General features: G+C 48.2%; 1 protein-coding gene across 1 annotated transcript; it reads left to right on the plus strand.

Moving 5' to 3' along the window:
• Positions 1-7,993: 7,993 nt before the first annotated feature.
• Positions 7,994-34,442, plus strand: RCAN3 (RCAN family member 3; the record flags this gene model as incomplete). Its single annotated transcript, XM_080692817.1, is given in 5 exon segments — positions 7,994-8,032; positions 8,034-8,189; positions 31,306-31,479; positions 32,938-33,109; positions 34,258-34,442. Coding segments are annotated over 5 exon segments (726 nt in total).
• Positions 34,443-71,424: the final 36,982 nt, after the last annotated feature.

Genomic DNA, 71,424 nt, shown 5'->3' on the forward strand with positions numbered 1-71,424 from the left:
CAGGCGTGCACCACTTTACCCTGGCACATTTGTAAGTCTTCAGAACATGTGGAGTTTAGGGAAGCAAATGAGAACCAGTTTCTTATCGCTAGCCGGGCGTGGTGGCGCACGCTTGTAATCCCCGCGCTTGGGAGGCTGAGACAGGAGGATCGCACGGGTTCGAAGCCAGCCTCAGCTACTTAGTGAGGCTCTCAGTAACTTAGTGAGACCCTGTTTCCAAATAAAATATAAAATAGGTCTGGGAGTATAGCCCGGAGGTAGAAAGCCTCTGGGTTCCACCCCAGTACCACCAAAAAAAAAAAAAAAAAAAAAGAAAGAAAGAAAGAAATCTGCTAAGCTGAAGCCTTGAAATAATGGAGGCGCTCAACATCTATGTCATTTGGTACTTAGGACTGTCCCCCACCAAAGCCATGACAACATACTTGGAGGCAGAGGTCGGGGAGGGATCCCCAATTTGGTCCTGGAATGAAGAGGCTACACCGAGGGGACGAGAATCATAGACACAGCAGAACAAACAGCATCCGTCTTCTATGGCCCTACTTCAAATATTCTTTAAACCCATTATTCTTTAGTGTTCTGATTGTTTGCTCTGTTGTTTATTTCTGTTATATCTCTCAGGCTAGTAAACACCACTATTTCTGGTGGCGCAGAAACCTCAATGATTATTACAGGACCTATTTATTTATTATTTATTTTTTTAATTTTTTTTTTTTTTTTTTTTTTTTTTTTTTTGGTGGTACTGGGGGTGGAACCCAGAGGCTTTCTACCTCCGGGCTATATTCCCAGACCTTTTTTTTTTTTTTTTTTAATTTGGAAACAGGGTCTCACTAAGTTGCCGAGAGCCTTACTAAGTAGCTGAGGCTGGCTCCGAACCCGTGCTATCCTCCTGTCTCAGCCTCCCAAGCGCGGGGATTACAAGCGTGCACCATCACGCCCGGCAATAACAGGACCAATTTAGATCATCAGAGAAAATAGGACATAGGTCATGAACACACACAAATGTAACGGTCTGATTCCCTGTCCCTCTTTCCTGCAGTGCTGTGGATAGAACCCCGAGCCTTGCACATGCTGAACAAGCGTTCTACCAGAGTTACCTCCGTAGCCCATAATTTTTACCTATTTTAACTTTACTGTTATACCGATTATTTTTACCACAGCTTCTAAAAAATAGTAAACTTTTGCCCGAAAGTGGCTAATGAAAGGAAAATAAAAGTAAAGCTTCCAGAAAGACATCCAAGATCCTCATATTGTCAATCCTAGTAGAAAAATTAGTCTCAATCACAAACCCAAATAAGGTACATACATTTTCTTTCAGTATTGTAGCATTTTGAACATACTGAACATTTAAACGTGCACCTGACTAAAGTAGTAAAATGTTCTCCAAGCTGGGAAGCATGTTATTTTGAAAATTATATTTTAATTTTTTTCCAGTACTAGGAATTGAACCCAGGGACATTCTACCTCAGAGATATAGCCCCAGCCCTATTTTATTCTTTATTTTGAAACAAGTTGTAGAGGGCTTCACTAAGTAGCTGAGACTTGCCTGGAGCCTACAATCCTCCTGTCTCAGCCTCCCAAGTACTGGGATTATAAGTGTGTGTCACCACGCCCAGCTGAAAAGTTGTTTTTTAAAAAGCCCAGGTAGAGCAGGGGTGCACGCTTGTAATCCCCGTGCTTGGGAGGCTGAGACAGGAGGATCGCACAGGTTTGAAGCCAGGCTCAGCTACCTTGTGAGGCTCTCAGCAACTTAGTGAGACCCTGTTTCCAAATAAAAAATATAAAATAGGTCTGGGAGTATAGCCCAGAGGTAGAAAGCCTCTGGGTTTCACCCCCAATACCACCAAAAAAAAAAAAAAAAAAAAAAAGCCTAGGTAGAGAGCCAGGCATGGTGGTGCATGCTGGTAATCCCAGCATTGGGGTGGCTGAGACAGGAGGATTGCAGTTCACGGACAGTCTCAGCTACTTAGTGAGGCCCTCCATAACTTAGTGAGAGCCCATTTCAAAATAAAGAATAAAAAATAGGGCAGGGGGTGTAGCTCAGAGGTCAAATGTCCCTGGGTTCCATCCCCACACCCACAAAAAAAGAAAAAGCCTAGGTAGAGCTGAGTGTGGTGGTGCACACCTAATAATCCCAGTACTTGGGATCCTGAGACAGGAGGATCACAAATTCAAAGGCAACTTCAGCAATTTAGGAGGCTCTCAGCAACCTACTGAGACCTTGTTTCCAAATAAATAAAATCAGGCTGATGGTGTAGCTTGGAGGTAGAATGCCTCTGGAATCAATCCCCAGTAACTAACACACACACACACACACACACACACACACACACACACAGATGCCTAGAAGGGAATTTACCTTTTTCTTATCAGGGCTGGAAATGGCAAGATGGACTACACGTGCCTGGCATTTTGCCTGATGGATTACTTTTGTGGCAGAGCAGATGGTCATGCTCCTTGGAGGTTTTCCACTCATTTGATGTTTCCATGAAGAAACAGTTTGCCAGAAGCCAGCCACAGCTACAGTTGCGCTGGAGATGATGCTAAACCCTGATTAGCCCAGGCCTTTGCTTCCAGAAGCTGGAGGGCATGGGCGCAGCCATTTCTGCCAGGGCACGTCCCCCGACCCCAGTTGGTGAACAGAGCAAGGGGGTGGGCTTGTAAACAAGTCGGGAGAAGTTAGTAACAATGCCAGTAACAACCTCATAGAACTAGTAGACTTCAGTGATTTTTTTCTTGGCCCTAGTGAGACTGAGTTAACCTTTTAAGTAGCAGCTGAGTTACTTTACATGATCTTACATATTTCTGTTTCTTCAAATTTAATTGCATTTATGATATTTGAAAATTATGCAGTGGTAGACAATGTTGACTTAAGCCATCTCCCTTCACCCCCAGAAAAAAAAAAAACTATGGTTTGTCTTTAGCAAGACAAGCAACATCTGAACGATAATATCTCTGATACTGTCTGCATTGCACGATGACACAAAATTCTCTAAGACCTATGAAAAGGCCCCGTGACCTTTTTCCTGCAAGCTCTCTGTAAACCTTTAAATGTTTACATGCTGGGGCTGGAACACTACCTCCAGTGGTTATCTAAAGCTCGCTTTATTGAGAAGTCGGCTGCTAAATGGTTGTCTTGATCTCTTACAAAAGGTTAGTTTTATTTTTGTTGCCTTTTTTGGTGATAAGAATTAGCTCCTTTGGTGATGGGTTTTGGTTTTTTTCATCTTGTGATTTTAATAGTGGTCCCACCGATGGTTCCGAGACCACTGGGGTCCTTTCAACCCAGCGGCCCGTGGACATAGATGGAACTGTTAAGATAACTGCGGGATGCTGACGGTGTTCAGAGCTTCTTCTGGATACTAGTATGCGTTTTCTAATGCCCCTTACATCACTCAGATAAAGATTATTATCCCTGTTCATAGTTGAGGAAACACAAAGAGAGACGTGAAGTAATTTCTGTAGCGCAGAGTATTGGGGGAGCCAGAATTCACATCTAGAAAGGCTAATTATGGAGCCTGAATCTGTCTTCTTAAAGTTACATCAAGAGAAAGTCAAAAGTGAAGGTAGAAAACAGGAAATGAAGGTGTAGCATTCTAAGATTCTTTTCTTTTTCAAGTCAGGTGAAGGATTGTTTCCTGTGCGCTATCCCCCCCCCCCCTTCTTTCAAGGAAGGAACTTGAAACAAACGAAAAGGTTTCGCCAAAAATAGGCTAGGGGCTGGGGGTGTAGCTCCGTGGTAGTGTGCTTAGCATGTGCAAGGTCCTAGGTTTGATCCCAACACCACACGTGCGCGCGCACACACACACACACACACACACACACACTGAAATCTTGCGCAGAGTTCACTATGTTACCATTCAGAGCTCCCTAGGTCACCAACCTCCATAAAACTGGGCACAGCATTTTCCTTACCTCTTTTTAATGAATTGGGAGGAGAGTGGATAAAAACATTAGTGCCAGCCGGGCATAGTGGGCATGCCTGTAATCCCAGGACTTGAGAGGCTGAGACAGGAGAATTGCAGGTTCCAGCCCAGCCTCAGCAGCCTAGTGAGACGGAATAAAGAGGGATGAGGGTATAGCTAAGAGACAGAATGTCCCTGAGTTTCATCCTTAGGAACAAAAGCAAAAACACGAGTGCCACTAAGACGCAAGATACAAATAGGGCCCACTTTACATTTACTTATCGCAGTGCTGGGGATTGAACTCAGGGGCATTCTTCCTGTGAGCTACACTCTCAGCCCTATTTTCTCTTATTTTGAAACAGGGTCTCACTGAATCGCAGAGGGCTGAGACTAAGTAGCAGAGGCTGGCGGCGAACCTGCGATCCTCCTGTCTCAGCCTCCCAAGTACTGGGATTACAAGCGTGCGCCACCACGCCTGGCAAGATGGCCCATTTGTAATGATAACAAAAGTAAAATCAAACAGGTTATATCATTTCTTTGTCTAAAAGTCTTCATGGCTGTTTTCATGTCACACTCTAGCTCCACTCCCGTGGCAGCCTGGCCCACAGCTGCCCTTCTGCCTTGGCTCCCGCCCTCCCCTCTGAGCCCCAGCAGAGCTCCTGACCTGTGTGCGTGCTCATCTTTCTGACTTCCTGTTTGCACACTGTTGGCTTTGCCCGAAACATTCTTTGCCTGTTCTTTTCCTGCAGAAACTCTGCTCATTCTTGAAGTCTTACCATAACCTCCTGTGGGAACCTGCCTCTACTCCCACACAGGACTAAATTTCCCCTTGTCCACGCTGATGTGTCAGTGGGCTGATGGCAGTGCATCTGCTTTTATTCAGTAGTCCTCAGTATTAAACAACTCTGGAAACTCTGCACGCACCTGTAACCCCAGAACTTGGGAGGCTAAAGCAGGAGGCTCACAGACTCAAGGCCAGTCTCAGCAACCCAGTGAGGCTCTGTTTCAAAATAAAAAAGGGCTAGGAGTGTAGCGTGGAGGTAGAAGGCTCAGTCCTCAGTCTCCCCCCACCCCCTCCCAAAAAAAAGGCATAGTCTGTCTGCTAGAAATGATTTGTAAACAAAAAGTCAAAATACCAGCGTGGAACAGAGAAAGAAATAACAAGCTCTGAGAGCCACAAACTCTCCCTGACATCTTGGCAGCTGAGGATGCAGCCAGCAGAGAGGCCATTTCCTGCCGCCGCCCGGCGCCCCTTCAGACTGGAGACTCTGGTGCAACCGGGAAATAAGTGGAAGATAATTGCAGGGCTTGTGGACTGCCCGGGGAGATACCTGCTCCATAGGAAGCTAAAAAGACCGGTCTAGGTCTCGGGAAAGGGGCTGAATCTGGGCATATAAATTTGAAAGTGATTCTGTAGAGAATGGTTTGCAGTGTAGCTGGACAAGAAGACCACGGGCAGCTCAGACGCTCTTGGGGACATGTAGTTTTCCTAAACCACCCAACCCCTTTCCAAAGGGGAAGAAGATACTGCTCTTGTTTGGCCCCAAACCTGGATGCCATCCTTCCTGGCGGGCATGGTGGCACCTGTAATTGCAGTACTTGGGAGGCCAAGATAGGAGGATCACAGGTTCAAGACCAGTCTCAGTAACTTAGCGAGACCCTCAGTGACTTAGCAAGACTCTGTTTCCAGATTTAAAGAATAGGACTGGAAGCGTAGCTCGGAGGTAGAATGCTCGTGGGTTCCATCCCCATACAGGAAAAGAAAGGATCACGGAAACGAGGGGCAGTATGGGCACGCACGAGTGCCGGCCACAGGGAGCAGGAAAGTAAAGGTGTGGTGTGCGGACGGAACCACGGAGGGAGAGTAAGACGAGAAGAGGAGGATGGGCTGAAACCTCCAGGAGCCTCAGTTGTGAGGGGGCCGGGGACAGAGGCATGGCGGGCCGGGGACAGGCACAGAGCCGCGAGGACGAGTGGTGGGCAGCAGGCCGCGCGCTGCAGATGAGGGCAGACCTGCAGGCCGAGACCAACTCCGCTCGCCAGGAGGCTGGCAGTGCAGGCGGAGGATCTGGAGTGCCGGTGTCTGCTGAGGAACAGCCACAGGCGGAGCAGGAGAAGTTGGAAGCGTTGCTGGAACAGGATCCCCTAGGAGAATACACTAGCGTTGTGCAGGAGAAATTCTGGCCCTGGTGGGAGCCCCAGGAGGGAACCTATTCTTCTAGTCTCCCGGTACCAAGCAGCAGGCACCCAGAATGTTTGTTAAAATAAGTAAAAGCCATGTGTGATGGTGTCCATCTGTAATCCCAGTACTTGGGAGGCCGAGACAGGAGGATCCCATATTCGAGGACAGCCTCAGCAACGTCAGAGACAAGACCCTGTTTCAAAATGTTAAAAGGCTGGGGATATGGCTTAGAGGTAGGTTTGATCCTCAGTATGAAAGGAAGGGAGGGAGGGAAGGAGAAGGAAAGAGAAAGGAGGAAGGGGAGGGAGGTTTTGCTTTTTAGAATTAGATTAACTGATATGGCAGAATAATGAAAAGATCCCATTTTAATTCTAGAGTTACCATTCTGTGACGTATTCTAAATAAGCCATGTATTTGTGGCCTTGTGTTCTTTGAAATAAAAGGGAAAACCACACTAGGTAATGCGGGGGCAGTACTAATTGTAACCACCTAATGTTCCTGTGCCTCCTGGGTTTTTCTTCAGTTTCGTGTTGGCATCTTGAAACATGCCAGTGCTTGGTGGGTGTGGTGTGTGCTTCGTGGGAGGAGCCAGGCCACTCATAAACAATCCACAAGCTCAGAGTCGGTGCTTGAGACAGGGACGCTGGCAGCTCCAGGCCTCTGGCTTGAACTAGTGATGTCTCAAAGTTTAGAACAAGGACAACAGCTGGGTGTGTAATCCCAGCATTCGGGAGGCTGAGACAGGAGGGTCACGATTCAAGGACAGCCTCAGCTACTTAGTGAGGCCCTTTGCAACGCAGTGAGATCCTGTTTCAAAATAAGAATAAAAATAAAATAGGGTTGGAGGTGTAGCTCAGAGGTAGAATGTCCCTGGGTTCCATCCCCAGTACACACACACACACACACACACACACACACACACACACACACACAAGAACAAACTCATCCTTTTTGAAAATTTGCCTACAGTAACTGTTTCTAGCATATGTCCATAAAGACCAACTTTGTAGAAAACGTTTTAGTTCTGAGTAACAACTCTTTGAGAGAGCTTATTTATTTATTTGGTACTGGGCATTCTACCTCTGAGTTACATCCCCAGCCCAATCTTATTTTTTCTTTTGAAATAGAGTCTCACTCACTTGCTGAGGCTGACCTCTAACTTGGACCCTCCTATCCGAGTCTGCCAAGTACTAGAATTACAGGCGTAGGCCACCATGCCTGTCCTTATTTTTTTGGAACAGGGTCTCAGTAGGTTGCTGGGAATCTTGCTAAACTGCTGGGGCAGGCCTTGAACCTGAGGTCCTCCTGTCTGCCCCCGCCCCAGGTACTGGGATTACAGGTGTCCGCCACCGTGCCTGGCACGGAGACTGTATTTTAAAAGAGCAAATTGTATAAGCAAAGCAAAGTGAACGCATCGCAGACCATATCACAGGGTGCAGATGGTGAGCGAATCCGTGTGGGCTGGCTTCTGTTCTGCCAGTATCAATGTTTTAGGCCTAAAACCCAAAACAAATATGTGAAAGCAGTTCTGGTTCACATGTTTCTTCCCACTGCTCATAAACTAGCGTGCAAATTTATATGATCTTATATTATTCCTTTTCCCCAATTTCACTAGGAAACGTGCTTTTTTGTTTGGTATATTATTCTCAAGTGAAACATGCAAAGCCAGTCAGATTCGTGTGTATAGAATTCATTTGCTGTCCAGGACCGCAGTGGGTCCACTGGATGCCGGCCGACCTTCCTTGGACACAGTTGCTTCCCTTGATGAATTGCTGTCTTGAGAGAGGATCGACTGGCGCGTGGCTCGGCCTTCAAAGCCGTATCTGTGTTGTTTTCTTTCTTAACAGCAGGTGCCCCAGTTGACATCCTAGGACTTTAAGAATCAGGAAAGGCCGGCTTTTCGGGGATAATGCTAAGGGACGATATGAAATCTTGGAATGATAGCCAAGTCAGATCTCTGCAGCAGTGACCAAGAGGAGGAAGAAGAGATGGTGTTTGGTGAAAATGAAGAGGATTTGGAAGAGATGATGGATTTAAGTGATCTGCCCACTTCACTGTTTGCTTGCAGCGTCCACGAAGCCGTGTTTGAGGTCCAGGAGCAGAAGGTAGGTGTGCGTCCTGCCAGTCTCTGGGTTTCGGGGAATGGGCTTTACGGTCCATGACAAATTAAGTACAGAAGGTGTGTGTTGACCCTGAGGCCCCCCCCCAATTTTTTGGTGCTCGGAGTTGAGCCCCACGGGTGTTCTACCTTCAAGCCATGCCCTCAGCTCCCCCTCCCTTTTTTTTTTTATTGAAATAGAGCCTTGCTATGTTGCTGAGGCTGGCCTTTAACCCACAATCCTCCTGTCTCAGCCTCCCAAGTACTGGATTACAGGCATGCACCACCACACCCAGCCCTTAGGCCTTTTTGTTTGTATTTTTACAAGAGTATTGGGTGTGTTAACAAGCAGGAAATATTAAAAAACCAGTCCTCCACAAATATTTTGATAAGTACTAGCTTTGAATAAACTCTAAACCAAGTCTTATTAAATCTGCTTATTTATTTATTCATTTGTCATTCATTTTTAGAGACTGTAATTATAAAGAAGGCTCATGATTTTCAACCTTGCATAGGCGTACACATACAAAAGAAGGAATTCAGCTTTTTCCTGAGGTGAATTACATACAGCCTGTTAAACAGCTTTATTGAACATGTCTTGTATTACGCTATTCAGCTTGACTGGGAAAATCACTGAGTTTATTTTTTTAATAACTGTTTTAGTTAGTTCATTAACTATTTACCTGAAGAGGGGTTCTGTGTAAGTGTGTGTGTGTGTGTGTGTGTGTGTGTGTGTGTGTGTCGCGTTTCCATCATAACCTCATGAAAGCCCATAGGTCTTTATCCCACCATTAGATGTTTTCCATGTCCTGAGACTTTCTAAAACTACTTCACTAGCCCTTTAGCTTTCTACCTGTGCACTCAAGAGTACTTTCCTTCCAGTGTCTTTGTTGGAGCAGAACTTGGTTCCACTCGGTTAGTACTTGAGCGCGAGTGCCGGCCGGGTGCTGCGCCGGGTGCTTCGGGGGATGGAGCGCGCCCGGGCCCTCTGTCTCCTGGGTTACAGTCCTGCGGTGGGCGTGGCCATCGGTTAGTATGTTTAGAAACCCTTGGAAGGAGGTGGCCATATCAAAAACACAGGATCACAGCTAGGTAGAACAAAAGTTCTGATGAGCACTGGGCATCAGCGAAGAACTGGGAGATTGTGCAGGACTTTAGCAGTGAAAAGAAAGGAATTTTGGTCGGAGGGAACAGAATATGCATAAAAGCCGAGCCAAGGCAGTGTGGCTGTGCCAGGGGGCAGCAAGCCGTGCTTCGTGGTTGGCATGTAGGTGAGATGTAGCCAAGTCAAGAGCCATGCGGCTGGCAAGCAGGTGGAGCCACCCGTAAAGCACCGTGGACGTCAGAGTGCAAGAGTGTGATCTGTGGACGTGGTGCCTGTGGGCTTCGGAAGGAGCTAAGGTCAGCACTGCGTGTGGGAAGACCATCTGACCAGTGGAGGGCTGAGTGGTGGAGGAGAGCCAAGGGCAGGGAGCCAGTTAGAAGTTCTCAGAGTGCCGGTACATGGGAGGCCGACACAGGAGGCTCGCAGGTTCAAGACCAGCCTCAGCAACATAGCAAGACTCTGAGCACCTAGTGAGACCCTGTTTCCAAACAAAAAACAAGAAGGATTGGGATGTATCTAGGTGTAGAATGTCCCTGAGTTAAACTCGTCCCAGTACCACAAAACAAAAAACAAAGACAAAACCTCAGAGTAAACCTGCCCACCAGAGCTGAGCGTGTCTCGGCCCCGAATCCTACATCTTTGGGGTTGTTTGTATTTACAGATGCCATTTCCTTTCCCAAGTTCAGCGACAATTAAGAAATTTTGAAATCATTCTTCTTAGTTTTCTCACAGTTTTTAAGAGCTCTGAGTTTTCATCTTATAAATAAGTAAGTAAGCCTGGAGATGTATTCGTTTTTTTGAGAAACCACATGCATTACCCTCATTCCTGTTAGCAAGTGGTCAAAAATATCCAAAGAAAATGTGCCTGTGCCAAATGTGTGCTGTGCGGACTTCCTTCTGGACATTACCCCCAGGCCACATGGCTTAACGGCTGTTTACACAGCATTATATCGTATTAGGCATTGTGGGTAATCCAGCCAGCCGCGGTGGCGCACACCGTAACCCAGGTACTTGGGAGGCTGAAACAGGAGGATTGCAGGCTCCAGGACGTCTCAGCAACTCGGTAAGACTTTCAGTGGCCTAACAAGACCCTATTTCAAAACAAAAATAAAAAGGGTTGGGGGTGTAGTTTGGAGGTAGAATGCTTGTGTGGTCAGTCCCCAGTGCCACCAAAATAAATAAATAATCTAGAAATGATTTGAAGTACATGAGAAGAGGTGGGTAGGTTGTTAGCACTGTTATTTTATATACGAGACCTAAGCTTCCAAGAATTCTGGTATCTGGGGCAGGGTCCTTGAACCAAGTTATCTTAAAATTATATTCACAAAAAAAAAGAAAAAAAATTATATTCACAATAATTTCTTCAAGAAACCTCACAATCTTGCCTCTGTTTCAGCTTTTTCCTTTAAACTGCCGCCTAAGGAATGTTTAAGTTGCCAAAGAAGTACTTGTTGATTTTGTTTTTTTAACGACACTAGGGATTGAACCCAGGGGCCTCCTACTCTAAGCTACACCCAAGCCCTGTTTTAGTTTTATTTTGAAACAGGGACTTGATAGGTTAATGAGAATCTCATAATTTTCTGAGGCTGTCCTTGAACCTGTGATCCTCCTACCTGAGCCTCCCAAGTACTAGGGTTAACAAGCATGCGCCACCACACCTGGCTTGGTTTTGATTTTTTAAAACCATTTTGGGATTATATCTAACCCAAATTTATACTAGAAATCATCTCAGCATAAATTCTAGTAGCAGCAATTCAGTAGGTTTTATGTTATATATGATCCTTAGTTATGGCGACTTTATATAGCCACTTTAACAGTGTAGTGGAAAGTGTAGGACAAATAGAGAGAAGCTGGGTATGGGAGGACACATGTGTGATCCCAGTATTTGGGAAGCTGAGACAAAAGGACCACAGATTTGAAGACAGCCTCAGCTACAGCAAAACTCTCAGCAGCCTAGAAAGACCCTGCTTCAAAATAAAAAAGAGCCAGGGATGTAGCTTGGAGGTAGAACACCCCTGAGTTCAGTCCCCAGTATCACACACACACACACACACACACACACACACACACACACACACACACACACACAATTAGATATAGAATGCGGGCAGAATCCAATGTTCCCGTACATTTTTCTATCAGTGTCTTACTCTGCTTTTAATTTCCCCTGGAATCACACGTGGACATAGGTTATCCATGTGTTTGCAGAACTCAAGACCTAACATTTCTTTCTTTTTTTTTTTTTTTGGTGGTTCTGGGGTTCCTGGGAACCCTCTAGCTCCAGGCTACACTCCCAGACCTATTTTTATATTTTTATGTGGAAAGAGAGTCTCCTAAGCCAGCGCGGCTGGCTTCGAACCTGCGCGATCCTCCTGTCTCCGCCTCCCAAGCGCGAGGATTACAAGCGTGCGCCGCCACGCCTGGCAAGACCGAACACTTGTGATAGGTTTTAGGCAAATCCATCCTGATTGCAATAAAATACTTTATTTTTGAAAGAACATTTTCCCTGACTTTACAAGGTTTTTGTCTTTAGCCATCTCATTAGCGGAACAAGCTTTCACAGCCTTCTGAAGAGCATTGAAATAGCACAAGGGGCCCTTGTCGTAGAGAGGTGAATCTTCATTTCATATCGCTCTGCATTTCCACCCGTGGTTCTTGAAATGGTGTGCATGAGAGGGGAGGATAATGAGCCCCCAGGAAATAAACCATAAAAATAGGCGGAGGAGAAGACTTATCTTTTCATTTCTGTTTCCTCGGCAACCCGGGCGTGTGCAGGCCCATGCTCAGCTAATCAGCGGCTGGCTGAGGAGTGCTGCAGGGCGAGGCCTTTGTCAGTTAACAGGCCTGGCGTGGTCCCTCTGTGATCATACTTGCTTCCTTGTCTTCTCAGCCCCGTTATCAGGCCGGGTGGGTGGTAACTTAGGAGCAGAGCACTTGCCTAGCATGTGCAAGGCCCTGGATTCAATCCCCAGCACGGAATAAAGGGAAAAAGTATTGATTCCGTTTTTTCTTTCTTAAAAGAAGGGAAAATTAGACTTGCTTCTGATCTGGAGCATAAGGATTTTCAAATATAATTTAAGTTGTTCTGAGGTATGCCTCAGGTCTGCGTGGACTCGGTAATGTTAACGTAGAGCAGTGTTGGAGACGGGACTGACTTTACAAAGAAATGCGGCATGGCTTGTGGAATATAGTTTTTTGCAGTATAGAGAACCAGTTCTACTGGCCTACTTACCACAGGACATTTTGTCTGAGTGTTTTCCTTAAGGTAATAGGATTTATCAAGATGTCTCTGGCCCAGACAGTGGTACACACCTGTAATCCCAGTATTTGGGAGGCTAAGACAGAAGGATCAGAGGTTCAAGGCCAGCCCCAGCAACTTAGCAAGAACCTTAGCAATTTAGTGAGACCTTCTTTCAGAAAATAAAAAAATCAGCCGGTGTGGTGGCGCACGCTTGTAATCCCAGCACTTGGGAGTAGCACAGGTTCGAAGCCAGCCTCAGCTACTTAGTGAGGCTCTCAGTAACTTAGTGAGACCTTGTTTCCAAATAATGTATAAAATAGGTCTGGGAGTGTAGCCCATAGGTAGAAAAGCCCCTGGGTTCCACCCCCAGTACCATAAATAAATAAATAAATAAATAAATAAATAAATAAATAAATGTTGGGAGTGTAGTTTGGAGGTAGAACACCCCTGGGTTCAATCCGTAGTACCAAAAGAAAAAGAAAAAAACAAAAGCAGACACCTCTGCTTGATCAGGGACTCTCAGTATCACAGGGAGTAATGCCTGTTAAGTGTTTGTTGAACTGTTGAGAATTAATGATACAGTGCAGTGATCAAGAAACAGAATTAGCCGGGCATGGTACTGCACGCTTGTAATCCCTGCACTTGGGAGGCTGAGATAGGAGGATCGCACAGGTTCGAAGCCAGCCTCAGCTACTTAGTGAGGTTCTCAGCAACTTAGTGAGACCCTGTTTCCAAATAAAATATATATTAAAAAATAGGTCTGGGAGTATAGCCCAGAGGTAGAAAGACTGTGGGTTCTACCCCCAGTACCACCAAAAAAAAAAAAAAGAAAGAAAGAAAGGCAGGAAGAAAGAAAGGAAGGAAGGAAGGAAGGGAGGAAGGAAGGAAAGTAGAGGTAGGCCAAATAGTAAGTAAGAGATTTAATATGAAATTATGATACCAGACGCACTGGCCCAAACTGTTTTTGGATCTCTGTAATCATATGCACTATTTAAACCTGTCTCTCTGTCTTTCTGTCTCTTTGTCTGTCTGTCTGTCTAGAGGTACTGGAGATTTAACCTGGGGAGTTTCTTCCTCTGAGCTATATACCCCTATCGCTTTTGTTTCTGTTTTTATTTTTGGAAACAGGGTATGCTAAATTGCTGAGAGTCTCACTACTAACTGAGGCTGTCCTCGAACTTGTGATCCTTATCCTCCCGCGCACTGGGATTACAGGCGTGTGCCGCCACACTTAGACTACTTAAATTTTTCTATTAAGCATTTGCTCTACATCCTCTCTTTAAGGAAGAATAGAAAATGATACTTGAAAGTTTGCTGAATGAGTGTTCCTCTGGTCCTCAGACTTACTCGATTATTGGGCAGCCTCACACAGCTCTCCTCCACCTGGAACTGAAATCCTTTGAGGAAAGAGATTTGTTTTAAACATAAGGATTGAAAGAGCTGTTCAGAGAAGAATGTTTCTGTTATAATGAAGTGTGTGTGTGTGTGTGTGTGTGTGTGTGTGTGTGTTTGTGTGTGTGTTGTGCGTGTGCACGCGTGTGATTGGAGATGGGACCCAGGGCCCTTCTCCCTCCAGGCTACACCCCCAGACCTCTTTTGTTGGGTGCATTATTAGTCATCCTTGGGAGGGGCACAAACCGCCCACCCAAGTGGGAACTGTTTGCACGCAGACAAGTTTCCAAGGACCGAATGGGACCACTGAGTACAAGGGACCCTGACAGTTTCCTTGTTTACCCTTTCCGTCCTGATTCATCTGTAACCACCTTGGTGTTACTCCCTGACTCACTCCATAATTACTTTGCTATTTCCTGTGATTTATAATTTCTTAAAATGTTTTGGTTATGACTCTCAATAAAAGCAAGATGCTGATAAAAGCAAGATGCTGATAAAAGCAAGATGCTGGTGGAAGGATGGCAGGGGTGGAGACATCTCTCTCCTCCCCAGCCGCCATGTTGACTCCGTTGTCATTCATGTGAGAGACGACTTCTCATCAATCAATCAATGCCATCCGCCACACTATTTTATTTTTTATTTGGAAACAGGGTCTCACTAGGTGGCTGAGAGCCTCACTAAGTTGCTGAGGCTTCACTTAGTTGATCCTCCTATCTCAGCCTCCCAAGTACTGGGATTACAAGAGTGCACCATCACCTCACCTGGCTATGAACTGAATTTTTTTTTTTTTTTTTTTTTTTTTTTTGGTGGTACTGGGGATGGAACCCAAAGGCTTTCTACCTCCGGGCTATACTCTCAGACCTTTTGTTTTGTTTTGTTTTGGAAACACGGTCTCACTAAGTTGCTTAAAGCCTCACTAAATAGCTGAGGCTGGCTTCGAACCCATGCGATCCTCCTGTCTCAGCCTCCCAAGCGCGGGGATTACAAGCATGGGCTACCACACCTGGCTCTATGAACTGTATTTTAAGAGAGTCTGGAGTATCATAAAGTTTCAGTAAATGCTGTCTGGCCAAGAATTAGTAAGATTTTGTTAGCTTCGGGGCTGGATTAAATATTGAAGAACCACAGAAATTTAGATCTGGAAGAAACCCTAGTCGAATCTCCTTTGTACAACGGGTTCACAGTCAGAGCTTGCTGTAGGACTCGTTTTTCACCCACGCACTGAATACTGCAGAACGTTGCTGAGTGAAGACACGTAATTGAAAGATGTCCTGTGTCCGTGGTCTGGAAACTTAATACGTTGTCCCTCAGGATCTATAGGGAATTGTTCCCAGGATCCCCAGGAATTCCTAAGTCTGTGAATGTTCAAGTCTGTTATATGAAATAGTTTAGTATTTCCATAAAACTTATGCATATCCTCCTGTATACTTTAAATCCATCTCTAGATTGCAAATAATACCTAATAAAATATAAGTACCTCTGTAAATAGTTGTTAAACTGTGTTGTTTGTGGAATAATGACAAGAAAAGAAGTATATACACATTTAGTACAGCTTTCAAAGGCCGAGCTACATGTTCACCCAGCTGTTAAGATGTCAGTACTCGCCGGGCGTGGTGGCGCACGCTTGGAATCCCCGCCTTTGGGAGACAGAGACAGGATGATCGCGCAGGTTCGAGGCCAGCCATGCGCGCTGGCTTAGGAGATCCTGTTTCCAAATAAAAATGTTAAAATAGGTCTGGGAGTGTAGCCCGGAGGTAGAAGGGCTTCCAGGAACCCCAGTACCACCAAAAAAAAAAAAAAAAAAAAAAATCAGTACTAGCCGGGCGTGGTGGCGCACACCTGCAATCCCAGTACTTAGAAGGCTGAAACAAGAGGATCACAAGTTTGAGAACAGCCTCAGCAACTTAGTGAGACCCTGTTTCTAAATAAATATTAAAATAGGGCTGAGCATGTAGCTTGGAGGTAGAATGCCCCTGGGTTCAACCAGAACTGCATGTGGATGTGTGGGTACACATGCAAGCACACACGCACACACACACACACACACACACACACACACACAAGATGTCAGTACCACCCAAAGCAGTCTACAGATATGACTCAATCCCAGGCAACACAGAAATGGTACTATCTTCCCCTAACTATATCCCCTTGGCTGGTGCGATTTTTTTCTTCTTCAGCACTGAGGATAGAACTGAGAGCATTCTACCTCTGAGCTCCACCCCCAGCCCTATTTTTTATTCTTTATTTTGAAACAAGGTCTCACTAAGTTTCAGAGGGCCTCCTGTCTCAGCCTCCCAAGTACAGGGATTACAAGCGTGCGCCACCAAGCACAGCTCCGCGGTTGCAGTTCTGATGTCTTAGTTCCCTTTAGGCCCTTGATTACGGTGGTATTTATCAAGCTTTTCACCGTCAAGTCATTCTTTGTCTCCTTTTAGTCAATAATGTTTTGTGAGAGGTACTTTGAAACTGTAAATATCCTGTCTTCCCGTCAGACTTTCAGTGTATTCACTTATTTAAGCAGTCGCGTTGATGGTGTCCTGTTGTGTTCATTGGCTGTATGTGATCTGTTCTGTCAGTGTGTGTGTGCTCACATTTGCCCCGGAATTGGCTCGCGGTCACCCCTTCACAAGGTGTCTTCTCAAATCATCACCCTCGGGTACTTCTTTACTCGTTAGTATGACAAGATATTCCAAGATTATTTTATATTTACCCTGGCCCAGCCCTGGGACCACTCATTTTGCCAAAGAGGCCTAATTCCTTTCAGCAGGGTGTTTAGAAGCCGAGGCGTGGGAGTTGGGGGTACTCGCTGCTCTTGGGTGTCGCTGCTGCAGGCCTCTCAGTGACAGCAAGAGGAGATACCTAGACACTCATGGATGTTTACATATGCACATGTGTCTTACACTTCCCGCTCCAGAAACACTAAAGCTTCCATTTTTAGTGTCCTCCTTTTCAGATTCCCCTGATAAAGACTCTGGCCTCCATAATCTTATGTGTACTTGTCCAGTCACCAACCTCCACGTGTAACCGCCACTGGCCCCTTCCCACGTGCACCGCGCACCTCCCATGCACCTCCCACGATGACACCTCCTTGAGTCTCCCTCCACACCTGCCTGCCTGGGCTTCGCCACCACCCGCCACCCCTGGTCAGGACGGCCTCCCTCCTCACCTGTGTTGAGCTGCACCGGTGAGGTGCATCCTCACCGCGGGGTCATCCTCACCGCGGGGCTCCAGCACCCATGCCAGGCCACCCTCCAGGTGCTCACCTCCCTCGTCCCAGCTAGGATGCCACCCCGCCTCCCCCCACACTACCATCAGTATGCACACACGAGCGTCCAGTGCACCTGTGTGACACTTCTGGACTTTGAAAGACAAAGCATGCACTTAAGATCCTTCCCAAGGTTGTTTCTCACATTATCTCAAGTTTACAGGTCTTTGGAAATGTAGGACTCTAACTTTAAAGCTCACCTCCATCCTCTGGCCACTATAGAAAAAGACACAGCCAGAAAGAAAATAAAGGTGTACACTGGAATAACACAGTCGGCAGGTGCCCCTCACCCGGGCGCCGCGCCTGTACTCACTGGCGCGTGGGTGATGGGGGAAGACTTGAACCGGCGAACACAGACCTTGTGGAAACCAGAGAAACGGGTCTCCGGGCCCTGGCTCACCTGGGACAAGCCCAGCAGGATGTGTGGCTTGTTTTGTTTTTAATCTGTGCACAACTGACTAATGAAGAGGAATCCTGTCCTGCCCCACATTTTTCTTGGATACTTTGATGACTCAGCCACTGCCCTCTGTGTCAGATGGGTGGCTTCCCATCCTCCTGTGCTAGCCTGGCCCCCGGAAAACACAGCAAAGTATCTTCAAGGCCATCAGCAAACAGTTGGATTTAACCAATAGAAAACAAAACAAAGACCAAAAAATAAGGTTACAAAAAAAGTTGCTGAAGTGGATATAATACCTCTTCACTGTGTAGAATTTGACTACAACTGCAATTTAAAAACAACAAGCAAACAAACAAACAAAAAGCAGCGCCCTGCTCTCCGTCCAGGCAAGTCGGAGCTCCCTGCAGAGTGGCAGGTCTTCCTCGAGCGCGCAGGGAGAGTTCTGGAGGCCCTGGGAGGCCGGGCGCCGAGGCCACCCGGCGGTGTGCGCCTTCGCCTTCCTGGGCTCCGGACTGCAGAACAGCGCGCGCGCGTGTGTAGACTGGCAGCGGGACTTTTGCAGGCTCCACCCTATTTCTGTTACCAATTGTAATAGGAGCTGGACATGGTGTCAGATGCCTGTAATCCCAGTACTAGGAGACTGAGACAAGAGGGTCGTAGGTTTGAACCAGCCTCAGCAACTTAATGAGTCCCCACGTCAAAATAAAAAGGCTTGAGGTGCAGCTCAGTGGTAGAAAGAATGCATCTGGTTTAATTCCCTACAGTAAAAGAAAAAGAGAAGGAATCACAGCAGCACCGAGCAGGAGAGCTGTTTTAGGGACTTCTGGTTCTGGCCGGTCCTCACACCCACCCTATGAAGTGGTATTCTCATTACCCTTACTTAACAGGTGAAGGACATGTAAGCACAGCAGGGGAAAGTGATTGTCCATGTCCACGGTCAGAGAACAGAGCCAGAAAGAAGCGCAAAGGGGAGCTGCAGAGCCCCCCCCCCCGCCCCATCATCCACAGGTGAGCCGCCCGGAGGCCGTGGACCTCCCTGAACTTAGCTGTCCAGGCCGTGGATTCCTTCCGAGGTGTTTCTGTTGTCTCATATTTGGAAAAGTGGGCCATCTCCAGCAAGAGGATTTTGTCCATGCTGAAGGCCAATGAACAGAGCTGCCACCCCCAGAATGGCTCCTTGTCTACGCGGCCCCTTCTCAGAAGAGAGGGGGTTAGGCACGTGCTGACTGAAGCCAGCGTCGGTCACCACAGCCACAGAAAGAGGCCACCACGGTGCGGACCTCGTCTCTGAGGTGGGAAGGTGCCCGCATCCCGCTCTGCTGCGGGAGGAGGTGTGCAGGAGGTTGAGGTAGAACCTGGACCTTCTAAACCTTTCCTGCTTCCAGACGGGACAACAGGGAGGGCGGTGAAGGTTCACGTGACACCCTGGCCAGCAGAGCCGTGGGTGTCCTGTGCACTGGTACAGAGCTCCCGTGTGGACAGCGGTCTGGGCAGCTGCAGCCCTCCGCCCGTCCTGAGCAGTTTGCATGTTTTGCAGGGAAGCTCACCTGTGTGCTTTTCTCCCTGTGAGGTCTTAGAATGGTCGTGAGCCCAAGAGCCTGAAGTGTTTCATGGGCTGTTTTGAGGCTTTGGCTTAGATAAGCGCCTAGCCATGACTTTGTCCGAGGTGCCTAGCGTAGCAAAGCAGCCTGGCAGGGCAGTGGGGGAGGCGAGGGGCAGAAGAGCGTCCTTTGCTGTCTGCTTTCTCCTGAGCTGCTTTGCACCTGTGCACTCCTCCGTGACTCAACAGCCGAACAGCTATTAGGTTAGAAAACAAAAACCAGATGTCCAAAGCTGGGGTCCTGCCTTGCATGCATAAGGCCCTTGATTTGATTCCTGGTATCCTCCACCCCTCCTTACACACACACACACACACACACACACACACACACACACACACACGAAGAAAGAGAGAGGGAGAGCGAGCGAGCAAGCTGAAAAATACCAATTTAGAGCCAGGTATGGTGGTGCACACCTGTAATCTCAGTGCTTGGGAGGCTGAGACAGGAGGATCGCAGCAAGTAGTAAGACTCTCAGCAACATAGCAAGACCCCTGTTTCAAAATAAGATAGGGCTGGTAGTGAAGCCTGGAGATAGAATGCCCCTGAGTTTAATCTCCAGTGCCACTATCAAGAAAAAAAAGAAAGAAAAAAAAAATCCGGGCTCCTGGGAGTTGTCACACCTGTTTGGAAGCTTGCAGGGCTCCACTGACTTCCCCAGGATGGCCAGGTAAAAGCGCCTTTGTTTTTTGATGTGCTGTGGCGTGGGCCTCAGGGTACCGTGCGGGAAGGCAGGCTCTTCTCGTACAGCCCCTGGCTGCTGCCTCGCCCCCTGCCCCCTGCCCCTGCGGTAGCCGGGTGCTGGCTGGGTTGGGATGATTCCACGCTTGAGTGTTCTTGGTGTCCCAAGCTAGCAGAAAATAACCTCTGCACTGACAGATCTCGCCAACCCAGCTGGAAGGGAGAAATGTTTATAACCAGTCACTCCTAACAACTAAGTGTGTTGTCCTGCTAAAGATGGAAAACAGTAGCTGGCCAGAGCCAGCCTTGTGCACTCAGGGCTGAGGTCAGTGGAGATGCCCGGTGCTGTCACTGCCGCTGGCTGCTGGAGCACTGCCCATCCCTTACTGTTTTCCTGTGTACATTTTTTTCTTTCCTTGGCACTGGGGATTGAACTCAGGGCTGTTCTTCCTCTGAGCCGCACCTCCAGCCCTTTTTACTATTTACTTTGAAGTGATCTCACTCAGTTGCCGAGAGGCTCACTGAGTTACTGGCCAGGCTCAAGCCCGCGCTCCTCTGTGTCAGCACCCCAAGGACTGGGATTGCAGGTGCGCACCGCCCTGCCCAGCCATCCTGATTATGTGTGTGGTACTGAGGATTGAACCCGAGGCATTCTGCCTCTGAGCTACACCCCCAGCCCTTTTTTAGTTATTTGTTTTAAAACAGGGTCTCTCTAGGTGCTGAGAAGCAACCTGTGATCCTCCTGTCTCAGCCTCCCAAGGACTGAGATTATGGGGATGTGCCACTTGGCTATAGATTTTTTAAATTTAATAAAACATACAGCAAAACATACAGATCTCTGATGTGCACATTTTGGTGAGTTTGGGTAGAAACTCCCATGGAGGCAACACTCCAGTCAAGAATATCTCTGTCATTCCACCCACCCTGTAAGCTTGTCCGTAGTTTATGCCCACCAAAAATGATTTGTGGAAGCCAGGCCTGGTGGCGCATGCCTGTGATTCCAGGACTTGGGAAGCTGAGACCGGAGGATTGCCAGTTCAAGGACAACCTCAAGAAGAAGTGAGTCTCTCATCAGACTAGCGAGACCCTGTTTCAAAATAAAAATATAATAGGGCTGTGGATGTAGCTCAGAGATAGAATGCCTCAGGGCTCAATCAGCTCAGAATGCCTCTGTTCAATGCCCAGTACCACACACACATACACACATACACACAAATTGGTGGGCTTGTGTGTTTAGCTCAGTGGTAAAGTTTTTGCCTAGCATCCATCAGGTCATGGGTTTGATTCCCAGCACCACAAAGAAAAGAAAATATTATCGTGTTCACTTCATTTATTGTATATGGTATAGATAATGTTATAGATTTTGGGGGGAAACCGTAGCCCTTTAAGAATTTTTGTTCCAATAAGGCAGAATTTTCATATACTAACTAGCAGGCATGCATGTAATCACAATACTTGGGAGGCTGAGACAGGAGGATCTCGGTTCATGGCCAGCCTCAGCTACTTAGTGAGGCCCTCCACAACTCAGTGAGACCTTGTTTCAAAATAAAGAATAAAAAATAGAGCTGGGGTGTAGCCCAGAGGTGGATTGCCCCTGGATTCCAGCCCCAGTATCGCACAAAAAAAAAAAAAAAGAAGAAGAAGAAGAAAAGAAAAAGAAAAGTAAGTCATTGCTCAAACAATTCTATGGAGAAAAATTTATTGTAATTTGGTTTTTAAATGCATTACGAACAAGTATATATCCTCATGTTCATCACAAATCATTTTAAGTTCATATTCTTAGATAATTTCCTTACTTCCTGTTGTCTTTTGATCTTTCCTTCCCCTCCTCCTCCTCCTCCTCCTCCTCCTCCTTCTCCTTCTTCTTCTTCTTCTTCTTCTTCTTCTTCTTCTTCTTCTTCTTCTTCTTCTCTCTCTCTCTCTCTCTCTCTCTCTCTCTCTCTCTCTTTCTCTCTCTCTCTCTGTGTGTGTGTGTGTGTGTGTGTGTGTGTGTGTGTGTGTATTTGCATGCATGTATATGTAGGGATTGAACCCAGGAGTATTCTACCTCTAAGCTGTGTCTGTAGCCCTGTTCATTTTTATTTCCTTTTACTTTTTTTTTATTAGTACACTGTATTCATACATCATAATGGGATTAAAAAAAAACTTTTGTAGAAATACATGCACATATCGCCCAAATAGCCCCTACCCGATCCCCACCCCATTCCCTCCCCATCCCTCCTTCCCATGCTTGGCTTAGTGGTTGACATCTAGTTTTATAGCAATTTATCCAAAATTAACAATGATAATCTCACAGAACAGTTTCATTTGTCTGATACCAAGCTTTTGATGACTTAAAGATAACATTTCAATATTTCTTTATGCTTTCTTTCTTACCAGAAAATATTTCTTTCTTTTTTTTTTTGGGTGAAACTATCATACATTTATTTATTTATTTTTCAGAAAAAATCTATCCTAATATGGAATATGGACTCTAGATACCCAAAATCATCTTGAAAAAGAACAAAGCTAGAAGATGAATATTTTCTTATTTCAAACCATATAAAGCTACAATAATTGAGACAGTGTAGTACTGTTATAAAGGCAGATATATAAACCATTGGAGTTAAATAAAAGCTTAGAGATAAATTCTTCCATATATTGTCAAGTTATTTTTTACAAGGTTTCCACGAACATTTGGTGGAGGAAATAATAATCTTTTAACTAAATATTGTTGAAAAATAATAATTACATGAAAAAGAATAAAATTGGACCCTTACCTAACACCATATACAAATGTTGACTCAAAATAGATAAAAGACCTAAATGAAATCTTAAGACTATAAACTTTTAGAAGAAAATCTGGGTCATTAAACCTCACAACATTGAAACTGGCAGTGATTTCTTGGATATGATTTCAATGGCACAGGCAACAGAAGGGTAAACAAACTCCCTAAAAAATAAAAAAAAATTGTATATCCAAAGACAATGTAAACAGAGTTAAAAGTTACTGATAGAATGGGATAAAATATTTCCAAATGCTATATCTGAAGGTATATTAATATTCCAACTAGAATCCTAAAAATTAGCAACAATAAAAGCAAACAATACAATTTAGAGATAGGTAAAAGACTAACATAAATAATGAATCTCCACAGAAAACCAATCTTAATTGTCTGTTGGATGGAAAATCTTGTTTCTCTGGTTCTGGTGTGTGTTACCTATTTCTTCTTTGTAGTTAATCTCTTTGAGTATTTTCTCTAGCGCTGGTTTTGAAGACATAAATTCCTTCAGTTTCTGTTTGTCGTGGAAGCTTCTTATTTCCCCATCTAATTTGATAGAAAGTTTTGCTGGGTAGGAAATTTTTGGCTAGAAGTTGTTTTCTTTCAGAGTTTGGAATATGTTACTCCAAGCCCTTCTGGCTCTCATGACTTGGTTTGGGAAGTCTGGAGTGATTCTAATTGGCTTGCCTCTGAATGTCACTTGGCCCTTTGTTTTTGTTGCCTTTAAGATTCTCTGCTTGGCTTCCACATTGGTCATTTTGACAATTATGTGGCGTGGGGATCCTCTTCTCTGATCCTGTCTAAAGGGAGTTCTATAAGTTTCCTGGACCTGTGTATCGACCTCTTGCTCTACGTTTGGAAAATTTTCTGCTATTACTTCCTTGAAAAGATTGTTAATCCCTTTGGTTTCACCTTCTTTTCCCTCCTCTATTCCAGTTATTCTTAGGTTAGCTCTCTTAAAATGGGCCCATATTTCTTCAATGTCAGATTCCTGCTGTCGGATTTTTTTTTCTAAATTAGAAACTATGCATTCATTTTTGGAGTGATCATCTTCTAAGATGAGATTCTATTCTCCACGTGGTCTAATCAGTTGTTTGTACTTTGAATTGAGGACTTTACTTTATTAATTGCATCCTTTATCTCTTTTTGGCTCTCTCTGAATTCTTTTCGAAACAGCTCTATTATTTCTAGTTATTTTCCTGATTTGCTCTTCTAGAAATCTCTGAATTTCTGTTTTATCAGGTTCTGATGTTGTGGGGTTGTGGGTATTCATTGCTCCATTGTTATTCCTCTTTCCCATGATTTCGGAAGTTTGTGCCTTCTCTGGCTTCTTCCCTTGGGTCACTACGACTTCACTTAAGGTGCTCTGGATCTCGAGTCTGTGGTATCTCAGTCCCCACTACTCCTTTACTAGGTTGTATCGCAGAGTCTCAGACCCAGGGAGTCAAACGAGGCTGCTTTAGGCCCTGGGGGCTGTCAGGCTGGGCATTCTCCTATGGTGTGATATCTCTGCCACCTCCACTCCCCCACTGGGTTAAGTCTCTGGGAGTACAGTACTGGGATTTCTCCTCTAGGGGCCGCAATTTGACTCTCTGTTCATGAGTGCACAGATGGACCTGTAGTGGACTCGGTGAATTCGCTGCTGCTACTGCCGCCGGTGGCAATATGGCGCCGCTGCCACGCCCGTGGCAATGAGGCTGACGTATTTCTTCTCTGGTTTTGCACTGCGCTCTGAGTCCCTGCAGGGTGTGCTAAGCCCAGCCTCTGGGAGCTTTAGATGCTCCCTGCCGAAAAATCTGCCGAATTCCTCCTGGCTGATTCACAGCAGCTCACCTCGGCTCGCTGTCTGCCTCTCCTCTCTGGAGCCTGGTGGGCTGTTGAGTGAGTTGGTCTGGTGCCGTCCAGTGGACTCACCGCTGCCACTGGCAGTAAGGCACTGCTGCTGCGTCCTCGGCCATGAGGCCGGCGTATCTCCTCCCTGGTTCTGAGCTCCGTTCTGAGTCCCCCTCCTCTCTGGGGCCTGGTGCTGCAAGGGAAGATGGCGCTCACTGCTCCGCGCCACGGCTCCGGCTGCAGCGCTGCGGTCTGGTTTCTTTCTGGTGTCTCGTTTTTCCAGCCCTCTTTTTCTCTGTCCCTTGTAATTACATTTTTTTTCTCTGCTGATGGTGTTTTCTGACTATGAAAGGCGCTGATTTTGTGGTAATAGAGATTGGTTGTTAGTGGGGCTCATAAGCCCCGCTTTTTTCCATCTCCATCTTCCCGGAGGTTCTCATTTTTTATTTTCAAACAGGAACTCACTAAGATGCTGAGGCTGTCCTCAAACTTGCTGTTCTCCTGATTTGGCCTCCCGAGTCCTGGGATTGCAGGCATGCCCCACCAGGCCTGGCTTTCCTGATCTTTTTTGGCTAGTGCTGGTTTACCAGGGGCAGCCTTAGGAAAAACTCCTGGCTGAGGGTTCTTGACTTTTTCCTTAAATAATACAAGTTGAGCACCTCTAATCCCAAAAGCTCCAAAATCCAACACTTCTTCTAGCTGCATTTCATATTCCCCTCGGTATCCATTTAAAAGATTTGTCACTTTCAAAGGATTAAAATTGAGATTTTTATGAAATTATATTACACTTAATTCTTGGTAGTATAGTTTATTTTAGGTATATTTTTAGTACTAAGAACGTATTAAAATTCCCATGTGAGCTAGTTAAAAAAAAACAACAACCAACACTGAACACATCAGAAAGACAAACTAACTAAGCATTGTGTTGGTGCTGAAAAAGTTTTAAATTTTAGAGCATTCAGATTTTGGATTTGGGGATTCAGAGATGTTAACTGGGAAAAATCTGTGCAAACATTCCCAAATCTGAAAAGCTCAGAAATCCTCTGGTCCCAAGGACTTCAGATAAAGGATGCACAGCCTGTAATAGCTTCACTTCTAAGTTAATTCTTCATGTTTCTACCTGACCTCCCAACGAGACAGCACATCTTTCATAAATGCTATGTCAAGGAGAACAGGAATATGAAAGGGAGACAGCTGGCACAAAACCCAGGAAAAGCTTAAAGCTTGCTAACGAGCCTTGCATGGTTGCATGTGCGCGAGCCCTGGTCGCAAAGCCACTGAGGTATCACCACTGAGCTCGGTCCCAACAGTTCCTACAGTTTTGTATAATTCTTTCTTTCTATTTTTCTTTTTTTGATACTGGGCATTGAACTCAGGGGTGCTTGACCTCTGAACCTGACCCCCAACCCTATTTTATTTTTTATTTTGAAAGTGTCTTCCTAAGTAACCAAGGGTCTCTCTAAGTTGCTGAGGCTGGCCTTCAACCTGAGATCCTCCTGTCTCCGCCTCCCAAATACTGGATTTCAGGTGTGTGTGCATGCAGCTCAGTTTTGTATAATTCTTAATGCAGTCACAGGTCACGGGACTTAGAAGAGAGAGACCAGTAGCCCATTGCTGTTATCTCTGTTACAATCAGTTACCGTGTGTTTCCAGAGTGAGGAGAAAAATTGTTAGGAAGAGAAATAGGAAGAAAGAAGCCATCACCAATTAGATGTTTAGTTTGCAAAATAGTGTATGTCATGCAATGCACTGTTACCCTGAAAAAATTAATTGTCGTGGGATATTAGGAATAATATGTGGTGCAATGACCCCAGGTGAGAAAAATTACAGAATTACAAAATGCTAACACTTCATTAACCATGCTTAATTAGTTTGTCCTTAATCTCTTCTTTCTGATGTGTTCAGTGTTGCTTTTTTTAAACTATCTCACATGGGAATTTTAATACTTTCTTAGTACTCAAAATATACCTAAAATAAACTACTCCCAAGAATTAAATGTATGTAATTTCATAAAATCTCAATTTTAATTCTTTGAAAGCAACAAATCTTTGAAATGGATGCTGAGGGGAATATGAAATGCAGCTAGAAGCAGTAATATTTTAGCATTTACATGTCCACATTTCTTTTTATTTTGATTTTTTTCGTGGTACTGGGGTTCCTGGAAGCCCTTCTACCTCCGGGCTACACTCCCAGACCTATTTTTTTATTTTATTTTATTTTTTAATTTGGAAACAGGGTCTCTAAAGCCAGCGCAGCTGGCTTCAAACCTGCGCGATCCTCCTGTCTCCGCCTCCCAAGCGCGGGGATTACAAGCGTGTGCCACCACACCTGGCTCCACATTTCTTTTTAAGAACTAATGAGCTCTTTTAAATTTTTTTGTTATGCATTCGGGTCCATTTTATTTTAATATAGGAAATAGTATAGGAAATCAAAATAGGATTGATCTTAAAGTTGACCTCATTTTATTTATTTATTTGTTTATTTATTGCAGTACTGGGGTGGAACCCAGGGGCATTCTAACTCTAAGCTACACCCCCTGCCCTATTTTTTATTCTTTATTTTGAAACAGGGTCTCACTAAGTAGCTGAGGCTGTCCACAAATGGCGGTCCTCCTGTCTCAGTCTCCCAAATGCTGGGATTACAGGTATGCGCCACCACACCAGGCTAAGTTGACCTCATTTTAAAGCTGCTTAGAGAACATTGGAAACCCAGACTTAGTACAAGATTTAGTATGCTTAATATATGTGTTGGGTTGCTTTATATATTAATATATAAATGAATAAAATTAATATAACTTTTAGGATAATTGATATTTCCTAAGTAATAAAGGACATTTCAACTTTGGAAAAATAAATATTTGAAGACTGGGCATGGTGGCGCACGGTTGTAATCCCAGCATTTAAGCGGCTGAGACTGGAAGATCACAGTTCATGGACAGCTTCAGCTACTAATTGAGGCCCTTTGCAACTCATTGAGACCCTGTTTCAAAATAAAGAATAAAAAATAGGACTGGAGTGTAGCTCGGAGGTAGAATGCCCCTGGGTTCCATCCTCAGTATCAAATAAATAAATAAATATTTGAGCACAAACTTTATATTTTATCCAGTTGGAGAAATAGTAGTAGGTAAATAATCAAATTAAGAGAAGGATTAAAAATTAAAGACTATGTGGATTGCACTTCAGTGTCACGAGAGCCTTAAAAGATCCCCACAGGTCAAGCAAGAACAAGCCAGTGCCTGTTATGGTCTCAGCGGGGACAGGCTGAAGGAGGAGCTCTAAAGGTATTGACAACTCTCTTAGGTCTGTTTTGTTTCATTTCATTTATTAAACTGGTGCATAAAGTAGTGAAGAAGATTTAGTATTGCTATATTTCTGGTCATTGAAATTAAGTTTTTATTATGCCAATTTGTTAATAAATGGGGAAAGAGAAATTTTTTTCTCAGCCTCATATAATGACTCAAATGTTGGTCTCCTGTCCCGTTCTTCTGTCTACACTTCCTACCAATAACTTGTGCTCGTGTGTGGGTGTGTGTGTGTATGTGTGCAGTCTTACTTTAATGACAAAAGATTCTCTTTCAGTGTAATTGCATACTCCTGATATGAACCTTGAGGAAAAGGCTTTATTGTTTGGCCTTTGTAATAGAAAAACTGCAGCCATAGGTAATCAGGCAGCTTTACAGAAGGTGCCCAAACCATATTAGCGTGTTTCCGAGGAACATCAGCCAGAGGAAGAAAATCGAGGCGAGCTGGAGAGAAAACAGTGGAAAAGGAAGGAAGGTAGACAGAAAAACCTGAGACAGAGCCGGGCGTGGTGGCGCTTACTTGTAATCCCGGTACTTGGAAGGCTGTGACAGGAGGGCCGCAGGTTCAAAGCCAGACTAGCAACTTATTGAGACCCTGTTTCAACATTAAAAAAAAAAAAGAAAGAAAGAAAAGGCCAGCCGTGGTGGCTCACGCTTGTAATCCCAGCATTTGGGAGGCGGAGACTGGAGGATCGCAGTTCATAGACAGCCTCAGCTCCTTAGCAAGGCCCTTCGCAACTCAGTGAGACCTTGTTTCAAAAAATAAAAAGCTAAAAAACAGGGCTGGGAGTGTAGCTCGGAGGTACAATGCCCCTGCATTCCATCCCCAGTACCGCCAAAAAAAAATTTTTTTTTATCATTCGGGGGTGTAGCTCAGAAGTGTCATGCCCCTGGGTCCGATCCCGAGTACCACAAAAGAAGAAGAAGAAGAAAAAGAAGAGGAGGAGGAGGAGGAGGATTTGAGACAAGCTGGGTGTGGTGGCACCACAAAAAATAGACACGGTGATGCTCTCCTGTAACCCCAGTACTTGGGAGGACGAGACAGGAGGCTCCTAGGTTGAGGCCAGCCTTGACACTGTAGTGAGAGCCTGTTTCAAAAAAAAAAAAAAAAAAATGGGCCGGGAGTGTTGCTCAGAGGTAGAATGCTTCTGGGTTCAATCTCCAGTGCCAAAAAAAGATGCTTGCTATCAGCAGTTATTAAGGAAATGTACACTAAGCCAGTCCTGCACACCTAGAAGCATGGCTAAAATTAAGAAGATGGCTCATGCCAAGTGCTGGAGAGGCGGTGGAGCCGCCGAGCTCTCACTGCTGGCGGGACTGTAAAGCGGTAACCCGCATAGTGTGGAAATCAGTTTGGCGGCTTCTGAGAAGTAGCCATCACATCTATCAGGCATTCAGCCCTTCCACTCTAGGTCTCTACGCCATCCTGTATCCACGCGAAACCTCATACCCTGATATTTACAGCAGCGTAATTTGTAATAGTTCAAAACTAGAAAGAACCCAGATGCATATGGACAGGTAAATGATGAGGACCCAGACAGCGGAATTCTGCTCGACTAGGAAAAAGAACAGAAAAGACAACATGGCTGAATCGCAGAATAAGTGTGCTTCACGAAGACGCCAGGCCTCTCACGAAATAGCGCGCACTCTGGAATTCTACTGGTGCAAAACTGATCGCGGTAGGAAAGATAGTTGTCGCCCACAAAGCAGAGGGCACCTCATATGTAAACATCTGTTTTATTTCTAATAGAGGTTTACATACGAAAGGTAAAAATCATAAACCTTTGAGAAGGTAATATAGAAAGAGCCATCATTAAGAGCACAGGGTATATAAGGATTTTTAAGCACACAGAAAAGATTAATAAATTCAGAAATGTTCAAATGTAAATCTTTCTCGCACAGGGGATGGAACACAGAGGCCTTCTACCTCTAGATACACCTCAGCCCTATTTTTTTATTTTTCATTTTGAAACGGTCTCACCAAGTTCCGGACAACCTCACGAAGTAGCTGAGGCTGGCCGCGAACCTGCGATCCTCCTGCCTCAGCCTCCCAACTCCTGGGATTATAAACATGCACCACCATACCCAGCTTTAAACTTTCTATTTCTAAAAAGAAGCCACAGTGAAAAGAAATGAAAAAATGTTTGTGACACATAAAAATAACAAAAAATAATCTGTCTGTCGAACTTCTGTGACTCAATAAAAAAAAAAGATAACCCAATAAATATGAGAAGAGGCTCAAGCTTGTTATCATTCAGGGAAATGTGAATTATGGTCAGAGCTGGAGCCTGTTTCCTATTCCCTACCTCCACTGATAGAAAGTTAGGATTCTGTGTCAAGTGTAGGCAAAGATACGAACCAACCAAAGCACATTATCTGCTCTTAAAAAATTGGTACAAACACATTGGGAAGCTGTTTTGCATCAGCTACTAAAGTTAAGGATGTGCCAACTCCAGGAGCCAAAGAGTTCCACGTGTAAGTACATACACCAAAGAGGCGTGTGCATGTGGGCACTAAGAGCTTTGCACACGAATATTCACAGCGGCACTGTAGTCGTGAAAAACCAGAGGCAGTCCAAATAGTGACAGCACTGAATAGATAAACTGGCACATCTCTTCAGTAGAATACTACACAGCAGCAAAAAAAGGATGTATTAACAGTTGTGTCAAAGCAATAAGGAAAAAAAATCTTAGGAACAAAATCTAAGCAAAAAAACCAAGTTGTAGGATTCGTCCAGTGTGATTGTGTTCCTAAGGATGCAAATTAATGTAACGCTGAAGAAAAGCAAGGGGGTGATCAGCCCAAATCCCAGAAGCTGCTGTGAAGGAGGAACGGGAGGCAAGAGGGAAGGAAACAGCCGCGTGCTCTGGTTCCATAGCTGGACGTGCTGGTCAAAGCTTCACCCCTCGTGTCTGTTTTAGAACCTTTCAATCAATATGACATTTGGTAACGTTCATAATATTTTTAAATAAATACAAGCTGCAGAATTTAATAAATCACAGTATACATAACCTTGGGGCTCAGCAAATATGCTTTTACGGAGAAAAGGTAGCTCAGAGTGCGCTTTACTCCTCCGTTGCATATGCGTAATGACTTAGACTTCTTTTTATGAATGTGCATTGCTAGCCGGGTGCAGTGACGCACACCTGTCATCCGAGTACTTGGGAGGCTGACACCGGAGGAGCCCAGGCTCGAGACCAGCCTCAGCAACTTAGCAAGGCTCTGAGCGACCCAGTGCGACCCTGTGTCAAAATTAAATTGAAAAAAGCCGGATGCAGCGGCGCGCACTTGTAATCCCAGCGCTTGGGAGGCCGAGACAGGAGGATCGCGGGTTTGCAGCCAGGGCCCTCCACAACTTCGTGAGACCTTGCTTCAAAATAAAGAATGAAATAAAGCTGAGGGTATAGTTCAGAGGTAGAATGCCCCAGGGTGTGATCCCCAGCACCTAAATAAATGTGAATTGATTCCCTTGCAGTGCACGCACAATGAAATGTAGCCTTAACGCTTACCCACCCCCTTTCTCTACCCTGCTCCTCAATTTGCAGGAGAGATTTGAAGCACTCTTCACCCTCTATGATGACCAGGTGACATTTCAGTTATTTAAAAGCTTTCGAAGAGTCAGAATAAACTTCAGCAAACCCGAAGCTGCTGCAAGGGCGCGGATAGAACTCCACGAAACGGACTTCCACGGGCGGAAGCTGAAGCTGTACTTCGCCCAGGTACACGCCCAGGTACACACGCATGCACACGGTGCGAAGGGCGCGGCTCCCCAAACTACACACCCCTGGGACTGACAGTTCTCCCTTTCCTAGATAACTGTGTCAGAGGTTTTTGAAACGAGCATTTCCAAACAGCAAATAATATGTTCACGCTCCCTTTATTTTGTAGGTATATAATTTCACTCACCCTCAAGTATAGTCCTCCTAAATCTGTTTTGCTAAAACCAAAGGTTAAAGGAATTCACTTTTCCTGTGGCTTTGCTCGAGTGATCTGCAAGGGTTAAACTCTGCGACCCCAAAGTTAGTGGATTAGCTTTTTGCTTCTATATCTAAAAGGGGACTTGAGAAAAGGGTCTCCTTAGGAACCACCATGAAAGACGGCTGATCCCAGAGATGGCCAGGAGAGGGCGCCAAACTGCAGAAAGGCTGAGGCTCAGGCGCAGAAGGTCCCTGGTTTCCCACAGTGGGCTCATTAGGCTAATCTTACATGGGTGTGGCTTTCTGAGAAACCATTTCCATTGTCCTCAAAAGAACTGATGAGAAGAAGGCACAGGCCGGGCGTGGTGCGCACCCTTGTGATCCCCGCGCTTGGGAGGCAGACAGGAGGACCACGCAGGTTCGAAGCCAGCCGCGCGCGCTGGCTTAGGAGACCCTGTTTCCAAATAAAAAAATATAAAAATAGGTCTGGGAGTGTAGCCCAGAGGTAGAAGGGCTTCCAGGAACCCCAGTACCAAAAAAAAAGAAGGCACAGATCTTTCCTCATGAAGTATTTTACCAAAAAAAGTGTTTATCCCCCCCCCCCCTTGATCTTAGCTTTCAAATAAAGAAAATCAAGAATGGATTGTTGTCTTACATTCCAAATGGAACTAGTCAAAAAATAAAAAGGGCCAGTGATGCCGGGCGTGGCGCACGCTTGGAATCCCCACGCATGGGAGGCGGAGATAGGAGGATCGTGCAGGTTCGATGCCAGCTGCACTGGCTTAAGAGACCCTGTTTCCAAATATAATATAAAATAGGTCTGGGAATGTAGCCCAAAGGTAGAAGGGTTCCATCCCCAGTACCACCAAAAAAAAAAGGGGGGGGGGCAGTGGTGTAGCCAGAGGCAGGATGCCTGGGTTCAGTCTCTAGTACGGGAAAAGAGAGGAAGAGGGCAATTTTGTCTGCAGTCCTGGAGGTCCCAGCATGCTGGGAGTGCGAGCCAGAGCAGAGAGAGGAGGCCCGGCACGCCACTGGCTAACAGCTCCACTGGCTAATAGCTCCCGGCAGCCTGGCCTGTGGGAGCCTGGATACCAGGCCCTGCAGGTGCTGACTGCCCTGCACCGCCGCTTCCCCGGCGTCCTGCTGGCTGTTCTTCACACGGCACGTATTCATTAAGCACAGATCTGTGTGGCCCTGTTAGCTGAACAAGCCCGTCCCACCCTCACCTCTGAATGCAGCCGTGGGTGTCTCCTCCCACAGGTGCAGGTGTCGGGCGAGGCCCGGGACAAGGCCTACCTGCTGCCGCCGCAGCCCACCAAGCAGTTCCTCATCTCCCCGCCAGCCTCCCCGCCTGTGGGCTGGAAGCAGAGCGGCGACGCCATGCCCATGATCAACTACGACCTGCTCTGCGCGGTTTCCAAGCTGGGGCCAGGTAGCAATCTCCCGTTTCTCCTGTTCTGTCCCAAGACGCTTTTGTACTGAAGATCACGTTTGGTGTCATGTGTTCCCGCCAGCCCGCAGTCGCTGGGTTAGAGTGGGGGACACGGGCAGAGGAGTCTGGGTTCGGGTTTGAGCTGTGCGTTTTCTAACTCTGTGATCCTGAACAGTCCTTCAGCCTACCTGGGCACGGTGGTGCATGCCTGTAATCCCAGGACTTGAGAGGCTGAGACAGGAGGATTCCAAGTTGGAGGCCAGCCCCAGCGACTCACCAAGGCCATGTCTCAGAATGAAAACTAAAATTCTGAATTTTCCTGAATGCTGGGATTAGAAGCGTGCACCACCACACCCAGCTTCCTCTTTCTTCTTTTGCTTCTCTTTAACTTCTCTCCGCCCCTGGCATCCCTATAAAACGACAATAAGAACCTGATCCCATGCTGATTCTGGCAATTTCTCCACTCAAGAAAATGCTGTGTCTCTGGTTGGGGACCCAAGAGGCGTTTGAGAAGAGCTCAGTGTTGCTGTTAGGCGTTTCCCCTATTTCAGATGTCTGAGGACCTAGGGTAGCGGGGTCGCCCGGGCTTCCTAGAGCCTTACCAGAGTCTCCCCGGGGGAAGCAAATCTTTATGAAGTTAGCGGATTTGCTGGTTTTCCTGGAACAGTCACCAGCGTTTATGTTGAACTGCCAGCACCTTGGGCCTGAACATTTCCTAAGAACCTTAAAGTATCAAATCTCTAACTCCAGAGCAAGATAAATTGATAAGCAAGATAAATTCTGATATAGAACTTAAAGTTGTTTTTTTTTTAATCAGCAGTAGGCAGGCATGGTGGTGCACTCCCATAATCCCCGTACTTGGGAGGCTGAGACGGGAAAATCACAGGTTGGGGGGGGGGTTCAGCAAAGTAGCAAGACCTCAGCAACTTAGCGAGACCCTGTTTCAAAAAAAAAAAAAAAAAAAATAGGACTGAGTGTAGTTCAGAGGTAGAAGGCTCCTGGGTTCGAGCCCCAGGAACCCCCCTCCACACACACACAAAATCAGCCATAAAAATATCAATAGAACAAGAAGTTGAGAGAGACCAGACCGTTCTTTTTGCTAAGAACAGGGAGGCTTTAGGCCGCCCTTACTTTGTTTGCCTCCGCAGGGGAGAAATACGAGCTGCACGCGGGGACAGAGTCCACCCCGAGCGTGGTGGTTCATGTCTGTGAAAGCGAAACCGAAGAGGAAGAAGAAACCAAAAACCCCAAACAGAAAATCACCCAGACGCGGCGCCCGGAGCCCCCGCCCGCGCCGCTGGCCGAGCCGCAGACCCTCGACTGTGCGCCGTGAGGCCGCCGGGCAGCCGGCCGCTGGCCTGGCCTGACTCCTGCGGCCCTGCTGACCACCGCGGCGACCACGGGGTGAGGCTGCAGGGAGGGGCGTCTCTTCTCCCAGCCTGCACCGCGGGTGGGATGGAGGAGCCCATGGTCTCACCTGTTTGAGTTTTAAGTGATGGTCTAAAATGGCGCTTTGAGTTAAAGCCCCTAAGACATAAGACACAGCAACTCTTGACAATTTTTAAACAGCAGCACATTAGGAAAGTGGCTTTCCCTCCCCCCAGCAACGTGAGTTCACCTGATTCTGTGTTGCATGGGGTACCCAAAACCGCAGCTATCTCCCCATAGTGACGTACCATTTGTATGAATTTAAAAACAGTCTTACAATTTTAATAATCCGGTGTGGGTGTGTTTTGTACTGGTTTAACGGCTTCTGACTAATATACCGACCCAGGCTAATTGTTATTCCCTTTTCTGCACGAAAAGAAACCTGATATATGGAATAACTCATAGAAATAATTTTTCGCAAGTATTTTTTTCCAGTAGCCTTGGGGAAGAAATGCCAAATCCGCTCTGACGATCTGAACCAAACGGCACAGATGGACGTCCGTCCCCTCTTCCCTGGTGATCTTCCTTGGGGAAACCCACGCACGCACAGCTGTTCTTGGCGTGTCGTCCCTCCAGAGCTGCGCTGTGGGCAGCGCGAGGACCAGGACTCTGGACGTGGACTTGTCACCGGGGAGAGAGGGCGCGCCGTGCAGTCACTCCCGACCTTGCGCGGGTCTGGCCTGAGGATGGCCGCTGCCCTTATGCCCTGGTTTTCTGCCCCATCGCCTTCTGATACTGTTAACCACTGGTTCTTGAGTTTTTCTGAGCTATGTGCACATTTGTGTGTGTGTGTGTGTGTGTGTGTGTGTGTGTGTGTGTGTGTGTGTGTGATTCGGTTTTTAAATTAGAAAAGGTAATGATAAGATTTTCTGAAGACCATTTAAAATTTTTCCTTTTAAACATTTTCAGCCTGTTTGGAAAGAAAAGTCATACATACTATTTTTCTACGTGTTAGGTGATAGGTGGGAGAGATTATACTTTTCTTTTTGATTAAATTTTTAACCGGACATACAGTTGGCATTTTCCCCTAAAACAGAATTCTCACTTATGTTTTGGATATGTATTTGAACTGTCTACGGTAGAAGCAACATTTTTGGGGGGTTGTTTTGTTTTGTTTTGTTTTTACACTTTGTGGTTTATTCAGACTTTGCAGTCTTTATAAGCAAGCCCCATAACCAAGAATGCTCTGCTTTTGCAGGGCGTGGTGGCGCGCGGCTGTAATCCCAGTACTCGGGAGGCTGAGACAGGAGGATCGCGGTTCAGCAACATAGCGAGACCCTCGGCAGCTTAGGGAGGCCTTGTTTCAAAACAAAAAATAAATACATAAAAAGGACTGGGAGGTAGAGCTCAGAGGGAGAATGCCCCGCGCCAAAAAACAAACAAACATTTGCTTTAGGCCAGGCAGGCCGCCGGCCCTCTCCTCCTTGTGTCTGTAATTGTTTTCCAGAGCTCCCTGGTTGTATGTGAAGGAACAGCTTGTGAGTTAAAACTAGCAAGGCATAGCACCGCCATTGGAAAGAAGAGAGACGCAGAGGTTTAAGCCATGGTATCTGTATATTTTTTGGTAACGTCTTTGTGGCTTAGTTCTTATTGTGGCAGAATTTATTTTTCAGAAATTAAACTAGATTGCACAAACACATGTTTGCCGTTTTCTTTGCCCTCAGATACTGAGACGATGAATATTTCTATGTTTTCACCACTGCTAGGCCTCAGTGTAAAGTCAGTTGAAATTTACAGTTCCGTAAGCAACTAATTACCGAATCCAGATCGTTCTTTGTCAGTTTAACTGACAGCCCCGCAGTACTTTTTATTTCGCAGGGTTTTTCTTTGGAGGGGTGGGGCATGATGCCCAGGTGGGTCCTGAACTCCTGGGCTCGCTGGATCCTCCCAAACACGGGGACCCAGGTGCGCACCCCACACTGGTCTACTCCGCAATCTCAGCTCAGCGTCCTGTCTCATTTTGATTGCGGGAAGGACCTTGTCTGTCAGGAAATACGTATCTTTTCAACAGTTGGGAAAAGTTGAATTTCCTATTAGGTTTTATTTACTCAGTGTTTTCAAAGTGATCAGAACTCATGGTAGTTTATTATTTGGTTTGCCTTTTATTCTGTACCTGCCAATTAAAGAATATGTAAAGCCAGGCGTGGTGGCGCACACTTATAATCCCTGCGCTTGGGAGGCTGAGACAGGAGGATCGCGCAGGTTCAAAGCCAGCCTCAGCTACTGAGTGAGGCTCTCGGCAACTTAGTGAGACCCTGTTTCCAAATAAAGTATAAAATAGGTCTGGGAGTATAGCCCAGAGGTAGAAAGCCTCTGGGTTCCACCCCCAGTACCACCAAAAAATAATAAATAAATAAATAATATGTAAGGTTGGGTTTTCTTTTTAAGTCAGGTACAAACTACTCAGTTTCTTTTTTCTTTTTTTTTTTTGAGAATATCAAATAAATTGAGAAAATTTTAAACCATGTGAAAAAAACTTTAAACCGTGTGTGTGTGTGTGTGTGTGTGTGTGTGTGTGTGTGTGTGTGTAAAAGAGTCATTTTAACTTTTCTGAATGGCAAACATTAATATTTTCTTTTTTCCACAAGGTTATTTCTAAAAGAAAAACAAATGCCTCCAAAATTTTAATATTATGTAATCAACCAGGATCTAAAGGTTAAGGTCTGTTCTTATTTGACTTTTTATATCCAGTTCATGTAACCATTTTACAAGAATTAAGTCTCCTGTATCTCTTTTTAAGTTCTTAAAAGGTTTTCTGCATAGTTTTTTTCTTTAAAATTGAATCTCAGCTGAGCATTGTGGTCTGTGCCTGTAATCCCAGTTCTTGGGAAGTTGAAATAGGAGGATCTCAGGTACAAGGCCAGTCTCAGCAACTTAGACTCTGGAACCTAGTGAGACCATATTTCAAAACAGAGGATGCAGCGGGGCACACTGTAATCCCAGCATTCGGGAGGTTGAGACAGGGGGATCGCGGTTCGAGGACAGCCTCAGCTACTTAGTGAGGCTCTTTGCAACTCAGTGAGACCCTGTTTCAAAATAATAAAAAAATAGGGAAGGGGTTGTAGGTCAGAGGCCAAATGCCCCTGGGTTCCATCCCCTGACCCACAAAAAATAAAAGAGGGATGGGGGGAGAATGCAAAGCCAGGCATGGTGGCACACGCTTGTAATCCCCGCGCTTGGGAGGCTGAGACAGGAGGATCGCACAGGTTCAAAGCCAGCCTCAGCTACTGAGTGAGGCTGTCAGCAACTTAGTGAGACCCTGTTTCCAAATAAAGTATAAAATAGGTCTGGGAGTGTAGCCCGGAGGTAGAAAAGCCCCTGGGTTCCAACCCCAGTACCACAAAAAAACAAAACAAAAAAGTTATGGTCATTTGTGAGATGTTTCAACTCAAAGGTAGAGATCAGGGGTGATACTTTCTTTTTAAAAATACATAGCCATGCCACGCATTAACTCCATGGGGGTGTGTGTGTGTGTGTGTGTGTGTGTGTGTGTGTGTGTGTGTGTGATGGTACTAGGGTTCTTGGAAGCCCTTCTACCTCTGGGCTACACTCCCAGACCTATTTTTTATATTTTTTTATTTGGAAACAGGGTCTCCTAAGCCAGCACGGCTGGCTTCAAACCTGCGCGATCCTCCTGTCTCCGCCTCCCAAGTGCGGGGATTACAAGCGTGCTCCACCACGCCCAGCGTAACTCCATGTTTTAAAAACATCATGATTAGCCAAGCATGGTGGCTCATGTCTGTAATCCCAGCTACTCGGGAGGCTGAAAAAGAGGATCACAAATTGGAGGCCAGCCTGGGCAATTTAGTGAGACTCTGTCAAAACAAAAAGGGCCGGGATGTAGCTCGGATAGAGTGCTTGCGTAGCTTGTACAAGGCCCTGGGTCCCCTCCCTGGCGCCTCCCCCACAAAAAAAGAGCCAAGAGAAAGAGCCAGGCACATGGTGCACACCTATAATCTCAGCACTCGAGAGGCCAAGACAGGAGGACAGCAGGTCTGAGGCCAACCTCAGCAATTTAGCGAGACCCTGTTTCAAAAATTTTAAAAATGAAAAGATCTTGGGGTGTAGCTCAGAGTTCAATCCCAAGTACAAAAAAAAAGTGTCTCAATTGTGGAGCCAAAGGGGATATTGGAAATCACACAATCTAATCCTCCTGTTATACAAATTAAACTTTTTAAAAAATTCTATCTCTAGGCTACACCTCCAGCCCTATTTTTTATATTTTGGAACAGGGTCTCACTAAGTTGACGAGAGTCCCTACTCACTGAGACGGTCCTCGAATCTGCTATCCTCCGGACTCAGCCTACCAAGTGTTGAGATAATAAGTGTGCGGCACCATGCCCAGCTGTGGCACGGCTTAGAAACAGAGGCTGGGAACGTTTTCAGAATCCCGTAGCAGGACAGCCTGGGGACTAGATTGGGCATTCTTTTTTTTTTTCCCCTCCTGCTTTTTTTTGGCACTGGCTTTTTTTTTTTTTTTTTTAATCAGAAAATACTAATCCCTAACCTAACCTAAGGGGGGAAAGCGTAAAGGCCCAAGAGTTAGGATGGGTCAGAATCCTTTTTCTACTGTGGGATATGATGAGTAAGAAATGATTTTTTTAAAAAATATTACCTGATGAGGACAGTGACTTACATTTTAGTTAATGAACTTGATGATCCATATTTTGTTTTGTTACTATTGAACTGTGGGAGTGAGATCTGCTTAAATAATCTTACCTTGTTGGCCAGGAATGATACTGGCACTTTAGGTGGGCTTTCTTATGAATGAAATTGTGTGTGTGTGTGTGTGTGTGTGTGTGTGTGTGTGTGTGTGTGTGTAACCACCTAGGTGGTTCTACCTCCAAGCCACAACCCCAGCCCTTTTATTTATTTTTTTTTAATTTGGAAACAGGGTCTTGCTATATTGCTCAGGCTGGCCGCAAACCTGTGATCCTCCTGTCTCAGCCTCCCAAGTGCTGGGATTACAGGTGTGTGGCACCACGCCCCCCACGCCTGACTGAGATCAAGATGTAAATGATGTAGTTAAAATATGGCCCTCTTGAGGCAGAACAAAAGGGCATATGACTTGGAGATAAAACCGTGGGCATTGGAGTGACCATCCTCGCACTTGTGAAGCTGAGCTCTATCCATGGCCAAAGACTTGATGGTTTATATTTTTACATAGACTGTTTTATAGGCCATGTAGTTTTTTTCAAAAGGAAAATCTCAAACATAATTAAGCAGTGGGAATGCACTGAGTTCCATGGTGTGTCAGACTCGCTCTCTGGTAGCGTTTTCCTTTCTCCAGGGTCTTGGGCCTCGTGCCCGTCAGACGGGTGAACTTGGCCATCTTCCCTTTTTCCTCTCTCTGCTCCTTTTGGGCACATTTGCATTTACATCTTCCCATATTAAAGGAAAGAAGGAACGTAAAAGGAGTGTGGCCGTATAAAGGAACAGAAGACCTGGGGAAACACTTGCACGTAGCCAGGGAAGTCCACCTTCTGGAAACTCACTGTGTAGAAAGTTAAGTAAGCCAGGCAGTGGCGCACGCCTGTAATCCCAGTACCCGAGAGGCTGAGACTGGAGGACCACGTGTTCAAGGACGGCCTCAGCAGCTTAGCGAGACTCTCAGCAACCTAGCAAGACCCTGTTTGCAAACAGAAAGGGCTCGGGTGTACCTCAGAGTTAGGGCGCCCCAAGTTCAACCCTCAGTACCATGAAACAAAGTCAACTGAAAGAATGACATGTGTGGACTCTGGCCAGCCTTCTAACAAGTACCCACTTGGGCTTTTTGTTGTTTTTTGGTGATACTGGGGTTCCTGGAAGCCCTTCTACCTCTGGGCTACACTCCCAGACCTATTTTATATTTTTATTTGGAAACAGGGTCTCTTAAGCCAGCGCGGCTGGCTTCAAATCTGCGCGATCCTCCCGTCTCCGCCTCCCAAGCGCGGGGATGACAAGCGTGCGCACCGCGCCCGGCCCCACTTGTTTTAAACTCCCCTTAGTTCGTGGGTCAGAACATCTAAATCAGAATACAGCCCTTGTCTTTAATCACAAACAAGGGAAATGCTAATAACTCAGAAAGTGTTGTCACAGTTATCAAATGGGCAAGCAACAGGGCGGTTGAAAACAGCTTCACTGCTAACCTCACTGACTGAAAGATTACAAACATCCTCCTCGGCAGTAGTTTCCAGCCGGGATTAAGATCTACGGGGGCTAAATCCAAGTGTCTCTATCTGTTTGACTCCAAGTTCAAAGGCCGTTTCCTAAATCAGGCCTACGTCTACCTTGTGCGCCTACAAGTCCTTTCCAGACAGGCTTCTCCTGCGAGCCCTCGGCACTCCGGTGGAAGGTCCGCCCTGGTGTGTGGCGCCTGCTACCATCTGCGCTCTTCAGCATCGTGTCCGCCCAGTGCCCAGTCCTCCTGACTCAGCGGGGGCCGGGGACAGACGGCCGGCCTGTGCTGTGCTTATTCACTGGGCATCCTTCTCCTGGGGTGCCGACATCCCCCTTCCTTCCCCGCACACCTTCAAGGAACTCTCTGAGTCACGTCAGTTTGAGTCTCACGCCGTGGAGTCAGCCCTGCTGTTTTATCTGGACATGTTTGGGACCTCGGGGCCTGGTTGGGGACTCGTCCCCGCTCCGGAACTGTGGGCCCCATGGATACTCACCCGTTGCACTTGAGAAAGCTGGCCGGGCGCTCGTGTGCGGCCTGTGCCCGCGTGCTCCCGGCGGCCCTCGCAGGACGCAGCAGCTGGTGGGCATCACCTTTGACTCTGCCGTGTCTCCAGGATCCCTAAACATTCCAGGTCCTGTCCAGGTGACAAGAACAGAATGTAACTTTCATGGGGAGCGACTACTTGTAAAAAGTTTTGTTTTGAAAAGGAATAAAAATAAAGCCGTTTTTACTTCATCGGCCCATTGGTTCTTGTGTGTAGGCTTTTCACTGTCACTGCTTACATTTGGGTACTAACCAGAGAAAGCGGGAGTTGAAATGTGAGGCTGGCTCCTGTGCGGAGGCCTGTGCGCGCTCACACCACTCTGCCCGGGTCCAGGGACAGTCGCTGCCTTCAGATCTTCACCAAAAAAAGTCGGGCCCTGACTTATTCCTCAGTAAAAAAAAGAATCTATTCCTGGAGCGGGTGTGGTGGTACGTGCCTGTAATACCAGTACCTGGGAGGCTGAGACAAGAGGATCACAGGTTTGAGGACAGTCTCGGCAATATAGACTTTCAGCAAACTAGCAAGACCCTGCTTCAAAACAAAAAGTTAAAGAGGATTGGGGGTATAACTCAAAGGTAGAACGCCTGTGGGTTCAATCCCCAGTACCAAAAATAGTAACTTATTCCTGGTAAGATTTATCTTCTGTCTTTATTTTTTTTGGGGGGGGAGTAATGGGGATGGAACCCAGAGGCTTTCTACCTCTGGGCTACACTCCCAGACCTATTTTATACTTTATTTGGAAACAGGGTCTCACTAAGTTTCTGAGAGTCTCACAAAGCCAACTGAGGCTGGCTTCGAACCTGCGCCATCCTCCTGGCTCCCTCCCAAGCACAGGGATTACAAGCATGTGCCACTATGCCCAGCTGTCTTTTTTTTTTTAATTAATTATTTTGTTTGGTGTACTGGGGTTCCTGGGAGCCCTTCTACCTCTGGGCTACACTCCCAGACCTATTTTATATATTTTTATTTGGAAACAGGGTCTCTTAAACCAGCGCAGCTAGCTTTGAACCTGCGCGATCCTCCTGTCTCTGCCTCCCAAGCGCGGGGATTACAAGCGTGCGCCACCACGCACGCTTGTAATCCCAGCATTGGAGAGGCTGAGACTAGAGGATCACGGTTCGCGGTTAGCCTCAGCTACTTAGTGAGGCCCTCTGCAACTCAGTGAGACCCTGTTTCAAAAATAAAGAATAAAAAATAGGGCAGGGGGTGTAGCTCGGAGGTCGAATGCCCATGGGTTCCATTCCCAGACCCGCAAAAAAAAAAAAAAAAATTAAAATTAAAAAAGAAAAAATATATATATATATACACTAGTGAAGTATTTTTTAATACTTGTTTTTAAGCCATAGAATTATGTTCTTGGTTAAAATGAAGTCTTACCTGACACCCAGTGTAAGAGTATAAAAAGAAAATAAAAGGCAAGCAGGTGAGGCACGGGGCGCACACCTGTAATCCCAGTACTTGGAAGCCTGAGGTAGGAGAATCAGAGGCTTTAGGCCAGCCTCGGCAACTTAGCTGACTCTGTTTCAAAATAATAAAAGGGCTGGGGTGCAGCTCAGAAGTAGAATTCCCCTGCGTTCAGTCTCCAGTACCTTAAAAATAAAGGGCTGGGAGTATTGCTTGGAGGTAGAATGCCCCTGGGTCCAATCCCCAGTACACCTCCATACCCCCCCCACCAAAAAAAAGGTGACAGAGCTGCTGCTGTGTTTGAAGGAGTCAGGAGCCCAGGTGGTGCCGTGCCCAAGAGCTGGAGGACGGCGGAACCTCTGAGCTGTGCGCTCCCCCAGCCCGCAGCCCTACACACGTGGGACATGGCCGGAGCCTGCGCCCAGGTCACACAACTGGGTCAAAGCCACGGGATCACTAGAGACCACCACTCCGCGTTCTCTCTACCACTCTCAGCTGACATCTTTAATTTCTGGAGAAAATGTATTAAGATTCAAAGGTTCTCAATATTTTCTAATAAAACTAACACTGCAGCAGCCGGGCGTTTCTGCTTTTGAGGAAGCCTCTGCGGCCCCAGGTGCGCTGAGCTTCCCTGAGGCTGGGCCCTGGGTTTCCATACATAAAGACCTTTGCATCAGATTGTATTTGAGTAAGAAGTCCCTTGTTTAAACAGCAAATTGGGAAACCACTATAAATGTCCTAAGGAAAAAACAATTCTTAAAAACACAGAATGAAGCCGGGCGTGGCGGCACACACTTGTAATCCCTGTACTTGGGAGGCTGAGACAGGAGGATCGCACGGGTTCGAAGCCAGCCTCAGCTACTTAGTGAGCCTCTCAGCAACTTAGACCCTGTTTCCAAATAAATATAAAATAGGTCTGGAGTATAGCCCAGAGGTAGAAAAGCCCCTGGGCTCCACCCCCAGTACCAATAAATAAATAAACAAACAAGTGCTGGTCTCTAGATGGATTAACCCATCAATTCCCAAGTTTTCAATTCTGTAAACATTTCAATGAATCAACACAGGTACTTTAAATGTATATATACACACATATATATGAAATATATTTTCAAATGGTCTAAAAACACAGTATTTAAAAATTGATCATAAGCATTATATTTGTTGTTCAGTTTACATTTTTGGTAGGTGTCCTATATATGGAACAGCGGGACACAATGGGTTAAAGACCCAAGTAGAGAACATGCAACTATAGGGTTAATAGAACGAACTGTAGGAGAAGTCGGTGCAACCTACATCAGGGAGAGGCTTCCTAAGACTTTAAAAAATACAATTTGTTTACATCAAAATTAGTGATTTCTGTAAAACGGAGAAGGCATGGGTGATGTTGACAGACAGCAGGAGAAGATATTTGCCACCCTCCTGTGGGACAGATAGCTACGATAGGTAGAAAAAAGTTTATAAACCAACAAGGAAAAGCAGCCCAGTAGAAAACTGTGCTGGGGAATGTAAACAGCAGAAAGAAAAATGGGGAACCAGCCGAGGAAGAGATGCTGGGCCGCCTGTTAGCGCAGGCTTGGCATTCCCGGACCTGGGAGGCTGAGACAGGAGGTTTGTGGCCAGCCCTCACTCTTTACTGAGCCCGTTTCAAAATAAAAACAGGGCTGGGGCGTAGCTCAGAGGTAGGATGCCCTGGGTTCCATCCCCAGTTCCACAAAAAAAAGAAAAAAAGAGAGGTGCTCAAATGTAGGGATCAGAAAAATGTGCTTTAAAACAGCGGCGAGGTGCCATTTTACCCTTAGCGCTCTCGGAATTGTAAAAAGTGAGCGATACCAAGGACGGCCAGAGGGTGGGGATGGAGGAAACCCAATGTACCACCGTACAAGAGTAGCCGGCTCAATCCTGAAAAGCAGCCCGCAGTCCTCAGTCCCAGGGGGAGAGGAGGCCTCCGGAGAAAAGCCCAGAGAAAGGGCAGGGCAGAAGGAGCCACAGCGCGGGGTTCCTTGCACCGCGGTTCATGGGGGTCAATTAGTGTCCAAAACAGGGACAGGAACACTGTGGCCACTGCTGTGGTTGGATTGTGTCCCCCCAAGCTCAGGTACTGGGGACTCCCTCCCCTGTGTAGTAACAGTAATAAGAGGGGGGATGCTGGGCGTGGAGGCGCATGCTTGTAATCCAAGTACTTGGGAGGCTAAGACAGGAAGATCACAGATTGGAGGCCAGGCTCCGCAATTTAGTGAGGTCCTGTTTCAAAATAAAGAATAAAAAATAGGGCTGGGGGTGTAGCTCAGAGGTATCATGCCCTTGGGTTCCATCCCCAGTACTGCAAGAAAAAGAGAGGGGACGTTTAAAGGGTCAGTAGATTGGTGCCATTACAGCGTGGCATGGATAGACTAGTTATCCTGGGAGATTCCTCATGAAAGTAGGAATTCGCTCTCCCTCCCTCTCGCCCTCTCTCTAAGCTCTGCACTGGGTCATCGAGCCCAGGTTTGGAGTCTACAGGCCTGGGGCCAGGTGCTAACTCAGTTTTGTGTGTGACATGGGGCAAGACTCCTGACACTGCCGGGCATGGTGGCGCACGCTCGTAATTTCCGTGCTTGGGAGGCTGAGACAGGAGGATCGCGCAGGTTCGAAGCCAGCCGCTCTGGCTTAAGAGACCCTGTTTCCAAATAAAAATATAAAAAATAGGTCTGGGAGTGTAGCCTGGAGGTAGAAGGGCTTCCAGAAACCCCAGTACCACCAAAAAAAGAGGACTCCTAACACTAACCTCCACGAGCCTCAGTTTCCCCATCTGTAAAATGGGAATGATAAAGCCTTTTGGTAAGGGTTAGCGATAGCACTTGTAAATCACCTAGCAGAGTCCTGGCGTGTGAGGTGACGCTGTAACAGCTTTACTGTTAAGAGGCGTGGCTGGTGGCTGGCCTGGAGAAAGAGAAAACCAGACCTTCTTATGCACCACTTAGGGAGAATTAGTCTCTCTGCCCTTTAAATTGGAAAGAAATAACTTTTGCTTGAAGGCTTTGTATTTCCCTGAGGGATCGAAATATCCAGGATCCCCCATGGGAAAATAAGATCTTAGGCTGAAATCTAAACGAAGAGCCACCCCACTCTGCAGAAGAGAAGCAAACCTCGGGTCTCTATTCCTCCCCAGGCTGCCTGTGGGATGCTCCTGACCGCCCGTGCATCACGCGTGTTAACGGCTCCCGAGGACGCTCCGCTCTGCCCCCACCTGCGCCCACCGGGTCACTGCCATTGCTGGCACTGCTGCCTGACGGTGTTGCCCTGCAGCCAGGTCCCCTCTAGTCTGCAGTATAATCTTGGTTTTTTGCATACGATCTTTATGGGTTTAATTACTAATCTAATTATTATAATTAACCTGCCATCTATACCTCACTGTTGACAAAGCTCTTTGACACTCATTTTCTCTCTTGGTCCTTACAAGAACCCTGGAGGTTAGCTGAGCGTGTGTTAGTTTTTTATAAACAAAAACACAAGGGTCAAGTATAATAGGAAGCCGAGGAAGCGCCCGGGAGGCCAGAAAGAAGAGCCGGACATGAGCTGGATCCTGCGGAAGAGGCGGCGCTTGTGGGGAGTGGGGTTCAGCTTGAGGGAGAAGAGACACGGGGCACATGTTGAGGGCAATGGGCCCATCTCTACTGCGCTCGGCTTGGTGAAGCCTATCTAGAGCATTTGGGGGAAATTTATGGAGGAGCTGGAACGCGACCAAGAAGAGGAGATTTTAGTATCTCTCCTTTATTAGATAAAAATAAGTATAGTTAGCCAGGAATGGTGGTACATGCTTGTAATCCCAGGACTTGGGAGGCTGAGGCAGGAGGATTCGGGTTTGAGGCCAGCCTCTGCTACTTAGTGAGGCCCTCTGCAACTTAGTGAGACCCTGTTTCAAAATAAAGAATGAAAAATAGGGCTGGGGGTGTAGCTTGGAGGTTCACTGCCCCTGGGTTCAACCCCCAGTACCAAAAAAAAAAAAAGTATAGCTAGTTGAAATTTAAATACCCAGTTAGGGGTATAGCTAAGGGTCAGAGCTCTCACCTAGACCGTGGAAGGCCCTGGGTTGCAATCCCCAGCAACACTAAAAAAAAAATATACAAACACTAAGAAATGTAAAACCACCCTTCTAAATATCTCTTTAAGAGAAACTGTTTCTAGGAAACGTCATCTTTTGAAATGAGTGGTGAACCTGCTTCTCACTGAGACCTCCTGGGATGTGACCACCAAGGTATTCAGAGGAAAATTCATAGCAGTCCTGAGGCATGTGTCAGGAAACCAAAAGAGAAACTGGGGGGGAAAAAAATACAAACTGGTTAGGAAAGGAGAGAGTTTTCCTTAAGGCTTTGCATTTCCTTGCAGTATAGAAGCAATCAGCATCCCCAAGGGGGAAAACAAGGTCTTTGGCTGAAATCTAAACAACGAGCCACCATGTTTTGCAGAAGAGAAGCAAATCCTTCTTCCCAAGTCATGTTCTTCCCAAGGGTGCAAGGAACAGCAAGGTCACGGCAGAACAGAGTTGGGAGCCTAAGGCGAGAGGAGTGTCCAACATTTTGGAATCAGGCGTTTAGCTGAGGGCTGGGTGTAAACGGGGGCAAAGTGGGAGATGACGCTGGAAAGACGGGCCGCAGCAGGCCCTGACTGCCAGGCCCCGGAATGGCGCTGCCCGGGCTGTCGGAAGGCGCTCCCGTCGGCCGCCAGCTGCACGGTTTGAAGCTACTTTGATTTTAAGGACTCTGAACCTGATCATTACAAAAGCTGTGTGGTAAGCCGGGCGTGGTGGCGCACGCTTGCGATGCCAGCATTTGGGAGGTTGAGACAGGAGGATCGCGGTTTGCGGACAGCCTCAGCTAAAGACCAAGAAGAGTACAAACGCTCAGCCCTTTTCTCTAAAATGCACACGCTAGGGAGTAAGCAGAGGGACTCCAGATAACGGAGGAGAAACCGCACTGGAGCCAGGGAAGTCTCAGGGAAGGGGAGGGGGAAATGAGGTCCGCGAAGAGAAACACTGCCACCGACTACGTGCACATGTGTGAATACGCCGATGTCAGACCCAGTTCTCTGTATTGGGAAAGGGGGAAATGGGGAGGTGGGGGTCACCAAGTGCTATATGTCACCGTAAACATGATTTGCATTAAGATGTGCAACTATAATGCACCGATCAAAGCATAATTTTAAAAAATGCTCAGCCTTAATCTGCCCATTTTGGAAGCAGATCCCTGGGGACAACAGTCGTTCCAGAAAATTCCACAGTGTCCGGGCTAGTGGGCAGCCAGGATGCTGTCTTTAGCTGCCTTGGATAATAATGGAAGATGGACTAGGTCATTCCCACCTCTAATTCCCCTGGGTGCCTAAGAAGATTCTAGAACCAAAAGCAATAAAGTCTTGGCTTCTGGGAGCTTTTATTTATTGTTTTTTTGTGGGTTTTTTTTTTTTTGTTTGTTTGGTTTTTTTTTGCAGAACTTGGGGTGGAACCCAGGGGCATTCTACCTCTGAGGTACACACCCAGCCCTATTTTTTATTTTTATTTTGAAACAGGGTCTCACTGAGTTGCAAAGGGCCTCACTAAGTAACTGAGGCTGTCCTCGAACCGCGGTCCTCCTGTCTCAGTCTCCCATGCTGGGATTAGAAGTGTGCGCCACCACACCCGGATTTTCTGGGAGCTTTTAATGTCCCACAAGGAATCATGGACTAGATGGCTTGGGAGGCTGAAGCAGGAGGATCGTGGATTCGAGGACAGCTTCAGCAACTTATTGAGACCCTGTTTCAAAATAACAAATGAATTAGAAACGAGGACGTAGCTCAGAGGTAGCATGTCCTGGGCTCAGTACCACAGAAAGAAGAATAAAAAAATCATGGGCTCGCTTCAGGTACAGGTGCAGACCCAGAGCGAGGACACCCAGGAAGAGGGCCATTGCTTGTGACTGGGGCTAGGGAGCCCGCAAAGGAAGGCATCTGTGGACAGGACAGGCAGGAGAGGCCGGGCCTGCAGTGTTTGTGGGATGGGAGTGGCCCACAGAGCTGTGTTGTGAGGAGGGGGAGCCCAGGCCGCATGGCTGGAAGGACAGCCAGGCCTGAGAGCAAAGTCTGTGGCATTAAGGGTGAGAGTTGGGCGTAGTGAGGACTCTGCCCAGGGCCTGTCTCCCCTAAATACCCCACCATGTCCATCCCCAGGTATAAAGGCACATCCCCAGGTATAAAGGCGCTTCCCGCTCCAGTGCCTACCATGTACTAAGTCCTTTGTGGTAAGCCCAAGGCCCCAGGGCCAGACTCCGGGTGACCTGGGGCGAGTTATAGGACCTGTCCAAGCCTAAGTTTCTTCATGTATAAAATGCAGTAACAGTCTCTACCTCATAGGATCATCACGACAATGAGTTGAGTCATATACGTAACACACGCTGTCTAAATAGACCTGTAAGTTTTACTATCTGCCTGTATCTGAAGGCCAAAGATTTCATCTCATCTCCTCGGTTCTGATCATTTGCTGGACCTCTAGTTTTTTTTAGAGAACTATGTTTGATACTATGGAGGACACAAACACGAGTACAACAACCTAAGAAGCTCTCAGTCTGCTAGGAAACGGGAACTAACACCAGCTAATAAAAGGAACCGTAGCTGGGTGTGGTGGCACGCCTGTAATCCCAGTACTTAGGAGGATCTAGGACAGCCTCCACGACTCAGCAAGACCCTATTTCAATGTAAAAAAATTTTTAAAAAGGACTGGGGGTGCGATTCAGAGGCAAAATCCCCAGTACCTAAAAAAAAAATCAAGGAAATGAAAGATAAGTCCTTGTTTCAGTCAGCATTCTCCTGTTGTGACTCCAAATGCCTGACAACCACAACTTAGAGGAAGAAAGAGTTCTCTGCTCATAGTTCTGGAGGCTTCAGAGGTTTCAGTCCATGCTGGGCCAGTCACGTCTCCAGAGCTTAGGGAAGGGCAGCCAGAAGCAGAGAAAGCGAGCTAGGAGAAGAGGGACGTGTGTAATCCCGAGGCCGGGTTCCACCTGCTTACTTCATCACCCAGTAAATGCACCGGTCCATCGGTGGACTTATCCAATGAGCAGATTAGAATTCTCACGAGTCAGGCGTGTGTGTGTGCGGTACTGGGGATGGAACCCAGGAGCACTCGACCTCCGAGCTACACCCCAGCCCTATTTTTTTTTTTATTCTTTATTTTGTTTTGTTTTGTTTTTTTTTTTTTGGTGGTACTGGGGTTCCTGGAAGCCCTTCTACATCCGGGCTACACTCCCAGACCTATTTTATATTTTTATTTGGAAACAGGGTCTCTTAAGCCAGCATGGCTGGCTTCAAACCTGCGCGATCCTCCTGTCTCGGCCTCCCAAGCGCGGGGATTACAAGCGTGCGCCACCACGCCCGGCTTTATTTTGAAACAGGGTCTCACTGAGTTGCAGAGGGCCTCACTAAGTAGCTGAGGCTGTCCGCGAACCGCGATCCTCACGTCTCAGCCTCCCACGATTCAGTTCTTTCACTTCTGAACATTGTGCGTTGTCAGTCCACGAGCGCTTGGTAGAGACCTTCTATACCCAAACTACAACAGCAATATTGGGGATAGAAGTATTCGCAGTGCCGGGGACTGGACCCAGGAGCTTTTTACCTCTGAGCTACACCCCCAGCCCTATTTTTTATTTTGAAACAGGACCTCACTAAGTTGTGAAGGGCCTCACTAAGTAACTTAGGCAAGCCTCAGATCCTCCTGTATCAGCCTCCCAACTACTGGGATTACAAGCCTGTGCCAGCATTCCCAGCCGGGAACTGATATTTGTGCTTAGTCTCGAGCCTTGAATGGTACATAAAGTTTAGAGGCTGCTCAGAGAATAGAATCAGGGTCCCCTTTCTCTTTTGTTGCCAAAGGGTACCAGAAGTCCCTGTGAAGGAACTACCTATGGGACTATGTTACAGGACTGTTTTGTGAACCAGCTGCTATTTTTTTTTCTTTTTTTTTTTTTTGTGGTATTGGAGATGGAACCCAGGGGCATTCATTCTACCTCCAGGCGACACCCCCTGCCCTATTTTTTATTCTTTACTTTGAATCAGGGTCTCACTGAGTTGCAGAGGGCCTCACTAAGTAGCTGAGGCTGTCTGCAAACCATGATCCTCCTGTCTCAGCCTCCCAAATGCTGGGATTACAAGTGTGCGCCACCACGCCTGGCTACCAGCCTGCTTTTCATTGCAAACACTAAAAAAAAAAGTTTTGCAAAAGAGAAAGAGTTCATTCAAGCTGGGCGTGGTGGCACATGCCTGTAATCTGAGTAACCTGGGAGGCTGAGGCAGGAAGACCACAGGTTTCAGGTCAGCCTCAACAACTTATCCAGACCCTCGGCAACTTAGTGAGACCTTGTTTCCAAATTAAATTAAAAAACTAGAACTGCGACTATATCTTGGAGGTAGAATGCCTCTGGATTCAACCTCCAACTCAAAAAACAAACAAAAATATGGCGGAGGATGGAGAGAGAGAGCCATGAGTCAAATCTGCCTCTCTGCAGAGAGGGTTTAGAGATATGGAATGAAGGAGCAGAGTGACTGAAGATTAAGGAAAGGTGGTCGGAGGCGAAGCATTCCGTGGTCTCACCGGCATCATCAATCTTTGTGGCTCTTCCTGGGACTCATGTTTGGATGACGGTAGCATTAGCATGAGCGGAGGGTAGAGCTTTCTGCTCCCTGATATCAGTGATCAGCCACTGGACACCAGCACAAGCCCAGGTGAAAAGTCCCTGGAAAGTCACCTAGGCAACCATGTTATCATCGTGACCTGCACGTCACAGGTGTTATCGACAGCAAAGCTGATGAGAGATTAGTAATGTATTGCTCAAGCCGGGCGTGCCCACCCCCCCCATACATACACACATCCCTGCTACTGTTCTCACTGAACTGCTACTGTTCCCCCCCAGTGCCCGCCCCCCCACACGCATACACACATCCCTGCTACTGTTCTCACTGAACACAATCACAGTGCCCCTCTACGGTACCAGAATTGCTCCCTTTATCCACGTCCCAGCTTTGGCCAAGCACCACCACGCACCCTCGCCGCCAGCCTTTAGGGCAGGCTGGGGCTGACGTCGCTGTCCCAGCGCATTGTTCTCCAGAGCCACCCCCGACGTGCCATGTCTTTGGCTGTAACTTCCAGTGGTTTTCCTCTCAGAATGTAAGCTCTATCTGGACAGAAACTGTCATTCTCTTTTATTGATTGCCGGCATATTGTAGGCACTCAGTAAATATTCACTGAATGAATAAATAAATTATAGAAGAGGAGGATAAAGCCCAGAGAGGCTAGGAGACCAGACTGAGGCCACACAGCAAGTCAGCGGCGTCGCTACTGAATCGCGTCTATTCTCACCATGTATTTTTTCACTCTGGCTCAGCTCTGGGATCCCTAGGGTGGCCGTGATAGCGGTGGACACAGGAGATACAGGGGAGAGAGATTCAGCTCTGAGCCGGCTGCAGATGAGCTGACCGCAGCCAGGAAGTGCTCTTAGAACTCTCCAGACAGGAGCACAGCTTCCTCGTCACGCTGAGGCGAGGTTTCTGCTGACAGCTAACGGCTTAATTTACAGCCTCTCCTTTAGTTACCTGCAAATGGTGTGTGCTGATCCTTAAAACATCACATAAAAATGAGGAAGCTGTCAGAGAATTACCCGGGCTGCCTGTCTAAAGGGGCATCCGTGAGAATCAGACCTACCATGGAGCTGGGAGAGGTCTCTGAGACCAACAGTCCACCTGCCATTGGACAAACCGGGCGTGGTGACTCCCGCCTGCCGTCCCAGTACTCGGGAGGATGAGGAAGGAAGATGGTAGGTTTGTGGCCAGCCTCGGCAACTTAGCCAGGCTGCCCGAAACTTAGTGAGATGCTGATTCAAAATTTAAAAATCAGCCGGGCGTGGTGGTGCACACTTGTAATCCCCATATTTGGGAGGCTGAGACAGGAGGATCGCAGGTTCTTGGTCAGCCCCAGCTACTTAGTGAGGCCCAACACAACTTAGTGAGACCCTGTTTCAAAATAAGGAATAAAAAATAGGCCTGGGGGCATAGCTCAGAGATAGAATGCATCTGGGTTCAATCCCTAGTACTGCAAAAAAATTTTTAAATTTAAATTTAAAAATAATCTTTTTAAATTTAAATTTAAAAAGATAGGGCTGTGGTATAGCTCAGAGGTGGAATGCCCCTGGGTTCCATCCCCAGTGCCACAAACAAGAAGACTGAGGCCCAGAGAAACAACATGGCTGGCTGGGGGTTCCAGCCCGGACTCCAGCCCCATCACTGTCTTCCCTCTTAACTTTCCATCCATGGCGACTCCCCAGGTGATGTGGGGGTGAATCAGCCTGCAGGCCCGGAGCTCAGGGTTAAGGCGGCCACCCTTCTCTGAGGCTCACCCGAGGCGCCACGCCCACCCGTGCGGTCTCTCTGGGAACAGCCGCAGGACGGTCCTACTGTGCGCCCTGTGATTATTATTATTTATTTATTTATTTACAGATCTGAGGATGGAACCCAGGGGCATTCGACCTCTGAGCTACACCCCCTGCCCTATTTTTTATTCTTTATTTTGGAACAGGGTCTCACTGAGTTGCAGAGGGCCTCACTAAGTAGCTGAGGCTGTCCGCGAACCGCGATCCTCCGGTCTCAGCCTCCCGAATGCTGGGATTACAAGCGCGCGCCCCCACGCCCGGCTCCCTGTGAATAATTACGCCCCACACCTCGGACCTGAGTCTTTTGACTTTGCCATTCCCTCCGCTCCCTTTGTTCAAAGGCACAGAATTGATTTCAAGGGCAATTGACCTGGGTATCTTCGCTTCCATTTTATTATTATTTTTTGTACTGAATAAATCAGCGTTGGCTTGAGCTTCTCTGGACTCATGGTCTGTGCTTGTCTCCCCACTGAAATTGCATTTGAATCCTGTGTGACATTTGGCTCGTTTCCCCAGCAACCATCTCAAAAGCCATAAACAGCAGATTAAGGCTGTGAGGAAGAAGCTAGACTAGAGGATCCTGGCTGAGGTAAAAACCCAGATGCTCGAAGGCTCAACCCAGACACCCCTCCTCCGCCGGTGACAAGGGAGAGGGTCCGGCGCGGCCGGCGCCTGTTCCACGTGGGCGCCGCATTTGGTTTTGCTTTTCGCAGTTGCTCTGTTGTTTGTTTTGGCGGTGGTGCTAAGGATTGGACTCGGTCCGAGCTACATCCTCAGCCCTTCTTTGTCTTTCATTTTGAGACAGCATCTCACTGAGTCGCTCAGGCTGACCTCGAACTTGCGATCCTCCTGCCTCAGCCTCCCGAGTAGCCGGCATTACGGGCAAGAGCCACCTGCACCCGACCCTTTTTCCTACTTTAAAATTTCCCAGCAAGTACAGTCCATATGGCAATCTGAAACCAAGGCAATTTGCTGGTAATTTTGCAAGCAATTTTCATTGACTTATAAAACGGTTTTATATAAACACATCTTTACGCCAGGCGTGGTGGCACGTGCTCGTAATCCCAGTACTTGGGAGGCCAAGACAGGAGGATCGTGGTTCCCGGCTAGCCTCAGCTGCTTAGTGAGGTCCTTTGCAAATAAAGAATAAAATATAGGGCTGAGGGATGTAGCTCAGAGGTCAATTGTCCCTGCGTTCCATCCCCAGTACCGCAAAAAATAGGTAAATAAATAAACATCATCTTTATAGGAATAAAGAACAAGAAAAAAATTGCCATATTTTATTTACAGTCCACCAAATTGCCCTCGTGCTCAGTCAGAAAGCAGGCAGGCATCTTACACAGTCGTGAGAGTTGGTGCGTGAATTTCCGTGTTCTGTTTACGCACATACCTCCAGGTGTGTCTGACCCTCCATGCTGAAGCGTGACAGGCTCCCAAGCTGTCACCTGGAGCTGTGGGCATGCGCGCATTTTACATAACATGCGTGAAACACCAGCAGGGCTCCTGCCTCTCTGGGCTCAGCCACTGGAAGCATAAAGCTCAGGGGAGATGAGCTGTTTCCTGATTTACCTCCTGCTGGGCCAGAAGGAGAGTTAAGATTCTGGTCATAGGAGCCAGGCGTGGTGGCGCACGCTTGTAATCCCTGCGCTTGGGAGGCTGAGACAGGAGGATCGCACAGGTTCGAAGCCAGCCTCAGCTACTTAGTGAGGCTCTCAGCAACTTAGTGAGACCCTGTTTCCAAATAAAATATAAATGGGTCTGGGAGTGTAGCCCGGAGGTAGAAAGGCCCCTGGGTTCCACCCCCAGTACCACCAAAAAAAAAAAAAAAAAAAAAAAAAATGTGGGCCAGATCAGGTGTGGTGGTGGACACCTGTAATCCCAGTCCTTAGGAGGCTGAGACAGGAGGATTGCAGGTTCGAGGCTAGCCTCAGCAATTTGGGGAGGCTCTATTTCAAAATTTAATTTAAAAGGGGGGGGGGGCTCTAGCTGGACATGTTGGCACATGCTTGTAATCCCAGCATTTGGGAGGCTGAGACATGGGGATCACGGTTTGCAGCCGGCCTCAGCTCCTTAGGCCCTTTGCAACTCAGTGAGACCCTGTTTCAAAATAAAGAATAAAAAATTGGGGCTGCGGGTGTAGCTTGGAGGTAGAATGCCCCTGGGTTCCAGCCCCAGTACTGCTAAAAAATAAAAATTAGAAAATAAAAAGGGCTTAGAGTATAGTTCAGAGGTAGAATGCCCCTAGGGCCAGAGCAGGTTTCTGCCCTCCTCCACACCCTCCTGTGACTGTCCATGCTTTTTGGAATAAAGTTTGAACTCCCTGTGACCCGTAAGACCCCACGCCCTGCCTTTTGCATTCTTGCGTTCTGTGCCTGGGTATTAGCTGTCCCCACCCCTCCCCACCGGAAGGTGCTGGTGTCTCCAGGTTGGGAGGGGCCACCGTTTACTCTGCCTCACCTTGCAAAGTGCCTGGCCCTTCTACAGAGTGTAATGAATGAATCAGCTGAGCGATAAAGGTCACCTTGAGCCTTCTTGGGCCCCACAGGGCTCAGCTCCGTGCATGCCTGGCTCTGGTCAGGGGGAGGCTGGCGGGAGAGAGCTCCACTCCCAACTCCTCTGCGAGGCTTTGCGAGCGCTCCGGACCAGGCAGGTGTCCTGCGCGAGCTAGGGGAGACGCTGGATCTGGGAGCCCTGGAGGACAGAGGGCCCACCCAGTCTCCTGATGAGGGGCTCCTCAGAGATGCCAAGGGCCTCGGTGTCAGCGTGTCCCCCTCCCCGTCTCGCATGACGGGCCTCTGTTTACCAGCTCTTACAAGCATCCCCCTGCCAGTCCTTGTCAGAACTGCACCCAGGTGAGTAGTGTCTTATTTTCACTTTATAAAAAGAAACTGAATCTCAGAGTTTTAAAAACTGCTCCTCTTGCCGGGCGTGGTGGCGCACGCTTGTAATCCTCGTGCTTGGGAGGCAGAGACAGGAGGATCGCACAGGTTCGAAGCCAGCCGCGCTGGTTTAAGAGACCCTGTTTCCAAATAAAAATATAAATATAAAATAGGTCTGGGAGTGTAGCCCTAAGGTGGAAGGGCTTCCAGGAACCCCAGTACCACAAAAAAAAAAAAAAAAAAAACCCTGCTCTTCTTGCAATTAGTAAGTCATGGAGCAGGGTTTGAATCTGAGACCATCTGACTGCTGAGCACCCACCCCCAACGCACAGCACCGGGAACAGCTTCTAGAAGCATCCTGAAGCAGCCCCACAGCGCCTCACGTGTAGTCCCGTGGCATTCGGGTCCAGGACCAGGGCAATCTCCCTGCTCTCCCCACTCCCCTCATGGCCTCTCCTCCTGTCCAGTGGCCACAGGGAGGCTCTAAACTGAGGATTATGGCCCCCGTCTTTGGTGAATAAGTGGGATTACAGAATTACACGTCCCCAATCAATATTTGCTGGTAAATACCACCTTGGCGTTTTCTATGAAGATGTAGCAAACTCCTTCTCAGTTCTTAGTGGACTGGAGGTGACCCAGGCTTGAGAGCATCGCCGGGGCAGCCGGCCCAGAGCCAACACCTGGAGGTAATTTGGAGACAGAGGGACAGAGCCGGCCCGCTCGGTCCCACTCACCTCGGTTACTTGGACCCACCTGTCTCCCAGGCCTCTGTTTTCCTGTTGGTGTGAGGGGGGTCGAGGTCCTCCTCCAAGATCTCTGTCTCTTTCCTAAGTACTGTGCGCCTAGGGTCGAGTTCCGAGCTCGCAGGAGCGGCCGTAGACCAGAGTCTGGAGGGGGAGGCTCTTCGTTGTCCCGGGGGCGGAGTTTGCCGCCGGCCAGGCAGCTGTCAATCGCATTTCTGCGCGCAAACCTTTCCCCGACGCATCAATCAGGAAGCATCTTCCTACCGTCCTGACGCCTACGCCAGTGCCTGACACCCTGGCGCGCACATCGGGGTCTTTTAGGATGCCGTCCTCCCCTTTTGTCCTCCGAAGGGTCCCACCTGGGGGACGTGACGGGGAAGAGTCCCGGGAGGCCAGAGCCAGAGTTCTCAAAACACGAGCCAGGCGGGGAGAGGGGAGAGGCGTGGACGCAGCGGGGGGGCGCCCTGCTCCTGCGCGGGACCCGGCGCCCGGGGATCACCTGCGCTTGCGGGTCACCTGCGCCCGGGGATCACCTGCGCCTGGGGTTAACCTGCGCCGCGGATCACCTGCCCAGGGATCACCTACGCCCGGTGATCACCTGCGCCCGCGGATCACCTGCCCAGGGATCACCTACGCCCGGTGATCACCTGCGCCCGCGGATCACCTGTCCAGGGATCACCTACGCCTGGTGATCACCTGCGCCCGCGGATCACCTGCGCCCGGGGATTACCTGCGCCCACGGATCACCTGTGCCCGGGGATCACCTACGCCCGGGATCACCTACGCTTGGGATCACCTACGCCCGGGATCACCTGCGCGGGGCGTGGCGGGGGCGGGTCCCCGGGCAGGCGACGAGCTCGGCCTGCCAGCTGGAGGCCGAAGGGGTCGGAGCAGGTAGGGGGCGCGGGCCGCTCGGGCCTTGGGGAGGAAGGGGCGCCCTGGCTCAGGCCCGCGGCTCACTGTCACCTGCCCGGCGAGCAGGGGTGCGGCCTGTCCCCCGCCTTTGTGGGAGAAGTGCGGGGTGTCCACGCGGGGCGGGCGGCGGGCGGTGACCGCTGGTCTTCAGCTGGGTTTGGAGACTAAGGCTCAAACCGCCCGGCTCCGAGCTGCGCCCTAGAGCCCGCCGGATTTGGGGGTGATATCTCGGCGCCCCCAAGTCAGGTGGTTCCCTCGCCCCACGTCACCCCAAGCCTCCAAGCAGAGACCTAGGCTCCTGGGAGCAAAGCCGAGGTCGAGGGGACTTTGACCGCTCGGGCTCTGTGGGCCTCATCTGTGAAATGGGTGTCATCTGTGCTGGGTGGGCCCTGTGCAGAGGCCCCTCTGCAGGGGAAGGAGCCAGGTTCCAGCTCAGATGGGCGGACCTTGGCAGAGCAGCTGCCCTGTAGAGGAGAGACCAGCGTGGCTCCTGCCCACCCGCGATCCCCAGGGAGGAGCAGGTGGCTGTCAAGTTTAGGTCTGGACTAGAGGGCCCAAGGAAGCCCGGCATCTGGGAGGAAGGTTCTGGAGGGCTCCTTGGGAGAGGTGTGGGGCTGGCACCCCCACTTTTAGAATGGGTCAGGCTTGCGGCTGTTGGAACTCCGACTTGTTCCTAAGCCCCCAGCTGTCCATCTCAACCTCGGACAAGCAGCTTCATTTCTCTGCCCTTGGGTTTCAGGTGCTCCTGAATGAAGCAATGCTTCTGACAGATCCTCAGATTATCCACTGGCTATGCTCAGTTCAGGCTCTGCACAGTGGGCATTTCAGGAAGTGCAAACTCCCCATTTCTGGTGGACACTTGGCTCCCTGTGGGAGGGGCCCGTCTCTCTGGCCCACCAGCTGTCCCCAGCCGGCTAAGGGGCCGCATGCGCTCAGCCAGCCAGCCTGGGCGCAGGTGAGGTGTGGTGGGCCTGACCGACACTGGCCCCTGTGAGGAGCTGGTGTCCTGGTCCCATCCCTTTGACCAGTTGCATGGCCACAGGAACTGGGGCTAGATCCTGTCTAAGCAGACTTGGGGTCTCTTAGTTTTCTGACAATCTGCAGACAGCCAAGCTGGGTTTCCATTCCTCCGGGTTGACCAAAAATATGTGAGAAGATGTCTAAAGTGGAGGCAGGAGAGTGGAGGGGACTCATCCACAGGAGACCCTGGACGCCCCCCCCCCAAAGAGCTTGAGGCTTCTTACAGGATCTCCCACCAGGGCTGACTGCCGGGGTCCAGCCCTAGCAGTCGGGGTTCGTGTGTTGATGAGGGGAAGCCGAGGTCGATGAGAGAAGCCACACGAGATCAATCTTTCTCCCTTTTATTCAGGATTTGTTATAATTTTTACACTTTATTTTTTGGCAGAAAAGCAAGGGCATAATCATGCAAGCAAGACCGCCAAGGACAGTAAAAGTTATTTTTTTTTTATAAAGTTTAGGGCAAGGGTGCCAGACATTTAAATAATCATAGTGTGCTTTGTCTTACTTCACAAGGCTGACTCAAACTTAATCTTATACAGTGGCTCAAACTAAGGTCAGTTTGAACTTAATATTTGGCCCAATAACTTTATCCTTGGGAGAAAAATCTTTGCCACCTGAGTCTCTCACAAGCCGCTGCCCATCAGTTTTAGTTATAATGTTTATACATAAAATTTCAATTATACATATTAATCCAATTAATCCTAAAATAATTTTATGAAGAAAGGAATGTTAGACATTCTTCATGGGGGATCTATGCCATTGTGGATCCCCTGATCGAGCTTTCTCAAGATCTGTAAGAGATGTCGTAGCAGCCGATAGCCCTGTGTTTGCTCTCTGAGTCGGCTGTGAACCCTGAGGAAGCAGGGCGGAAGGCTTCCTCGGCCTCACCACGCCCCGCCTGGCGCAGCGGCCGGCCGGCACACAGAAGGTGCCCAGTGAACATTCGTGGAATGCGGAAACCCAGGCTGGGTTGTAGGACCCTTAGCGTTGAGAGAGGAGGGCCTGACACACTGACCGGGAGCTTCCTTTTTCAGTATCCAGCCTCCACCCACCCCCAACTTCAGGGGTGCACCCCCCCTCGCATGTGGGTCACCTCCACCCTCCCTCCTACCACATCTGTGTCTCGTCCTAGAAAAGGATCCACAACTCAATATTTGCACCTTCGAGGAGCCGGGGCTCTGAGGGGAGGACAGTAAGGCCCACACCGCCCGCCCCTGCCCCAGGGACATCCAGGCAGAGTGGCAGAGCTAGCGGGTCCCCTGAGACTAACAGAAGGCACCCCCCATCTCAAAGGGGAGGAAACCAGGATGCGGGGAGGGTGGGACATGTCCAGAGCAGGGTAGGGGAGACCCAAGTCTCCTAACTCCAAGTGCTTTGGTCACTACAGTGGCCTGGAAATTTCTCTGGACTTGTAAGTGCACCCACGTCTCTTTATTTTCCAGTCTCCCAATGAAACGAGATGGGAGCTTTAAAAGAGAGAGAGAGAGAGAGAGAGAGAGAGAGAGAGAGAGAGAGAGAGAGAAAGAAGTAGAAAGGTAAAGGGGGTTTCAAGTCGTCCAATAAACCCTCTTGTGTGTGTGTGCACACACCTGTGTGTTAACAGAGATTGGAGATTGAACCTACGGTGCTCTACCTCTGAGCTATACCCTTAGCCCGTTCTACTTTTTTTTTTTTTTTAAATAGGATCTCCCTAGGTTACCACCGGCTGGACTTGAACTGGTAAACTTCTTGTCTCCGATTCCCAAGTACTAGGATCACAGGTGTGCACTGCCACGCTCAGTTAAACCCTCCTTTTTTTTTTTTTTTTTTTTTTTTTTTTTTTTGCGGTACTGAGGATGGAACCCAGGGGCCTTCTACCTCCAAGATACACCTCCAGCCCAATTTATTATTCCTTATTTTGAAACAGGGTCTCACTGAGTTTCAAAAAGCCTCATTAAGTAGCTGAGGCTGTTGGCAAACCGGGATGCTCCTGTCTCAGCCTCCCAAAAGCTGGGATTACGAGCCTGCCCCACCACACCCGGCTTTATTTTTCTGTTTTGAAATAGTTTCCCTAAGTAGCTGAGGCTGGCCTTGAACCTGTGATCTTCCTGTCTCAGCCTCCCAAGAACTGGGATTACAGTTTAAACTCTCCTAATTAAAAAAAGAAAAGAAAAAACCTCATGTATGATGAAAACAAAGATCCAAAATTACACATTTATGTTTTTAAAGAGGTATGTTTTAATATTAAAGAAAAGCATCCAAAACAGAAATCTTAGCCGGGCGTGGTGGCGCACACTTGTAATCCCAGCATTCGGGAGGCTGAGACAGGAGGATGGCAGTTCGTGGCCAGCCTCAGCTACTTAGTGAGGCCCTCTGCAACTCAGTGACACCTGTTTCAAAATAAAGAATAGAAAGTAGGGCTGGGGTGTAGCCTGGAGGTAGAATGCCCCTGGGTTCTACCTCCAGTACCGCAAACACACACACGCGTGCGCACATGCGTGCACACACACACACACACACACACACACACACACACCACAAAAACACAGGAATCTGGGGCTGAGTTATTGCAGGCCAGAGGTGCCTGGGTTAAAATGAGCTTTGCTGACTGCAGCATGCGGGCCTAGGAAGCCTAGAAGCAGAAGCAGCGCACGTTGCTTCCCCAGGCACCTTCACACCCTGGCATACCTCCCTCCTGGGTCTGTCCATCTCCACCCACCCAGCCTCCAGGTGCACCTGAGGCTTCCCAGACCCCCGCATCCCACTCTGCTCTGGGATCTGTTAGGATGGAATCCTCTTCGTTTATCCTAAAATGGGTTCCTGATCTGAACCATAGATCCTAGGTGGGAGGAGGAGGCGGGGAGGGCCAGCCCAGCAGAGCTGCCAGTGGCTTCCTGGATTCCCCAGGTGAAGCCCAGGGAACCAGGCCGGCAGCAGTGGGGCTGGAGCCTCTGCTATGGTTTGAAGCTCTGGAGTGGCGGCTACAGTTTGGTCTGAGGCCAAGGGAGGGGCTCTTCTGAGGGCACCAGGGGCCGATGTCAGAAGTGCCCGCGTGTTCTGGGGATGCACTAGGCCTTGCCCCAAGCCAGGAGAAGTGCAGAGACTTGGGCCTGTGCTCTGCCCTCAGGCCTGGTGTCTGTCTAGCCATGTCCAGTTTCCCAACTTACTAACCAGAGAAAATGTCAGCCACAGCAGTCGCTTCCTAAGCAGTAGATGCCCCTTGGGAGGGCCTCATGTGTGGGGTTCGCCGAGCCAACTTTTAGGGCACACAGACTCAGGGTTTTAAAATTACTGACACAAGCCAGGCGTGGTGGCGCACGCTTGTAATCCCCGCGCTTGCGAGGCTGAGACAGGAGGATCGCGCAGGTTCGAAGCCAGCCTCAGCTACTTAGTGAGGCTCTCAGCAACTTAGTGAGACCCTGTTTCTAAATAAAATATAAAAATAGGGCTGGGAGTATGGCCCGGAGGTAGAAAGCTTCTGGGTTCCACCCCCAATGCCACACCAAAAAAAAAAAAAAAAAAAAAAAAAAAATTCCTGACACAAGTCACCCGTCGCCATCTGTCAGTAAGTCCATCCTGCTGTGTCCACCTGCTCAGAGCTGCCTGCACTTGCGCCCTTGAGCTTGGTGAGCCTTGCGCTCGCCTGTGTGGGTTTTGTAGACCCCTGGCACCTTGGGGCCTTGCTTTCGAGCGTCTCTCTGTTTCTCCACCTGGCGGGGGCAGGGGTCCCAGGCTACTGATGCCATAAAAAGCAGTTACGTGACTTGTCCTCCCGTTGCTGTGCCTGGTCCCACGTGGCTCCTGGAGGTTCCTAAGGCTTTAGCCTGCAGTTCAGAGGCAAGCAGTGTTAGCGCCTGTTTGCTGAGCACTTCCTCTGCCCCCACCACCTCCGCAGGAGGTACCATCATTCCCAAGGTCCCCACTAAGCCTCAGAGAGGGGAAGCAACTTGCTGGTTGTCACAGTTAGCCAGGGATCTGTTGGGATGTCCCCACCCCGGGCAGTTCTGTCTTTGTGGGCTACTTCCCCCATAAAAGATGTTAAATTATGTTTATGATTGTGTTTATATATATATATATATATATATATATATTTTTTTTTTTTTTTTTTGGTACTGGGGTTCCTGGAAGCCCTTCTACCTCCGGGCTACACTCCCAGACCTATTTTATATTTTTGAAACAGGGTCTCTTACGCCAGCGCGGCTGGCTTCGAACCTGCGCGATCCTCCTGTCTCTGCCTCCCAAGCGTGGGGATTACAAGTGTGCGCCACCACGCCCGGCTGTGTTCATATATTAAAGTGCTTTCTTCAACCTAAATTTCCTTTCCTGAAAGAAATTAAAACATTTTTGTGGGTCCCAAAAAGCAGTGTGGCTTTGTGCCATCTGAGCCTAACGAAAACATGGTTGGATCCAAGGAACAGGAACAAGCCAAGATGCCAGCCCATGCCTGCTGCCGCGGACCCGCTAACTTTCTCACTGTGCAAGAAAAGCACACCTGTGATCCCAGGACTTGGGATGCTGAGACAGGAGGATCGCAAGTTCAAGGCCAGCCTCAGCCACTTGGCAAAACCCTTAGCAATTTAGGAAGGCCCTTTTTCAAAATAAAAATTAAAAATAACTAGGTAGAAAGCCCCTGGATTCAACCTCTGATACCAGAAAAACAGCAAAGGACCAAGAGTCAGAATGACCAACTTCTCACTAACAACACCTGATCAAGGAAGTCATGTCACAAGGAATTGAAAGGAAAGAACTCTGACTCAAGAATGTTCAGGCCAGCCAGATTGTCACTTAAACATGAAATCATCATAAAAACATGCTTTGGGCAAATAAAGGCTCAGAAGGTAGAAGACACAAAGACCCACATTGAGAATGCTCACGGAAGAAACACTGAAATAATAAAAGAAACAAACCCGGGAGGTGCCACCGGGCTCAGGCCGCAAAAGGTCGGGGTGCAGTTGACCTGCAAGCCAGAAGTGCTTAGGGACGACGCTGACGTGTGGACCCAACTTTTTGTTTTTTCTTTTTTTCGTGGTACTGAGGACTGAATCCAGGGACATGCTACCCCCGAGCTCCACCCACAGATCTTTTTTGTTTTGTTTTGAGACAGCATCTCCCTAGGTTGCTGAGTCTCGCTACACTGCTTAGGCTGCCCGTAACCCTGCCATCTTCCCATCAGTCTCCCGAGTACTGGGATCCCAGGTGTGTGCCACTGAGCCAGGTTATACCTAACTTTTAGGAAATGTTTTTGGAAAAGTCTGAAGGCACCCTAAACATGGAGAACTGGCCACATAACGAGCTATGGTAAATGCTATCACCAATCAGATAGGTAATGACGGGCTGCTGGACTGTTGGATTCAAGGACAAGCAGCCCGTCTGGGTCCAGGCAGGGGAAGCTGACGCACCCTCACCCCAGATCCTGGAACTCAGAGTCTGGTCGCCTGGAAGATGAGCCTTGGGCGCCAGCACTTTGAGAGCTAAGCCCGTCTAGCTAGAACTTAGTGGTATTGGTGTATCTGACTTATTTTTTTGTTACCTTCAATCAGTGGCAAGTGATATGCTTTTCCATTTTGAGAAGTGATAGGAAATTTCTGTTTAGAGGGCTGGAGGTGAAGCTCAGTGAGAGAGTACTTGTCTAGCATTTGGGAGGCCTGGGGTCCATCCCCAGCAAAGGAAGGGAGGGAGGGAAGGGAGAAGGGGGGAAGGAAAGGAAAGGGAGAAGAAAGGAAATTGTCTCTTTAAGATAAACTTCAAGCCAGGCGTGGTGGCGCACGCTTGTAATCCCCGCGCTTGGGAGGCGGAGACAGGAGGATCGCGCAGGTTCGAAGCCAGCCGCACTGGCTTACGAGACCCTGTTTTAAAATTATAAAAAAAAAATAGGTCTGGGAGTGTAGCCCGGAGGTAGAAGGGCTTCCAGGAACCCCAGTACCACCAAAAAATAAAAAATAATAAATAAATAAAATAAATAAATAAAAAGATAAACTTCAATATGTCTTAAAGACAGAGAGGTTTGGGGATTTCAATTCAAAGCCGTCGTGACTGGTGGAAACAGTTATTCGAGGAGATCAGAGGTGAACCAGATGTGGGGGCACACTCCTGCTATCTCAGTACTTGGGGGCTGAGATAGCGTCACAGGTTTGAGACCATCCTCAGCAACTTAGTGAGACCCTGTTTCAAAATAAGAATAAAAAATAGGACTGGGGGTGGAGCTTGGAGGTAGAATGCCTCTGGGTTCCATCCCCAGTACTGCAAAAAATAAATAAATAATATAATAAAAGCCAGGTGTGGTGACGCACGCTTGTAATCCCAGTACTTAGGAGGCTGAGACAGGACGATCACAGGTTTGTGGCCAGCCTCAGCAACTTCTGAGGTCCTCTGCAACTTAGTAAGACCCTGTTTCAAAATAAAGAATAAAAAATAGGGCTGGGGATACAGCTCAGTGGTAGAATGCCCCTGGGTTAATCCCCAGTATACCAAAAAAATAAAAATTAAAAGAATAAAATAGGACTGGGAGTGTAACTCAGAAGTAGAAAGCCCCTGGGTTCCATCCTCAGAGGTCAGAGGTGGGAGAGGCCCCTGGGCTGGGAGGGGCAGCAGTGGGGGTCTTGCAGAGAACAAGAAGAGAGCGCAGGTGTGCAGGCTGGGGCATGCAAGTGTCTGTGCAGTGTAGGCAGCCACCCCAAATGTTGGTGGCTTAAGACAACAGCTGTGTTTTGCTCCCGAGCCGCCTCAGGTGGCTGGGCTCGGCTGGGAGACTCTCAGGTGCCGGCTCCTGTGGCTGCAGCCAGGTGCTCTGAAGGCCCAGCTGCTCTGGGGATCCAAGACAGCTCAGGCCAGGCCTTCCCATGATGCTGGGCGCCACTTGGGAGCTCCGCCGGGGCTGTCCCCTGGAGCACATACCTGTGACCTGTCTGTGTGCCTCGGCCTCACTACAGGGCAGCCGGGACCCAAGAAGGAGGATCACAGGAGCAAGCCTCTGAGAGGCAGGAGGCTGCCACTTAAGGACAATGCCTGGACCCGCCAGCTTCACCGCTAGCGTGCTAGTGCTCTGAGAGGGGCGGGCCCAGCGGGCTGGGGAGTGGAGAGTGGACTCTGCCTGTAGGTGGGACTGCAGCCAGTGTACACTGCAGAGAAGCTTGTAGGCCGGGAGATGCGTGTGGCCCTTTGGAAACTGGCCTGCGGCAGCTGGGAAATACTGGTAAGTTTAGGGGACTGAGAGTCGCCCATCCTGGGGGCAGGGAGGAGCCCAAGAGGCCTTTATGGCAGACGCTGAGACAGAGACTGGGGCTCTGTCTTGGGTTTGTTTGAAGGGACTGATGGTTTTGGAACTAGGGAGAGCTGCTGCCTCCCAGGGAAGAGGCTGGCGGCTTCTTTTCCTTCACAGCCACCTTCTCTTGCCCTTGGTGCATGGAAAGCACCTGCTTCTAACCTCCTAGCACTAAGGAAATGATTCTTGCATGTAGGGTGCATGGCCAGGCCAGAGAGATACGGTCCATAAACTCCTGATCCATCTGGCCAGCCCAGAGCTGTCCCATCACTTCCAGATCCCCTCTTGGACCTGCATGGCCCCCAAATCCTGTGTGAATGTGTGTGTGTGTGTGTGTGTGTGTGTGTGTGTGTGTGTGTGTGTGGTGTGTATTTACTCTGGCATTCTACCTCTGAGTTATACCATCAGCCCTATTTTGTGTGTGTTTGTGTGGTACTGGGATGGAACTTAGGGGCATTCTATCTCTGAGATACATTCCCAGCTCAGTTTTATTCTTTTATTATTTATTTATTTATTGATTGATTGATTGGTTGGTACTGGGGTTCCTGGAAGCCCTTCTACATCTGGGCTACACTCCCAGACCTATTTTATGTATTTGTATTTGGAAACAGAGTCTCTTAAGCCAGTGCGGCTAGCTTCGAACCTGCGCGATCCTCCTGTCTCCGCCTCCCAAGCACAGGGATTACAAGTGTGCCCCACCACGCCTGGCTATTTTATTTTGAAAGAGGTCTCACTAAGTTGCAGAAGTCCTCACTAAGTAGCTGAGGCTGGCCGTGAACCTGTGATCCTTCTGTCTCGACCTCCCAAGGGATGTAATTACAAGCGTGCGCCACCGTGTCTGGCTAGCCCCCACCTTTTTTTAAATTTTGAAATAATGTCTTAGCCAGGCATGGTGACACATGCTTGTAATCCTAGTACTTGGAAGACTGAGACAGGAGGATTGTAGGTTCGCGGCCAGCCTCAGCTACTTAGTGAGGCCTCTGCAATTTAGCGAGACTGTTTCAAAATAAAGAATAAAAAATAGAAGCCAGGTATGCTGATGCGCGCTTGTAATCCCAGCATTCAGGAGGCTGAGCCCAGAGGATCGTGGTTCACACACAGCCTCAGCCACTTAGCGAGGCCCTTCGCAACCCAGTGAGACCCTGTTTCAAAAATAAAAAGACCAGCCGGGCATGGTGGCACATGCTTGTAATCCCAGCATTCAGGAGGCTGAGACCTGAGGATCGCGGTTCTCGGACAGCCTCAGCTACTTAGTGAGGCCCTCTGCAACTCAGTGAGACCCGGTTTCAAAATAAAGAATAAAAAATAGGGCAGGGGGTGTAGCTCAGGGGTCAAATGCTCCTGGGTTCCATACCCACAAAAAAATAAAAAATAAAAAATAAAAAGACTAGCCAGGCGTGATGGTGCACACTTGTAATCCCCGCCCTTGGGAGGCGGAGACAGGAGGATCACGCAGGTTCGAAGCTAGCCTCTCTGGTTTAAGAGACCCTGTTTCCAAATAAAAATATAAAAATAGGTCTGGGAGTGTAGCCCGGTGGTAGAAGGGTTTCCAGGAACCCCAGTACCACCACCACCACTAATAATAATAATAATAATAATAATAATAATAATAATATAAAAATACTAGAGCCAGGTGTGGTGGCGCAAGCTTGTAATTCCAGAATTTGGCAGGCTGAGACAGGAGGATCACGGTTCATGGACAGCCCCAGCTACTTAGCAAGGCCCCTTGCAACTCAGTGAGACTCTGTTTCAAAATAAGAATAAAAAATAGGACTGGGAGCCGGGCTTGGTGGCGCACGCTTGTAATCCCCGCGCTTGGGAGGCTGAGACAGGAGGATCGCATGGGTTCGAAGCCAGCCTCAGCTACTTAGTGAGGCTCTCAGCAACTTAGTGAGACCCTGTTTCCAAATAAAATATTAAAAAAGATCTGGGAGTATAGCCCGGAGGTAGAAAGCCTCTGGGCTCCACCCCCAGTACCACCAAACAGAAAAAAAAATAGGACTCGGGGTGGAGTTTGGAGGTAGAATGCCCTTGGGCTCCATCCCAAGTACTGCAAAAAGAAAAAGAAAAAAGACTAAAAAATAGGGTTGGGGATATAGCTCGGAGGTACAATATCCCTAGGTTCCATCCCTGATACTGAGGAAAAAAAAAATAGGTCTGGGAGTTTAGCTCAGAGGTAGAATGCCCCAAGTCAATTATCAGTACCAAATAAAAGAAAGAAAGAAGGAAATTACTAAATTCTAAGGCTAGCCTCAGACCTGCAATCCTTCTGTCTCAGCCTCCCAAGTACTGGGATTACTTGATGTATACCACCAAGCCCAGCTATGCCCTGGATTTTTACTACAAAAATATGGTCCAAGTCCAGGCACCACAGGGAGTGCAGAGTTGGTGAAGGTGTCGCTCTCTGTCTGCTGGGAGCTAGGTGGGCCCACCTAGCTGTCCCCTGAGCTTAGGGAGCCAGAGGGGAAGTGTCCCCAGAGCTAGTCCCTGCTGGGACCCATTAAGCTCCCCTCCTCCCTGCAGCCTGTAGGCCCCAGGCTTTCAGGCCCCCACGTTCAGGACCCTTTCCAAAGGCACCGGGCTGGGCTGGCAACATGGCTGTAAGGAGGCAGGTTTGTCTCCTCGGGAGCGCCCGCACTGGCAGGGAAGACAGACCTGGCCACCGCGGCCAACAGTCCAAGTGCTAGGTGCTACAAGCAGGGCCTTGGGGGAGTTTGAGAGGATTCTTAGGGAGGCCAGGCTACCTGACAGGCTTGGAGGAGAAGGAAACTGACTCAGGCCCGGGAAACCCTTCCCCGTGCTGGTGTAGACAGTATGGCTGAGTAATCGGTACTTACAATCAACAACTATTATCCCCTTTGATGGTCACAAGAAGGGCTGAGACAGGAGCGACGAGGACGTCCAGTTGACAGTGGAGGAAACCCGCCAGAGAGGTCACGAGCCCAAGGTGACAGTACCAAGCCAGAATTCCAAGCCGGGCCTGATTCCCAAGCAGCTCATGGGAGGAGGAGGACGGAGAACATCCCACGCCAGGGGAGGACTCCTGCTGGGGAAGACTCAGTGGTCCCACGAGCGAAGGTGTGCAGGCTGTGGGAGCGGGGAGAGGCGTGCAGGGCAGACGGGGGCTCGTGCACTCCCGGCCGGGCTGGGATCTCCCCTCCCAGGTCTCCTGCTAAGAAAACTCAGCACCTAGCTCCATGCTGGCTTGTGACAGCTCCATGCCCTTCGGGCAGGGCTGGGCCTGGACCCAGCAGCCTCCCCACGCAGCCTCCCTCGCAGGCTGCCATGTTTGCTTAGAGCCCAGGGCAGAGAGCACAGCTGTATTTATTTATGTCACCGCCAACCTGCCTCCTGGAGGCCCAGAGGGCATCTCACCAGCTCAGTTCTGGAAACCGAGCTAACCCAGCAGGAAGGAGGAGGAAGGGCCAACACTTATTTATCCTTTTTTTCCCCATTCAGTCTTGGACATGCCTTGAAACTGGATAGCTGGACGTTTCTCTCTCTTCCTCTTCCTTCCTCACCGGAGAGCCAGCGCTGGTTTTAGTCTTGACTGTGGCGCAGCTGGGGGTTAGGAGAGAGATATGTTAAAGGGCCGCTTTGTGCAGAACAGCGCCAGGGACTTGCTAGTTTTTATCTAGTCTCGTCCTGACAGCAGTCCCGGGAAGGACGTGTCATCATTGCCTCTGCTTTACAGAAACAAAAATGGCAGCACAGCGAGGTGAAGTAACTTTGCACACTCGGCTTTGCACACTCGGCTTTGCACACTCGGCGGAGCACGGTCAGTCAGGCTCGGACACTCCCAGTTTCCAAATGCCTCGCATTGAACCCATAACACAGGGGTTCTTGAAGCGCAGGGCCTGCTGGCCGCTTCCTGTGGGGGCTTAACTCCCAACACACCCTTCCCGTCTCATCTCCAGGAGCTCAGCTGTGCTGGGACCCTCGCAGTCCCGTCCCCTCGCCAAATCCTCCCCTTCCTCCCTGTCTCCATCCCTTCCCTCAGGCTGCGCGCCAGCTGTGCTTGCCAGATAGAACATCACTCCCTCAACCTCAGAAAATCCCAGAAAAATAATAAGAACGCTCATTCGTTGGGCAGAAGCAGCGAGGTGGAGTGGCTGAAAGCGTGAAGCCCCGAAGACTCAATCTGTATTCCACCTGGTCCCGCCACTGTCACCGGCTGTGTGCCCTTGGACAAGTTACTTAGCCTCTCTGAACCTCAGTTTCTTCCCACAACATAGAGATCACGGTGCCCACCTCATAGAGTCCTTGCGGGAGTTGTAAACTATACAAATGAAAAACTTGTTGGTAAAGTTTTTAGAGAAGTGTGTGGCACATAGAAAGTGTTCATGAAATGTTTATTCTTCAACCGGGCGTGGTGGTGCACGCTTATAATCCCAGTGCTTGGGAGGCTGAGACAGGAGGATCGCCGGTTCGCCACCAGCCTCAGTAACTTAGGGAGGCCCTGTTTCCAAATAAAAAATGAAATAGGGCCAGGCGTGGTGGCGCGCGCTTGTAATCCCAGCATTTGGGAGGCTGAGACAGGAGGATTGCGGTTCGCAGACAGCCTCGGCTACCTAGTGAAGGCCCTTTGCAGCTCAGTGAGACCCTGTTTCAAAACAAAGAATAAAAAATAGGGCAGGAGGTGTAGCCTGGAGGTTGAATGCCCCTGCCTTCCATCCCCAGACCTGAAAAAAAAAAAATTGGGCTGAGGGTGTAACTCAGAGGTAGAATGCCCCTGGGTCCCATCCCCAGTACTAAAAAAAATAAAAAATAAAAAAATAAAAAAATAAAAAAATAAAAATAAAAGACCACCCCTAGGTTCAATCCCAGTACCACATGCACGTGAGCACACACACACACTCACACACACACACACACACACACACACACACACACACACACACACATTTATTCTTAACAATGAGACATCAAAATGTGGCTACTTTTCTGAAGTCAGACTCCCGGAGCTCCACCCTCCCTCGCCTGGGGACCTAGATAAGGTACTTGGTCTTCGTGACTTCAGCTCAGGCGCTTAGCTGGGGAGCTGGGAACCAGGTGCACAGGAGCTATTATTGTGTTACTGGAACTCAGAGTCAGGTCGCTCCGACCCCACAGCCCAAGAGTCAGTGCCGGGCGCCTCTCACAGGCACCGCTTCAGGTGGCCCCGCCCCGGGCCGCCCGCTCGCTGGCTGGGCAGCCTCTCCCACCTCTCCCGAGCACCACCGCACTAGGCGCCTTTGTGTCCCGTCCACATCAGGGCGGCAGCCACGCAGATGACCTGGGCTCCGTCCGTGCTCAGCGCCGCAGGCGGCCAGCAGCTCCCGAGTGTTCTCTGCGCGCTCCTCAGCAGTGAATTGATTATTTCACTCAACAACTACACGTCCTACCTGCACTGTGCCAGCCGTGCTCGTGGAGTTTAGATGGCACCGATGCCACATGATCAGAAAAAATTACGAATGTCACATTTTACATACTTTTTTTTTTTTAGTGATACTAGAGAATTGAACCCAGGGGTGTTCTATCCAAACTACACCCCCAGCCCTAGTTTTTAATTTTCTGTT

The sequence above is a fragment of the Muscardinus avellanarius genome, assembly GCF_963383645.1.
Source record: "Muscardinus avellanarius genome assembly, chromosome: 3".
Taxonomy (NCBI): Eukaryota; Metazoa; Chordata; class Mammalia; order Rodentia; family Gliridae; genus Muscardinus; species Muscardinus avellanarius.